General features: G+C 52.8%; 2 protein-coding genes across 2 annotated transcripts; both read left to right on the top strand.

Annotated features, from left to right (window-relative positions):
• The first annotated feature begins 6 nt into the window (after positions 1-6).
• On the top strand, positions 7-6032 carry ECSIT (ECSIT signaling integrator). Its single transcript, XM_075581940.1, has 6 exons — positions 7-172; positions 2473-2696; positions 2990-3047; positions 3550-3698; positions 3789-3891; positions 5547-6032. The coding sequence occupies exons 1-6, from the start codon at positions 7-9 to the stop codon at positions 5768-5770; spliced, it is 924 nt and encodes a 307-aa protein (XP_075438055.1). The 3' UTR covers positions 5771-6032.
• A 3641-nt stretch (positions 6033-9673) lies between these two features.
• ZNF653 (zinc finger protein 653) lies at positions 9674-38660 on the top strand. Its single transcript, XM_075581938.1, has 9 exons — positions 9674-9997; positions 14262-14305; positions 14520-14717; positions 14862-15287; positions 18477-18657; positions 19538-19646; positions 22143-22257; positions 23811-23910; positions 38397-38660. The coding sequence occupies exons 1-9, from the start codon at positions 9747-9749 to the stop codon at positions 38572-38574; spliced, it is 1602 nt and encodes a 533-aa protein (XP_075438053.1). The 5' UTR covers positions 9674-9746; the 3' UTR covers positions 38575-38660.
• Positions 38661-68743: the final 30083 nt, after the last annotated feature.

The following is a 68743-nucleotide window of genomic DNA, read 5'->3' as shown; positions in this document are numbered from 1 at the left end:
CGGCTGATGCCGGAGTTCGGGGTGGAGAAGGACCTGGAGGTCTACAACAAACTGCTGGACGTGTTCCCCAAGGAGGTCTTCGCCGCGCGCAACTTCATCCAGAGCATGTTCAACCACTACCCGCGGCAGCAGGAGTGCGCCGTCGCGGTGCTGGAGCAGATGGAGAGCTACGGTAATGTGTCCCGCCCCCCGCAGGGTGACACAGTGGCACAGACAGGAGGGAGCTATGGGACATGGAGTCTGTCCCTCCCACCGCAGGGTGACACAGTGACACAGACAGGAGGGAGCTATGGGACATGGAGTCTGTCCCTCCCCCCGCAGGGAGACACAGTGACACAGACAGGAGGGAGCTAGGGGACATGGAGTCTGTCCCGCCCCCCGCAGGGTGACACAGTGACACAGACAGGAGGGAGCTATGGGACATGGAGTCTGTCCCTCCCCCCGCAGGGTGACACAGTGACACAGACAGGAGGGAGCTAGGGGACATGGAGTCTGTCCCTCCCCCCGCAGGGTGACACAGTGACACAGACAGGAGGGAGCTATGGGACATGGAGTCTGTCCTCCCCCCGCAGGGTGACACAGTGACAGAGACAGGAGGGAGCTATGGGACATGGAGTCTGTCCCTCCCCCCGCAGAGTGACACAGTGACACAGACAGGAGGGAGCTATGGGACATGGAGTCTGTCCCGCCCCCCGCAGGGTGACACAGTGACACAGACAGGAGGGAGCTATGGGACATGGAGTCTGTCCCTCCCCCCGCAGGGTGACACAGTGACACAGACAGGAGGGAGCTATGGGACATGGAGTCTGTCCCTCCCCCCGCAGAGTGACACAGTGACACAGACAGGAGGGAGCTATGGGACATGGAGTCTGTCCCTCTCCCCCCGCAGAGTGACACAGTGACACAGACAGGAGGGAGCTATGGGACATGGAGTCTGTCCCTCCCCCCGCAGAGTGACACAGTGACACAGACAGGAGGGAGCTATGGAACATGGTGTCTGTCCCTCCCCCCGCAGGGTGACACAGTGACACAGACAGGAGGGAGCTATGGGACATGGAGACTGTCCCTCCCCCCGCAGGGTGACACAGTGGCACAGACAGGAGGGAGCTATAGGACATGGAGTCTGTCCCTCCCACCGCAGGGTGACACAGACCAGAGGGAGCTATGGGACATGGAGTCTGTCCCTCCCCCCGCAGGGTGACACAGTGACACAGACAGGAGGGAGCTATGGGACATGGAGTCTGTCACTCCCCTGCAGGGTGACACAGTGACACGGACAGGAGGGAGCTATGGGACATGGAGTCTGTCCCTCCCCTGCAGGGTGACACAGTGACACAGACAGGAGGGAGCTATGGGACATAGAGTCTGTCCCTCCCCCCGCAGGGTGACACAGTGACACAGACAGGAGGGAGCTATGGGACATGGAGTCTGTCTCTCCCACCGCAGGGTGACAGAGTGACACAGACAGGAGGGAGCTATGGGACACGGAGTTTGTCCCTCCCCCCGCAGGGTGACACAGTGACACAGACAGGAGGGAGTTATGGGACATGGAGACTGTCCCCCCCCCCGCAGGGTGACACAGACAGGAGGGAGCTATGGGACATGGAGACTGTCCCTCCCCCCGCAGGGTGACACAGTGGCAAACAGGAGGGAGCTATGGGACACGGAGTCTGTCCCGCCCCCCCGCAGGGTGACACAGTGACACGGACAGGAGGGAGCTATGGGACATGGATTCTGTCCCTCCCCCCGCAGGGTGACACAGTGACACAGACAGGAGGGAGCTATGGGACATGGTGTCTGTCCCTCCCACCGCAGGGTGACACAGTGACACAGACAGGAGGGAGCTATGGGACATGGAGTCTGTCCCTCCCCCCGCAGGGTGATACAGTGACACAGACAGGAGGGAGCTATGGGACACTGTGTCTGTCCCTCCCCCCGCAGTGTGACACAGTGACACAGACAGGAGGGAGCTATGGGACATGGAGTCTGTCCCTCCCCCCGCAGGGTGACACAGTGACACAGACAGGAGGGAGCTATGGGACAATGGAGTCTGTCCCTCCCCCCGCAGAGTGACACAGACAGGAGGGAGCTATGGGACACGGAGTCTGTCCCTCCCCCCGCAGGGTGACACAGTGACACAGACAGGAGGGAGCTATGGGACATGGAGTCTGTCCCTCCCCCCGCAGGGTGACACAGTGACACGGACAGGAGGGAGCTATGGGACATGGAGTCTGTCCCTCCCACCGCAGGGTGACACAGTGACACAGACAGGAGGGAGCTATGGGACATGGAGTCTGTCCCTCCCCCCGCAGGGTGACACAGTGACACGGACAGGAGGGAGCTATGGGACACGGAGTCTGGTGACAGTGCCAGCCTCCCCCTCACAAACACTACTACACCATGCCATGTATACAGAGCACAGGTACAGCGCGGGCAGCGACAGTGCCAACCTTCCCTTCTCTCTCCACGCAGGTATCACCCCCAACAGTCAGACGCGCTTCCTGCTGCTTCAGATATTTGGGGCCAACAGTCACCCCACGAGGAAATACCAGCGGCTCATGTACTGGTTCCCCCGCTTCAAACACACCAACCCCTTCCCGGTGCCCGCGGAGATACCGTCCGACCCGGTGGACCTGGCGAGGCTGTGCCTGCAGCGCATCGCACCAGACGGGAATTCACAGGTCACTGTGTACCAGGCGAGTATCACCACTATCACCCCTCCGCTGTGCGCGTAGAGGAGCATGCCTTAGACCGCGATTAGCGTGCGCCGCCGAATCAAATACTTCCTGTCCACTGATGCTGCGCATGGTGGATGTGTCCGCGCGGAAGCCCGACGGAGCGGCTGTATCCAGAGACAACAAAATAGTTTGATTACATGCGACGGGTGCGTCACGTGACCAGCGTATGCGCCGCTGCCGGCACTATAATTGCGGCCTTACTGAGCCATAGAGCTGACAATCTCATTTGAGTTTCCACCGTTTACTCTCAGATGCCGTCAACGGAGGAATGCGAGGATGGGACAATGCGGGAGCACACACACCTCGTGGGTATGTCACCGTGTCGGCCATAGCTCCCTCCTGTCTGTGTCACTGTGTCACCCTGCGGTGGGAGGGACAGACTCCATGTCCCATAGCTCCCTCCTGTCTGTGTTACTGTGTCACCCTGCGGGGGGAGGGACAGACTCCATGCCCCATAGCTCCCTCCTGTCTGTGTCACTGTGTCACCCTGCGGTGGGAGGGACAGACTCCATGTCCCATAGCTCCCTCCTGTCTGTGTTACTGTGTCACCCTGCGGGGGGAGGGACAGGCTCCATGTCCCATAGCTGCCTCCTGTCTGTGTCACCCTGCGGGGGGAGGGACAGACTCCATGTCCCATAGCTCCCTCCTGTCTGTGTCACCCTGCAGGGGGAGGGACAGACTCCATGTCCCATAGCTCCCTCCTGTCTGTGTCACTGTGTCACCCTGCGGGGGGAGGGACAGACTCCATGTCCCATAGCTCCCTCCTGTCTGTGTCACTGTGTCACCCTGCGGTGTCTCTGTGCTGTGACAGGTATCCAGTCTCCGGATCAGATCTCCCTCCTCTCCTCGCATGACCCGAGCCTCCCGGTCCTTGTAGAGGGCCCGTTCCCCCTCTGGTTGAAGAAGACCTGTGTGTATTACTACGTGCTGCGAGCTGACCCCGTCCCCTCTGAGAATCAGGTAAGAGCTGCGGGGGCACATAAACCCCCCATCTCTTTATAATGTGGGGGTGTTCCTGAGGGGTATTTAGGGCCGTCTCTCTCTTCCCAGGAGGAGGTAGTAGACCACGAGAGGTGTCTGTACTACCCCCTGAGTCTGGACTTGGAGCTGGAGAGAGACCTGGGAGATGACGACAGCTTTGATGTGGACGACGGTAAGAAGGGGTTAAGGGAATGACGCTCTGCGGGTCTCTGGCAGGGAGAGGGGGTAAGAGAGTGACGCTCTGCGGGTGTCTGGCAGGGATAGGGATTAAGGGAGTGACGCTCTGCGGGTCTCTGGCAGGGATAGGGGTTAAGGAGCGACGCTCTGCGAGTCTCTGGTAGGGAGAGGGGTTAAGGGAGCGACACTATGCAGGTCCCTGGCAGGGAGAGGGGTTAAGGGAGCGACACTCTGCAGGTCTCTGGCGGGAGAGGGGGTAAGGGAGCGACGGTCTGCAGGTCTCTGGCGGGAGAGGGGTCAAGGGAGCGACGCTCTGCAGGTCTCTGGCAGGAGAGGGGTTAAGGGAGCAACGCTCTGCAGGGCCTGTGACGTGTTCACGGGTACGTTTTCTTTTCTGGGCGTGATCCGACTTCTGAAATAATGGGGTCACATTCCAGGGTGGAAGCAGGGTGAGGATCCAGACCCCGCCCCATGCAGGGTGAAAATATATATATATGCACGCACACGCACACGCACACACCTCATATTTAAACCTTCTTCCTAAATACATTGTCGTCCCTTCAATCCTTGAGCTAGCTGAAGCCTCTGAGCCTAACCCAATGGGAGCTGGGGTGGGGTACTCTTAGCTGTGAACGTCCCACTGGCAGCCGAGAAACGAGAAGAGACGACGACAATCTCAGGAAGAGCCCTGTTGTATAAATCGGTTTTAGGGTTGAGGCCTATAAACTGAGACACAGACCCTATAAAAGTCCTATTGTATAAATGGGATATACCACACAGGCTCTGCCCTATAAACTGAGACTCAGACCCTATAAAAGTCCTATTGTATAAATGGGATATACCACGCAGGCTCTGCCCTATAAACTGAGACTCAGACCCTATAAAAGTCCTATTGTATAAATGGGATATACCACGCAGGCTCAGTCCTATAAACTGAGACACGGACCCTATAAAAGTCCTAGCTCCGTCCTATAAACTGAGACACGGACCCTATAAAAGTCCTATTGTATAAATGGGATATACCACGCAGGCTCCGTCCTATAAACTGAGACACGGACCCTATAAAAGTCCTATTGTATAAATGGGATATACCACACAGGCTCCGTCCTATAAACTGAGACACGGACCCTATAAAAGTCCTATTGTATGAATGGGATATACCACGCAGGCTCCGTCCTATAAACTGAGACAGAGACCCTATAAAAGTCCTACTGTATAAATGGGATATACCACGCAGGCTCTGTCCTATAAACTGAGACAGAGACCCTATAAAAGTCCTACTGTATAAATAGGATATACCACGCAGGCTCTGTCCTATAAACTGAGACAGAGACCCTATAAAAGTCCTACTGTATAAATGGGATATACCACGCAGGCTCCGTCCTATAAACTGAGACAGAGACCCTATAAAAGTCCTACTGTATAAATAGGATATACCACGCAGGCTCTGTCCTATAAACTGAGACAGAGACCCTATAAAAGTCCTACTGTATAAATGGGATATACCACGCAGGCTCCGTCCTATAAACTGAGACAGAGACCCTATAAAAGTCCTATTGTGTAAATACTTTGCCAGGTCCCCATTAACCCCTTCCCTGCCGGTCAAGGTGACTTATGGTCTGTCCCCTTCTCTCTTCCCTCCGGGTACAGTAGAAGAAGGCCCGATCTTCGCCATGTGTATGACCGGTTCTGGAGATGAGAGGACTCTGGGGATGTGGATTCGGGGCCTCCAGGTGGCCAGCCCGGTTCTGACCCGGACGCCCGTCCTCTTCCGGCTGAGCTCGGGCCCCCGGGAACTGGGTCCGGCCGCCGAGCGAGAGAGGGAGCCCCAAGGGGAAGAGGAAGAGCCGGAAAAGCGGAGAATGGAACAGTGACATGGAGCAGTCCCGGAGGTGTGTGGAAACCTCTAAGAGTACAGACTATACAGAGCCTGGCACCTCTAGGGCAGGACACAGGGATCCAGAGCCTGGCACCTCTAGGGCTGGGCACGTGGATCCAGAGCCTGGCACCTCTAGGGTTGGGCACAGTGATATAGAGCCTGGCACCTCTAGGGCCGGGCACAGGGATACAGAGCCTGGCACCTCTAGGGCTAGACACAGGGTTTGGCTCTCTAAAATAAATCCATTATTTAAATCGGGTGTGCATTGTGTGAGTCTTTAATTAAAAAAGTTGGTCTGTGTACGCCCCAAAACCATTTCACACCCGCCACTGGGGTGTAGGAAGCTTAATCACTACCGCCAAAGGTGCGTATGTTTTGAGAAGGTTTAATAATCAAACATGTGACTCTCCCTGCCCGGCTTCTAGGGAGATTCCATCGGGGTGCTGTGTTTGGATGCTCCGCATGGTTTACCTTGGGTGCTGGATTCAGGCGGCTGGGCGATGAGGCTGCAAGGATGGAAAAATAATGGGCCCCAGGAACCTTGGTAGTACAACTGTCTTTTATTCAGGTCCCCAGGCACAGGGACAGCTCACCACACAACGTTGTATTGGTTTTAAACAGACGTACTTGAATACGATGCTCCCATCAGTGCCCACTCCTAACACTCCCAATGGAGTTACATTGACTTAGTTGCTATATATGTGTAGGACCCGGACCATCTATACTACACATCTGGGTATAAAAAGCAATTGGGAATGAGTCATTTACACGTCATTTCCCAGAATCCTTTGCGGCAGCGGAAAACCGGTATTCTGTGCGATTATGGGGGTGGCAGGTTTGTGGAGGCTCTTATAAGTTGTGTGTCAGTGCTGGAGTGTACACCACACATATAACAACACAAGACCTGCTAAATAGCAGGAGCCGATAAGATGGTTTTATACACCCCGCTATCGCAGTGTTTATAAATATATGATGGGGCTGAAATTCAGTGGTAATGTCGCTGCGTTTGAAGTGGGCGGTCCCAGTGGGAATTCCAGTGGCGGCTCTCCATGGGCAAGTCACTGGGTCTCCCTTTGGGTCAGGCACTGGAAGGTAAGTTCTGCAGGACGGGGACTCTGTATGTAGTTCTATGGACACCTCCTCCTTCTCCTTCCGTGCACCCCAAAACTGGAACAACCTACCAGAGACTCTCATATCCACCACCAGTTTAAGTTCTTTCAAATCTAAGACTGTCTCACACTTTAATCTGGTCTGTAACTGTATCATTCGCCCATAATATATATTATCTGTAACTGTGCATGCAATGTCTTGTATATAATGTATACCCTGTTCATTTATGTAACTGTATTTGTAACCATGTATTATTTTGTTTTACTCTGTGCCCAGGACATACTTGAAAACGAGAGGTAACTCTCAATGTATTACTTCCTGGTAAAATATTTTATAAATAAAATAAAATAAACTACATAAGAAATAGAACAGTATTATATGGAGGAGAGTGGCCCGGGCAGAAATAGGAATACAGAGGGACGGCTCTCTGAGCGAGGGATTCTTCTCTGAAGGCTGTCTCTGCTATAGATGGCATTGTAAGGGCAAAGTGCTACATGTTATCACTGACGGGCCGCAAACCGGCGAAACGGAGACCCAAATCAGCGGGATGGGGCCCAAATCAGTAGGTTGGGCCCCAAATCAGCAGGACTGGTCCCAAATCAGTGCGACGGGGCCCCAAACCAGCAAGACGGGACCCCCAAACCAGCGACACTGGCCCCAAATAAGTGGGATGGGGCCCCGAATCAGTGGGACAGGCCCCCAAACCAGCGAGACGGGGCCCCAAATCAGTGACAGGTCTGGTTATCATTAGCAGACAGCCCCTATTATTGCAATGCTAGCACCGTGTGTGAGAGAGCGATCCCAATAAAGTCTATGGGGGTGAGTGATGTGTGTAGTGGGTGAACCTTAGTTATGAAGGCCTAGTGTCGGCTCTTTGTGACATGCTGCAGCGTGTTAATTAAGTTACATAAACACAGCGGTAAAGTGCAAATCTGCTTAGTGTCCATAACGTTTATTGAAAGGAAAAGTTGGGCAAGTACATACAGTGGATTGTGAACAAAAATATTGACTTGCCAATAAAGTTTTTTTTAATTTAAAGAAGTATGTTAGTTTAGTAATAAAGTTTATTGAAGAAAACACCCCACATTTAATTGTTATCTATCAATACAGTTTAGTGATTCAAAAAGAATACAAAGTAAAAAATATACTGTTCCTTTATAAAGTTCACTGCTCAAACACCAAGTGACAAATGTTACTCGCTACATTTGTCAGGGGTAAAGCACAAAGTAAACTTAAACGTTATAAAAATATATATATATTGTAGATAAAGTTCAGACTTGAATAAAGTTAATTGAAAATGTATATCAATTGTTTGGTTACTGATAAAGTTTATTTGTTTCAATAAAAAAAGTAGTGTAATGTTTGTCAATAAAGTTAATTGAAATACAAAACTGTTCATATTTACACCTGTCAATAAAGTTAAGAAAAAAGTAATTGGTATTTTTTTTAAGTAAATTTTATTTAACAAAATATATTTGACAGGAACAAAGTTCAACATTATGAAACATGACATATCAATAATAGTTTTGTTCAAATATAACACGAATGTAATAAACATTATGGTGGGCTTTTTTAAGCAGCATAATTATTTTGATCCCTGACCTTTCAAATGTTGATGTGAAAGGTTGATGATGGAACCGGAGATTCACACTTAGATGATGTTAGTTGTTGTCAGTTGCCAATAAAGCTTGTAGTGAGGGGGAAAATTGTTGCTGTTAATGGTCTCTCTGGTTAATAAAGCTGTAAAAAAAAAACTTCTGAAGTTAATATTTTTCTTGTCTATAAAGCTTGTTGAGGGAAAAAAACGCTTCAGAAGTTACATTTTTTATTTGACAATAAAGCTTGTTGGGGGAAAGATATGTTGATTTTAATGGCTATCTAATAGTTTTCTTGTCAATAAAGCTTGTTGAGAAAAAAAACCTTAGTTGATTGCAGTTGGTTCATTTGTCAATAAAGCTTGTTGAGGAAAAAAATGTTGATGTTAATGGTCTGGTTAATAAAGCTTGTTTAAAAAACAAAGTCTGTGAGGTGTTAATAAAGCTTGTAAAGAAATAAAAACTTCTGATGTTAATATTTTTCTTGTTAATAAAGCTTCTTGAGGGAGAAAAAAAATTTAGTTGATGTTCATGTTTTTATTTGTCAATAACGCTTGTTGGGGAAAAAATGTTGTTGATGTTAATGGTCTCTCTGGTTAATAAAGCTTGTATAAAATAAACCTAAGCTGTTTTAATAGTTTTCTTGCCAATAAAGCTTGATGAGGAAAAAAAGCCCACTAAGTTGATATTAATAGTTTTCTTATCAATAAAGTTTGTTAAAAAAAAACCTTAGTTAAAATTAGTTGTTAACTTGTCAATAAAGCTTGTTGGGGAAAAAAATATTTATGCTAATGGACTCTCTAGTCAATAAAGCTTGTTAAAAAAAAAACCTCGGAAATGTTTAATAGTTTTCCTGTCAATAAAGCTTCATGAGGAAAAAAAAGCCCACTTAGCTGATGTTAATTGTTTCACTTGTCAATAAAGCTTGTTGAGGAAAAAAATATGTTGATAAGAACGGTCTCAATTGATCCTATAGCTTGAAAAAAAAAAAAAACCTGATGATGTTAAGCACTGTATGCTAAGAGATAATGGGGAAAGACAGTCTTGCTGAGCTGTCTGAGACGTGAATATGCTCATACGTGATATTCATTTTATGATATTACGTGTTCTTGTCAATAAAGCTTGTTGAAAAAAACCCGATGTCATTTATGTTAAGTCAATAAAGCTTGTTGATTAAAAAAAACATTTTGACATAAAGACAAAGCAAGCCAATAAAGCTTGGTTTGAAAGGTTCCTAAAGGCTGGTGTGAGTGACGTCAGGGTGTCATGGCGGCACCAGTGCCGATTCCCGGCTCAGATGAGGAGGATGAGCCCGGGAGGAAGGCTCGGGGGAGGCCGCGGCTCACGGATACAGACCGGGCCCGGCGGAGGCTGGAGTCCCGCAAGAAATATGACGTGCGGAGGGTTTACCTGGGGGAAGCGCACAGGGCCTGGGTGCGGAGGAGGGAGAGAGGAGGAGGAGAGGCGTGGAGCGACGCCAGGCTGGCCGCATATCTCCTGGGACTGGAGAGACCGGGGTGAGGCGGGCACCAAGCGTATGAGATATATATATATATATATAATTGTAAGCTCTTCGGGCAGGGCCTCACTGCCGCTTGTCGTCAGTTACCTGTTGCGTTTCGCGCCGTCGTTTTGTGCGTTATTAACCTTGTATTGACATTTTGTAAAAGGGCTGCACACTAAACTGTGGCGCTATATGAATAAAATGATACATTTGTGTGTTTATGGAGAGGTGTGTGTGTGTGTGTTTGTGTTTTCTCCTTTTATTTAGTAATACAGCAGCATCCTATTCTGCAGCGCAGTGCACTGAGAGAACAGTAGTTACACAAACAGAATGAGGTGCAAATGAACGCACTGCCGCCACATTAAGTACTGAGGGTCCGACTCGTGAGCGTGCATAGTTTAGAGGGGAAGATAAAGTCTGTAGTGTGAGACCGAGTATGTGTCCAGATGGAGTTTGGTTCAGCAGGACTGTGCATGAGTGTATATAGAAAGAGAGGGGTGTACAGTATGTGTGCATGTGTCCGAGGATCTTCCATGTACTGCAGTTGCTGTACATAATTTCAGTATGTATGTGTCAGTATCAATGTGAAGGGATTGGGGCACACACTTCAATAGTAAAGACCAGACTACTGGGGACGGTGCTGAGAACCTATAAGGTACTGTACAAAAATAACAGAGATGAGCACACAAAAAATATGCAGAAAAGTCTTGTTGCTCTTGATAAAGGCTCCAGAAGCTAGCCGAAACGTTGGACATTTCTGTATATTTTTGGTGTGCCTATCCCTTTGTTATATATATATATATATATATATATTCACACAATCATAAAATCTGCATGCTACTTGAAGAACAGGAAAATGCCAGAGCAATGGAGTAATGCCAGAGTTATTATCCACAAGGAAGGAGGCACAGATGTCCTCAGGAACTACAGACCAAGCAGCCCACTTCCAATCACTTACAAGGGTTTTATGAAGATACTGTACTCGCTAGTCAGCCGGCAAAAGACCCCGTACTTCGCTCAGCCTAGAGAACGTGCCGGATTTACCAGGGGGATACAACACAATGGGCCACATCCAAGTCGTACAAGAAGTGATTTCCCGAAATAATGAATACGATCTCCCGCTCATGTTAGGATTCGTAGATTAGGAAAAATCATTTGGTTCTGTCTACACCTCAGCGGGCTTAGATGCAGAAAGAAGACGAAGTGTATGTTAATATTATAAGAATATTTCATATATATTAGGGAGAAGGAGCGGCAGTGAGTAACGACACTGACTGGCACTGAGTTTGAAGCAGGGGAACCTGGTTCAATTCCTGGTCGGCTCCTTGTGACCTTGGGCAAGTCACTTTATCTCCCTGTGCCTCAGGCACCAAAATCATAGATTGTAAGCTCCACGGGGCAGGGACCTGCGCCTGCAAAATGTCTCTGTAAAACTAGCAGCGCTATACAAGAACATACTATTATTATTATTTATTTCCGAGAATCCCACATCAACCATTATATTACATCAAGATATAAGCAAGATGAGGATCAGCGAGGGAGTGCGGCTCGGAGACACCGCGTCGCCAGGATCAGCGAGGGAGTGCGGCCGGGAGACACTGCGTCACAAGGATCAGCGAGGGAGTGCGACCATGAAACACTGTGTCACCAGGATCAGCGAGGGAGCGCGGCAGAGAGACAACATGTCACCAGGATCAGCGAGGGAGTGCGGGAGACACCGTGTAACCAAGATCAGCGAGGGAGTGCGGCCGGGAGACACAGCGTCACCAGGATCAGCGAGGGAGTGCGGCAGAGAGACAACATGTCACCAGGATCAGCGAGGGAGTGCGGGAGACACCGTGTAACCAAGATCAGCGAGGGAGTGCGGCCGGGAGACACAGCGTCACCAGGATCAGCGAGGGAGTGGGAGACACCGTGTCACCAGGATCAGTGAGGGAGTGCGGCCGGGAGACACAGCGTCACCAGGATCAGCGAGGGAGTGGGGCCGGGAGACACCGCATCACCAGGATCAGCGAGGGAGTGCGGCCAGGAGACACAGCGTCACCAGGATCAGCGAGGGAGTGCGGCCGGGAGACACTGCATCACCAGGATCAGCGAGGGAGTGCGGCCGGGAGACACCGGGTCACCAGGATCAGCGAGGGAGTGCAGCCGGGAGACACCGTGTCGCCAGGATCAGCGAGGGAGTGCGGCCGGGAGACACCGTGTCACCAGGATCAGCGAGGGAGTGCGGCCGGGAGACACCGTGTCACCAGGATCAGCGAGGGAGTACGGGAGACACTGTGTCACCAGGATCAGCGAGGGAGTGCGGCCGGGAGACACCGCGTCACCAGGATCAGCGAGGGAGTGCGGCCGGGAGACACCGCGTCACCAGGATCAGCGAGGGAGTGCGGCCGGGAGACACAGTGTTACCAGGATCAGTGAGGGAGTGCGGCCGGGAGACACAGTGTTACCAAAGCTTCTCACTGCAACACGTAGAATTGTTCAAGACATTGAATTGAGAAGAAAAAGGAATCAAATTCAACAGTGAATATTTGACGCCCCTACGATCTGCAGACAACATTGTAAACCCATTCATTCTTTTTCCCGTTTCTCTGGGTCATACCCAGCATGCATCTCTCCGTAATCCTTTGCGTTGTCTGAAGCTTCTGAATTATGTTCATATTTAGGTTCCAAGTGTCACACCCATACGTGAGCGCGGGCAGGATACACGGGTCACACCCATACGTGAGCGCGGGCAGGATACACGGGTCACATCCATACGTGAGCGCGGGCAGGATACACGGGTCACATCCATACGTGAGCGCGGGCAGGATACACGGGTCACACCCATACGTGAGCGCGGGCAGGATACACGGGTCACACCCATACGTGAGCGCGGGCAGGATACACGGGTCACACCCATACGTGAGCGTGGGCAGGATACACGGGTCACACCCATACGTGAGTGCGGGCAGGATACACGGGTCACACCCATACGTGAGTGCGGGCAGGATACACGGGTCACACCCATACGTGAGCGCGAGCAGGATACACGGGTCACACCCATAAGTGAGCGCGGGCAGGATACACGGTCACACCCATACGTGAGCGTGGGCAGGATACACGGGTCACATCCATACGTGAGCGCGGACAGGATACACGGGTCACACCCATACGTGAGTGCGGGCAGGATACACGGGTCACATCCATACGTGAGCACGGGCAGGATACACGGGTCACAGCCATACGTGAGCGCGGGCAGGATACACGGGTCACATCCATACGTGAGCGCGGGTAGGATACACGGGTCACAGCCATACGTGAGCGCGGGCAGGATACACGGTCACACCCATACGTGAGCGTGGGCAGGATACACGGGTCACAGCCATACGTGAGCGCGGGCAGGATACACGGGTCACATCCATACGTGAGCGCGGGAAGGATACACGGGTCACATCCATACGTGAGCGCGGACAGGATACACGGGTCACACCCATACGTGAGCGCGGGCAGGATACACGGGTCACATCCATACGTGAGCACGGGCAGGATACACGGGTCACAGCCATACGTGAGCGCGGGCAGGATACACTGGTCACACCCATACGTGAGTGCGGGCATGGTACACGGGTCACACCCATACGTGAGCGCGGGCATCATACACGGGTCACACCCATACGTGAGCGCGGGCAGGGTACACGGGTCACACCCATACGTGAGCGCGGGCAGGATACACGGGTCACATCCATATGTGAGCGCGGGCAGGATACACGGGTCACATCCATACGTGAGCGCGGGCAGGATACACGGGTCACACCCATACGTGAGCGATGGGCAGGATACACGCGTCACACCCATACGTGAGCGCGGGCAGGATACATGGGTCACACCCATACGTGAGCGCTGGCAGGATACACGCGTCACACCCATACGTGAGCGCGGGCAGGATACACGCGTCACACCCATACGTGAGTGCGGGCAGGATACACGGGTCACACCCATACGTGAGCGCGGGCAGGGTACACGGGTCACACACTTTCCTCTTGAGGCGCAGTGGGAGGTTCCCTTGTAAGATTGTCTGGTTTCTTCCCAACGCGTGTCCGTCCCGTCTTCCTTCTCCTGTTAATTTTATTCCATTTATTCCAGTCTATGTATATATGGAGACTACTGTGTGTTGAGGCTGGCGGGATGGAGGGGGGGGGGGGGGAAGAAAGAGGAGAGAGATGTATACAGAGGGAGGGGGGGAAGTGTTACTCGTGGTACTCCATATCACTCATCACATGCTCTGTGTGTTACAGGAAACCCTCGGACAACATCCAGGGAAGCGACCAGCGCAAGAAACGTAAGTCTGATATCCAAGGAATATGGGGACGGAAAACTCACGGAGGGGGCCACGTGGGCGGGGAGAACCTCTAGGGCTAGATGCAGGGCAGGAACCTCTAGGGCTGGATACAGAGGCAGGAACCTCTAGGGAGGACGCAGGATCTGGCACCTCTAGGGCTGGAAAGCTCAGCCCTCTCCCTGTCTCCCCCTCCCCCCCCCCCCCCCCCACGTAGGACGGAGACGCTGCGTGAACAGCCTACAGAGCCTAGTGACGTGGTACCAGGACCACGGGAGCCGCTGCCTCCACGAGCCCACGCTGTCCGAGCTGGACACTAACCACGTTCTGTATGCCACGGCCGTGTGGCAGTGCCACGCCGGGCACCGCTTCTTCCAGGACCTGCGCTGCCCGCTCAAGACGCTCAACCACAGAGGTGAGGAACCCCCCCCCCCCATTAAAAGACTCCCCCTCAAGATGGAGGGCCCGAGGAGGATAGTGTGAGAGAGGGAGATTGGTGAAGATGGCCGTGGCACTGCCACGATAATCCCAATAATCGCGGCGTTTCTCCCGCTCGCAGGCGGTGACGACGGCGCCTGCTCGGACGCCTCCTCTAGCAGCTCTGCAGCCGCAGAGCGGTTACCCGAAATCTTCATCCCCTATTCGGGCGAGAGCCCCGTCCACGTGCCCCGCCCGCCCCCGTCGGAGAGCCCGGGAGAGGCGGGGGCGCGGGACGCCGACACCGTGGTGTGCGTCCCGGTGCAGATGAGTCCGGGCACGGCGGGTCTTTACACAAGGGTGACGGAGGAGCTGGGGCACGTGGTGGCCACGAGTGTCCCCTCGCAGGTCATCATCATCGCCGGGCCGGGGTACGAGGAGCTGGCGGCGCAGGGGATCCGGTTGGACGTGACGTCGATGGGCGAGGGAGAGGTGGGGACCTGCGCAGCGCTGGAGGCAGTGTCGGCGTACACTCAGACGGAGGAGAGGAGTGTGGGGACAGTGACGGGTAAGCGGGACAGGAGGGAGCTATGGGACATTGTCTGTCCCTCCCACCGCAGGGTGACACAGTGACACAGGCAGGAGGGAGCTATGGGACATGGAGTCTGTCCCTCCCCCCGCAGGGTGACACAGTGACACAGACAGGAGGGAGCTATGGGACATGGAGTCTGTTCCTCCCCCCGCAGGGTGACACAGTGACACAGACAGGAGGGAGCTATGGGACACGGAGTCTGTCCCTCCCCCCGCAGGGTGACACAGTGACACAGACAGGAGGGAGCTATGGGACACGGAGTCTGTCCCTCCCCCCGCAGGGTGACACAGTGACACAGACAGGAGGGAGCTATGGGACATGGAGTCTGTCCCTCCACCCGCAGGGTGACACAGTGACACAGACAGGAGGGAGCTATGGGACATTGTCTGTCCCTCCCCCTGCAGGGTGACACAGTGACACAGACAGGAGGGAGCTATGGGACATTGTCTGTCCCTCCCACCGCAGGGTGACACAGTGACACAGACAGGAGGGAGCTATGGGACATAGAGTCTGTCCCTCCCACCGCAGGGTGACACAGTGACACAGACAGGAGGGAGTTATGGGACATGGAGTCTGTCCCTCCCCCTACAGGGTGACAGACAGGAGGGAGCTATGGGACATGGAGTCTGTCCCTCCCCCTACAGGGTGACAGACAGGAGGGAGCTATGGGACACGGAGTCTGTCCCTCCCCCCGCAGGGTGCCACAGTGACACAGACAGGAGGGAGCTATGGGACATGGAGTCTGTCCCTCCCCCTGCAGGGTAACACATACAGGAGGGAGCTATGGGACATGGAGTCTGTCCCTCCCCCCGCAGGGTGACACAGTGACACAGACAGGATTGAGCTATGGGACATGGAGTCTGTCCCTCCCACCACAGGGTGACACAGTGACACAGACAGGAGGGAGCTATGGGACATTGTCTGTCCCTCCCACCGCAGGGTGACACAGTGACACAGACAGGAGGGAGCTATGGGACATGGAGTCTGTCCCTCCCCCCGCAGGGTGACACAGTGACACAGACAGGAGGGAGCTATGGGACATTGTCTGTCCCTCCCACCGCAGGGTGACACAGTGACACAGACAAGAGGGAGCTAAGGGACATGGAGTCTGTTCCTCCCACCGCAGGGTGACACAGTGACACAGACAGGAGGGAGCTATGGGACATGGAGTCTGTCCCTCCCACCGCAGGGTGACACAGTGACACAGACAAGAGGGAGCTAAGGGACATGGAGTCTGTTCCTCCCACCGCAGGGTGACACAGTGACACAGACAGGAGGGAGCTATGGGACATGGAGTCTGTCCCTCCCACCGCAGGGTGACACAGTGACACAGACAGGAGGGAGTTATGGGACATGGAGTCTGTCCCTCCCCCTACAGGGTGACAGACAGGAGGGAGCTATGGGACATGGAGTCTGTCCCTCCCCCTACAGGGTGACAGACAGGAGGGAGCTATGGGACACGGAGTCTGTCCCTCCCCCCGCAGGGTGCCACAGTGACACAGACAGGAGGGAGCTATGGGACATGGAGTCTGTCCCTCCCCCTGCAGGGTGACACATACAGGAGGGAGCAATGGGACATGGAGTCTGTCCCTCCCCCCGCAGGGTGACACAGTGACACAGACAGGATTGAGCTATGGGACATGGAGTCTGTCCCTCCCACCACAGGGTGACACAGTGACACAGACAGGAGGGAGCTATGGGACATTGTCTGTCCCTCCCACCGCAGGGTGACACAGACAGGAGGGAGCTATGAGACATGGAGTCTGTCCCTCCCACCGCAGGGTGACACGGTGACACAGACAGGAGGGAGCTATGGGACATGGAGTCTGTCCCTCCCCCTACAGGGTGACAGACAGTAGGGAGCTATGGGACATGGAGTCTGTCCCTCCCCCCGCAGGGTGCCACAGTGACACAGACAGGAGGGAGCTATGGGACATGGAGTCTGTCCCTCCCACTGCAGGGTGACACAGACAGGAGGGAGCTATGGGACATGGAGTCTGTCCCTCCCCCCGCAGGGTGACACAGTGACACAGACAGGAGGGAGCTATGGGACATGGAGTCTGTCCCTCCCCCCGCAGGGTGACACAGTGACACAGACAGGAATGAGCTATGGGACATGGAGTCTGTCCCTCCCACCACAGGGTGACACAGTGACACAGACAGGAGGGAGCTATGGGACATTGTCTGTCCCTCCCACCGCAGGGTGACACAGACAGGAGGGAGCTATGAGACATGGAGTCTGTCCCTCCCACCACAGGGTGACACAGTGACACAGACAGGAGGGAGCTATGGGACATGGAGTCTGTCCCTCCCCCTGCAGGGTGACACAGTGACACAGACAGGAGGGAGCTATGGGACATGGAGTCTGTCCCTCCCCCCGCAGGGTGACACAGTGACACAGACAGGAGGGAGCTATGGGACATGGAGTCTGTCCCTCCCACCGCAGGGTGACACAGTGACACAGACAGGAGGGAGCTATGGGACATGGAGTCTGTCCCTCCCCCCGCAGGGTGACACAGTGACACAGACAGGAGGGAGCTATGGGACATGGAGTCTGTCCCTCCCACCGCAGGGTGACACAGTGACACAGACAGGAGGGAGCTATGGGACATGGAGTCTGTCCCTCCCCCCGCAGGGTGACACAGTGACACAGACAGGAGGGAGCTATGGGACATGGAGTCTGTCCCTCCCCCCCGCAGGGTGACACAGTGACACAGACAGGAGGGAGCTATGGGACATGGAGTCTGTCCCTCCCCCGCAGTGTGACACAGACAGGAGGGAGCTATGGGACATGGAGTCTGTCCCTCCCCCCGCAGGGTGACACAGACAGGAGGGAGCTATGGGACATGGAGTCTGTCCCTCCCCCCGCAGGGTGACACAGTGACACAGACAGGAGGGAGTTATGGGACATGGAGTCTGTCCCTCCCCCTACAGGGTGACAGACAGGAGGGAGCAATGGGACATGGAGTCTGTCCCTCCCCCCGCAGGGTGACACAGTGACACAGACAGGAGGGAGCTATGGGACATGGAGTCTGTCCCTCCCCCCGCAGGGTGACACAGTGACACAGACATTAGGGAGCTATGGTACATGGAGTCTGTCCCTCCCCCTACAGGGTGACAGACAGGAGGGAGCCGCTGAGTCTGTCCCTCTCTTCTCCCTTTCAGAGGAGGAGTCGCTGTATTCTCTGCAGAGGGAGCAGGGGGGTGAGACGGAAGCGCCTGGTGAAGAATTGGCCCCCCAGCCGTGTGACGATAACGCTGCTCTGGGACTGACCGGGCTGGAACATGTGGGGGACAAGGATTACAGGACTGACACGGAGCAGCGGGTCCCCAAAGAGCCAGACAAGTGAGTGTGAGTGCTGCTTCACCTCATGTGCGTCAGGGGGCGGCCATCTTTAATTCTGTGATGCTATTCCCTGCAGTAGGAAGCGGCCATTTTGAATCTGGGACGTCACTTGTGCCAGGGCATCGGCGCATTACTCTGCCGGCGTTCTCCTCTCCCTGCTGCAGGAAGTGATCACGGCTTCAAGATGGCCGCTCACTTTCGCCTGACCCCCTGACGTCATTTTGTGTCACACGTTCAGGGTGACCTTGTCCGCACAGCCCAAAGTGACATCACAGCTTCTCCCCAGGGTCACTTCCCAACCCGCAGGAAGTGACATCACAGCTTCTCCCCAGGGCCACTTCCCAACCCGCAGGAAGTGACATCACAGCTTCTCCCCAGGTCCACTTCCCAACCCGCAGGAAGTGACATCACAGCTTCTCCCCAGGGCCACTTCCCAACCCACAGGAAGTGACATCACAGCTTCTCCCCAGGGCTACTTCCCAACCCGCAGGAAGTGACATCACAGCTTCTCCCCAGGGCTACTTCCCAAACCACAGGAAGTGACATCAAAGCTCCCCAGGGCCACTTCCCAAGCCGCAGGAAGTGACATCACAGCTTCTCCCCAGGGCCACTTCCCAAGCCGCAGGAAGTGACATCACAGCTTCTTCCCAGGGCTACTTCCCAAGCCGCAGGAAGTGACATCACAGCTTCTCCCAAGGGCCATTTCCCAAACCGCAGGAAGTGACATCACAGCTTCTCCCCAGGGCAACTTCCCAAACCGCAGGAAGTGACATCAGCAGTTCAGCATGGCGGCCGTGTAACCCCTTCCCCCACTAAACGGGGTGTATAGGGCGTAGCGGTCAGAGTGCTCAGAGCGGCCATGTTGGTGCGTGTGTTTCAGGAGGCGGAGTCGGCGCGGGCGCGGGCCGGATGCTGACGGGATGCTGCAGATGTTTCACTGTCCGTTCGAGGGCTGCACACAGGTGTACACAACGCTGAGCAGCTCGCAGGTGTGTGAGCCGAGGTCCCTCTGTGTCACCTGTCCTGCTGTGACCGTCACCTCTGTGTCACCTGTCCTGCTGTGACTGTCACCTGTCCTGCTGTGACCGTCACCTCTGTCACCTGTCCTGCTGTGACTGTCACCTGTTCTGCTGTGACTGTCACCTCTGTGTCTCTCCTGTCCTGCTGTGACGGTCACCTCTGTGTCTCTCCTGTCCTGCTGTGACTGTCACCTCTGTGTCACCTGTCCTGCTGTGACTGTCACCTCTGTGTCACCTGTCCTGCTGTGACTGTCCCCTCTGTGTCACCTGTCCTGCTGTGACCGCCACATGTGTCAGACTGTACCTCTCCCCCCCTTTGTCACCAAGCTCTGCCCTGTGCTTGTCCCCTCCCTGCGCTGAGCTGTCACGTCTGTGTCCCCTCCCTCCGCTGAGCTGTCACTGTGTCCCCTCCCTGCGCTGAGCTGACACTGTGTCCCTGCGCTGAGCTGTCACTGTGTCCCCTCCCTGCGCTGAGCTGTCACTCTCTGTGTCCCCTCCCTGCGCTGAGCTGTCACTCTCTGTGTCCCCTCCCTGCGCTGAGATGTCATTCTCTATATCCCCTCCCTGCCCTGAGCTGTCACTCTCTTGTGTCCCCTCCCTGCGCTGAGCTGTCACTCTCTGTGTCCCCTCCCTGCGCTGAGCTGTCTCTCTCTGTGTCCCCTCCCTGCGCTGAGCTGTCACTCTCTGTGTCCCCTCCCTGCGCTGAGGTGTCACTCTCTGTGTCCCCTCCCTGCGCTGAGCTGCCACTCTCTGTGTCCCCTCCCTGCCCTGAGCTGTCACTCTCTGTGTCCCCTCCCTGCGCTGAGCTGTCACTCTCTGTGTCCCCTCCCTGTGCTGAGCTGTCACTATATCCCCAACCTGCCCTGAGCTGTCACTCTCTGTGTCCCCTCCCTGCCCTGAGCTGTCACTCTCTGTGTCCCCTCCCTGCGCTGACCTGTCACTCTCTGTGTCCCCTCCCTGCCCTGAGCTGTCACTCTCGTTGTCCCCTCCCTGCCCTTAGCTGTCACTCTGTCTCCTCCCTGCGCTGTCACTCTCTGTGTCCCCTCCCTGCCCTGAGCTGTCACTCTCTGTGTCCCCTCCCTGCGCTGAGTTGTCACTCTCTGTGTCCCCTCCCTGCGCTGAGCTGTCACTCTCTGTGTCCTCTCCCTGCCCTGAGCTGTCACTCTCTGTGTCCCCTCCCTGCGCTAAGCTGTCACTCTCTATGTCCCCTCCCTGCCCTGAGCTGTCACTCTGTGTCCCCTCCCTGCCCTGAGCTGTCACTCTCTGTGTCCCCTCCCTGCGCTGAGCTGTCACTCTCTGTGTCCCCTCCCTGCGCTGAGCTGTCACTCTCTATGTCCCCTCCCTGCGCTGAGCTGTCACTCTCTGTGTCCCCTCCCTGCGCTGAGCTGTTACTCTCTGTGTCCCCTCCCTGCGCTGAGCTGTCACTCTCTGTGTCCCCTCCCTGCGCTGAGCTGTCACTCTCTGTGTCCCCTCCCTGCGCTGAGCTGTCACTCTCTGTGTCCCCTCCCTGCGGTGAGCTGTCACTCTCTGTGTCCTCTCCCTGCCCTGAGGTGTCACTCTCTGTGTCCCCTCCCTGCGCTGAGCTGTCACTCTCTGTGTCCCCTCCCTGCGCTGAGCTGTCACTCTCTGTGTCCCCTCCCTGCGCTGAGCTGTCACTCTCTGTGTCCCCTCCCTGCGCTGACCTGTCACTCTCTGTGTCCCCTCCCTGCGCTGAGCTGTCACTCTCTGTGTCCCCTCCCTGCGCTGAGCTGTCACTCTCTGTGTCCCCTCCCTGCGCTGAGCTGTCACTCTCTGTGTCCCCTCCCTGCGCTGAGCTGTCACTCTCTGTGTCCCCTCCCTGCGCTGAGCTGTCACTCTCTGTGTCCCCTCCCTGCGCTGAGCTGTCACTCTCTGTGTCCCCTCCCTGCGCTGAGCTGTCACTCTCTGTGTCCCCTCCCTGCGCTGAGCTGTCACTCTCTGTGTCCCCTCCCTGCGCTGAGCTGTCACTCTGTGTCTCCTCCCTGCCCTGAGCTGTCACTCTCTGTGTCCCCTCCCTGCGCTGAGCTGTCACTCTCTATGTCCCCTCCCTGCGCTGAGCTGTCACTCTCTATGTCCCCTCCCTGCGCTGAGCTGTCACTCTCTGTGTCCCCTCCCTGCGCTGAGCTGTCACTCTCTGTGTCCCCTCCCTGCGCTGAGCTGTCACTCTCTGTGTCCCCTCCCTGCGCTGAGCTGTCACTCTCTGTGTCCCCTCCCTGCGCTGAGCTGTCACTCTCTGTGTCCCCTCCCTGCGCTGAGCTGTCACTCTCTATGTCCCCTCCCTGCGCTGAGCTGTCACTCTCTGTGTCCCCTCCCTGCGCTGAGCTGTCACTCTCTATGTCCCCTCCCTGCGCTGAGCTGTCACTCTCTGTGTCCCCTCCCTGCGCTGAGCTGTCACTCTCTATGTCCCCTCCCTGCGCTGAGCTGTCACTCTCTGTGTCCCCTCCTCAGAATCACACAAACCTAGTTCACAGAAAGGGTAAAACCAAGGTGTGCCCGGAGCCCGGCTGTGAGAAACGCTTCTACCTGTCCAACCACCTGCGGAGACACATGCTGATCCATACAGGTACCCGGGCAAAGGGCGGGCACACAGCCTGGCACCTCTAGGGCTGGGCACAGGGTGGGAACACTGCCTGGCACCTCTAGGGCTGGGCAAAGGGCGGGCACACAGCCTGGCACCTCTAGGGCTGGGCACAGGGATACAGAGACTGGCACCTCTAGGGCTGGGCACAGGGATACAGAGACTGGCACCTCTAGGGCTGGGCACAGGGATACAGAGACTGGCACCTCTAGGGCTGGGCACAGGGATACAGAGCCTGGCACCTCTAGGGCAGGACACAGGGATACAGAGCCTGGCACCTCTAGGGCAGGCACAGGGATACAGAGCCTGGCACCTCTAGGGCAGGACACAGGGATACAGAGCCTGGCACCTCTAGGACAGGATACAGGGATACAGAGCCTGGCACCTCTAGAGCCGGACACAGGGATACAAAGCCTGGCACCTCTAGGGCAGGACACTGGGATACAGAGCCTGGCACATCTAGGGCTGGACACATTGATACAGAGCCTGGCACCTCTAGGGCTGAACACAGGGATACAAAGCCTGGCACCTCTATGGCTGGGCACAGGGATACAGAGCCTGGCACCTCTAGGGCTGGGCACAGGGATACAGAGCCTGGCACCTCTAGGGCTGGTACAGGGGATACAGAGCCTGGCACCTCTAGGGCTGAACACAGGGATACAGAGCCTGGCACCTCTAGGGCTGAACACAGGGATACAGAGCCTGGCACCTCTAGGGATGGACACAGGGATACAGAGCCTGGCACCTCTAGGGCAGGACACAGGGATACAGAACCTGGCACCTCTAGGGCAGGACACAGGGATACAGAGCCTGGCACCTCTAGGGCAGGACACAGGGATACACAGCCTGGCACCTCTAGAGCAGGACACAGGGATACAGAGCCTGGCACCTCTAGGGCTGGGCACAGGGATACGGAGCCTGGCACCTCTAGGGCAGGACACAGGGATACACATCCTGGCACCTCTAGGGTTGGACACAGGGATACAGAGCCTGGCACCTCTAGGGTTGGACACAGGGATACGGAGCCTGGCACCTCTAGGGCAGGACACAGGGATACACATCCTGGCACCTTTAGGGTTGGACACAGGGATACAGAGCCTGGCACCTCTAGGGCAGGACACAGGGATACAGAGCCTGGCACCTCTAGGGCAGGACACAGGGTTACAGAGCCTGGCACCTCTAGGACAGGACACAGGGATACAGAGCCTGATACCTCTAGGGCAGGACACAGGGATACAGAGCCTGGCACCTCTAGGGCAGGACACAGGGATACAGAGCCTGGCACCTCTAGGGCTGGACACAGGAATACAGAGCCTGGCACCTCTAGGGCTGGGCACAGGGATACACAACCTGGCACCTCTAGGGCAGGACACAGGGATACAGAGCCTGGCACCTCTAGGGCAGGGCACAGGGATACAGAGCCTGGCACCTCTAGGGCAGGGCACAGGGATACAGAGCCTGGCACCTCTAGGGCTGGGCACAGGGTCTCACACAGAGGCTGGTACCTCTAGGACTAGTGACTTTTCCTCTCTCCCGAGATGTTCGTGAATTTATCTGTGAAACGTGCGGGAAATCATTCAAAAGGAAAAATCACCTGGAGGTTCACAGGAGAACTCACACCGGGGAGACCCCCCTACAGTAAGAGACCCCCTACAGTGTGTGTGAGACCCCCTAGTGTGTGTGAGACCCCCTACAGTAAGAGACCCCCTACAGTGTGTGTGAGACCCCCTACAGTGTGTGTGAGACCCCCTACAGTGTGTGTGAGACCCCCTACAGTGTGTGTGAGACCCCCTACAGTAAGAGACCCCCTACAGTGTGTGTGAGACCCCCTACAGTAAGAGACCCCCTACAGTGTGTGTGAGACCCCCTACAGTGTGTGTGAGACCCCCTAGTGTGTGTGAGACCCCCTACAGTGTGTGTGAGAGCCCCTACAGTAAGAGACCCCCTACAGTGTGTGTGAGACCCCCTACAGTGTGTGTGAGACCCCCTACAGTGTGTGTGAGACCCCCTACAGTGTATGTGAGACCCCCTACAGTGTGTGTGTGAGACCCCCCTACAGTAAGAGACCCCCTACAGTGTGTGTGAGACCCCCTACAGTAAGAGACCCCCTACAGTGTGTGTGAGACCCCCTACAGTAAGAGACCCCCTACAGTGTGTGTGAGACCCCCTACAGTAAGAGACCCCCTACAGTGTGTGTGAGACCCCCTACATTAAGAGACCCCCTACAGTAAGATACCCCCTACAGTGTGTGTGAGACCCCCCTACAGTGTGTGTGAGACCCCCCTACAGTGTGTGTGAGACCCCCTACAGTGTGTGTGAGACCCCCCTACAATGTGTGTGAGACCCCTACAGTGTGTGTGAGACCCCCCTACAGTGTGTGTGAGACCCCTACAGGGTGTGTGAGACCCCCCTACAGTGTGTGTGAGACCGCCCTACAGTGTGTGTGAGACCGCCCTACAGTGTGTGTGAGACCCCCCTACAGTGTGTGTGAGACCCCCCTACAATGTGTGTGAGACCGCCCTACAGTGTGTGTGAGACCCCCCTACAGTGTGTGTGAGACCCCCCTACAGTGTGTGTGAGACCCCCCTACAGTGTGTGTGAGACCGCCCTACAGTGTGTGTGAGACCCCCTACAGTGTGTGTGAGACCCCCCTACAGTGTGTGTGAGACCGCCCTACAGTGTGTGTGAGACCCCCTACAGTGTGTGTGAGATCCCCTACAGTGTGTGTGAGACCCCCCTACAGTGTGTGTGAGACCCCCTACAGTGTGTGTGAGACCCCCCTACAGTAAGAGACCCTCTACAGTCTGTGTGAGACCCCCTACAGTGTGTGTGAGACACCCTATAGTGTGTGTGAGACCCCTTTACAGTGTGTGTGAGACCCCCCTACAGTAAGAGACCCCCTACAGTGTGTGTGTGAGACCCCCTAGTGTGTGTGAGACCTCCTACAGTGTGTGTGAGACCCCCTACAGTGTGTGTGAGACCCCCCTACAGTAAGAGACCCCCTACAGTGTGTGTGAGACCCCCTACAGTAAGAGACCCCCTACAGTGTGTGTGAGACCCCCCTACAGTGTGTGTGAGACCCCCTACAGTGTGTGTGAGACCCCCCTACAGTGTGTGTGAGACCCCTACAGTGTGTGTGAGACCCCCCTACAGTGTGTGTGAGACCCCTACAGGGTGTGTGAGACCCCCCTACAGTGTGTGTGAGACCCCCCTACAGTGTGTGTGAGACCGCCCTACAGTGTGTGTGAGATCCCCTACAGTGTGTGTGAGACCCCCCTACAGTGTGTGTGAGACCCCCTACAGTGTGTGTGAGACCCCCCTACAGTAAGAGACCCCCTACAGTCTGTGTGAGACCCCCTACAGTGTGTGTGAGACCCCCTATAGTGTGTGTGAGACCCCCCTACAGTGTGTGTGAGACCCCCCTACAGTAAGAGACCCCCTACAGTGTGTGTGTGAGACCCCCTAGTGTGTGTGAGACCTCCTACAGTGTGTGTGAGACACCCTACAGTGTGTGTGAGACCCCCTACAGTGTGTGTGAGACCCCCCTACAGTGTGTGTGAGATCCCCTACAGTGTGTGTGAGACCCCCTACAGTGTGTGTGGGAGACCCCCTACAGTGTGTGTGAGACCCCCCTACAGTAAGAGACCCCCTACAGTGTGTGTGAGACCCTCCTACAGTAAGAGACCCCCTACAGTGTATGTGAGACCCCCTAGTGTGTGTGAGACCCCCCTACAGTGTGTGTGAGACCCCCCTACAGTGTGTGTGAGACCCCCCTACAGTGTGTGTGAGACCCCCTACAGTGTGTGTGAGACCCCCTACAGTGTGTGTGAGACCCCCCTACAGTAAGAGACCCCCTACAGTGTGTGTGAGGGGGGAGGCTGGCACTGCCGCTGTGTATACATGTCATGGTGTAGTAGTGTATGAGTGGAGAGGCTGGCACTGCCGCTGCCCGCGCTGTGTATACATGTCACGGTGTAGCAGTGTGTGAGGGGAGAGGCTGGCACTGCCGCTGTGTGTACATTTCACGGTGTAGCAGTGTGTGTGAGGGGGGAGGCTGGCACTGCCGCTGTGTGTACATGTCACGGTGTAGCAGTGTGTGTGAGGGTGGAGGTTGGCACTGCCGCTGTGTATACATGTCACGGTGTAATAGTGTGTGTGAGGGGAGAGGCTGGCACTGCCGCTGCCCGCGCTGTGTATACATGTCACGGTGTAGCAGTGTGTGAGGGGAGAGGCTGGCACTGCCGCTGTGTATACATGTCACGGTGTAGTAGTGTGTGTGAGGGGGGAGGCTGGCACTGCCGCTGCGTATACATGTCACGGTGTAGCAGTGTGTGAGGGGAGAGGCTGGCACTGCCGCTGTGTATACATGTCACGGTGTAGTAGTGTGTGTGAGGGGGGAGGCTGGCACTGCGCTGCGTGTACATGTCACGGTGTAGCAGTGTGTGTGAGGGGGGAGGTTGGCACTGCCGCTGCGTGTACATGTCACGGTGTATTAGTGTGTGTGAGGGTGGAGGTTGGCACTGCTGCTGTGTGTACATGTCACGGTGTAGCAGTGTGTGTGAGGGGGGAGGCTGGCACTGCCGCTGTGTATACATGTCACGGTGTAGTAGTGTGTGTGAGGGGGGAGGCTGGCACTGCCGCTGCGTGTACATGTCACGGTGTAGTAGTGTGTGTGAGGGTGGAGGTTGGCACTGCCGCTGTGTATACATGTCACGGTGTAGCAGTGTGTGTGAGGGGGGAGGTTGGCACTGCCGCTGTGTGTACATGTCACGGTGTAGTAGTGTGTGTGAGGGTGGAGGTTGGCACTGCCGCTGTGTATACATGTCACGGTGTAGCAGTGTGTGTGAGGGGGGAGGTTGGCACTGCCGCTGTGTGTACATGTCACGGTGTAGTAGTGTGTGTGAGGGTGGAGGTTGGCACTGCCGCTGTGTGTACATGTCACGGTGTAGCAGTGTGTGTGAGGGTGGAGGCTGGCACTGCCGCTGTGTGTACATGTCACGGTGTAGTAGTGTGTGTGAGGGGGAGGCTGGCACTGCCGCTGTGTGTACATGTCACGGTGTAGCAGTGTGTGTGAGGGTGGAGGTTGGCACTGCCGCTGTGTATACATGTCACGGTGTAGCAGTGTGTGTGAGGGGGGAGGCTGGCACTGCCGCTGCGTATACATGTCACGGTGTAGCAGTGTGTGTGAGGGGGGAGGCTGGCACTGCCGCTGCGTGTACATGTCACGGTGTAGTAGTGTGTGTGAGCGGGGAGGCTGGCACTGCCGCTGTGTATACATGTCACGGTGTAGTAGTGTGTGTGAGGGGAGAGGCTGGCACTGCCGCTGCGTATACATGTCACGGTGTAGCAGTGTGTGTGAGGGGAGAGGCTGGCACTGCCGCTGTGTGTACATGTCACGGTGTAGTAGTGTGTGTGAGGGGGGAGGCTGGCACTGCCGCTGTGTGTACATGTCACGGTGTAGTAGTGTGTGTGAGGGGGGAGGCTGGCACTGCCGCTGCGTATACATGTCACGGTGTAGTAGTGTGTGTGAGGGGGGAGGCTGGCACTGCCGCTGTGTGTACATGTCACGGTGTGTAATAGTGTGTGTGAGGGGGGAGGCTGGCACTGCCGCTGTGTATACATGTCACGGTGTAGCAGTGTGTGTGAGGGGAGGCTGGCACTGCCGCTGTGTATACATGTCACGGTGTAGCAGTGTGTGTGAGGGGAGAGGCTGGCACTGCCGCTGTGTATACATGTCACGGTGTAGCAGTGTGTGTGAGGGGGGAGGCTGGCACTGCCGCTGCGTATACATGTCACGGTGTAGCAGTGTGTGTGAAGGGGGAGGCTGGCACTGCCGCTGTGTGTACATGTCACGGTGTATTAGTGTGTGTGAGGGGGGAGGCTGGCACTGCCGCTGCGTGTACATGTCACGGTGTAGTAGTGTGTGTGAGGGTGGAGGTTGGCACTGCCGCTGTGTGTACATGTCACGGTGTAGCAGTGTGCGTGAGGGTGGAGGCTGGCACTGCCGCTGTGTGTACATGTCACGGTGTAGTAGTGTGTGTGAGGGTGGAGGTTGGCACTGCCGCTGTGTGTACATGTCACGGTGTATTAGTGTGTGAGGGGGGAGGCTGGCACTGCCGCTGTGTATACATGTCACGGTGTAGCAGTGTGTGTGAGGGAGGAGAGGCTGGCACTGCCGCTGTGTATACATGTCACGGTGTAGCAGTGTGTGTGAGGGGGGAGGCTGGCACTGCCGCTGTGTATACATGTCACGGTGTAGCAGTGTGTGTGAAGGGGGAGGCTGGCACTGCCGCTGTGTATACATGTCACGGTGTAGCAGTGTGTGTGAAGGGGGAGGCTGGCACTGCCGCTGTGTATACATGTCACGGTGTAGCAGTGTGTGTGAAGGGGGAGGCTGGCACTGCCGCTGCGTATACATGTCACGGTGTAGCAGTGTGTGTGAGGGAGAGGCTGGCACTGCCGCTGTGTATACATGTCACGGTGTCGCAGTGTGTGTGAAGGGGGGAGAGGCTGGCACTGCCGCTGTGTATACATGTCACGGTGTAGTAGTGTGTGTGAGGGTGGAGGTTGGCACTTCGCTGTGTGTACATGTCACGGTGTAGGAGTGTGTGTGAGGGGGAGGCTGGCACTGCCGCTGTGTATACATGTCACGGTGTCGTAGTGTGTGTGAGGGGAGAGGCTGGCACTGCCGCTGTGTATACATGTCACGGTGTAGTAGTGTGTGTGAGGGGGGAGGCTGGCACTGCCGCTGTGTGTACATGTCACGGTGTAGTAGTGTGTGTGAGGGGGGAGGCTGGCACTGCCGCTGTGTGTACATGTCACGGTGTAGTAGTGTGTGTGAGGGGGGAGGCTGGCACTGCCGCTGCGTATACATGTCACGGTGTAGTAGTGTGTGTGAGGGGGGAGGCTGGCACTGCCGCTGTGTGTACATGTCACGGTGTGTAATAGTGTGTGTGAGGGGGGAGGCTGGCACTGCCGCTGTGTATACATGTCACGGTGTAGCAGTGTGTGTGAGGGGAGGCTGGCACTGCCGCTGTGTATACATGTCACGGTGTAGCAGTGTGTGTGAGGGGAGAGGCTGGCACTGCCGCTGTGTATACATGTCACGGTGTAGCAGTGTGTGTGAGGGGGGAGGCTGGCACTGCCGCTGCGTATACATGTCACGGTGTAGCAGTGTGTGTGAAGGGGGAGGCTGGCACTGCCGCTGTGTGTACATGTCACGGTGTATTAGTGTGTGTGAGGGGGGAGGCTGGCACTGCCGCTGCGTGTACATGTCACGGTGTAGTAGTGTGTGTGAGGGTGGAGGTTGGCACTGCCGCTGTGTGTACATGTCACGGTGTAGCAGTGTGCGTGAGGGTGGAGGCTGGCACTGCCGCTGTGTGTACATGTCACGGTGTAGTAGTGTGTGTGAGGGTGGAGGTTGGCACTGCCGCTGTGTGTACATGTCACGGTGTATTAGTGTGTGAGGGGGGAGGCTGGCACTGCCGCTGTGTATACATGTCACGGTGTAGCAGTGTGTGTGAGGGAGGAGAGGCTGGCACTGCCGCTGTGTATACATGTCACGGTGTAGCAGTGTGTGTGAGGGGGGAGGCTGGCACTGCCGCTGTGTATACATGTCACGGTGTAGCAGTGTGTGTGAAGGGGGAGGCTGGCACTGCCGCTGTGTATACATGTCACGGTGTAGCAGTGTGTGTGAAGGGGGAGGCTGGCACTGCCGCTGTGTATACATGTCACGGTGTAGCAGTGTGTGTGAAGGGGGAGGCTGGCACTGCCGCTGCGTATACATGTCACGGTGTAGCAGTGTGTGTGAGGGAGAGGCTGGCACTGCCGCTGTGTATACATGTCACGGTGTCGCAGTGTGTGTGAAGGGGGGAGAGGCTGGCACTGCCGCTGTGTATACATGTCACGGTGTAGTAGTGTGTGTGAGGGTGGAGGTTGGCACTTCGCTGTGTGTACATGTCACGGTGTAGGAGTGTGTGTGAGGGGGAGGCTGGCACTGCCGCTGTGTGTACATGTCACGGTGTAGCAGTGTGTGTGAGGGTGGAGGCTGGCACTGCCGCTGTGTGTACATGTCACGGTGTAGTAGTGTGTGTGAGGGTGGAGGTTGGCACTGCCGCTGTGTGTACATGTCACGGTGTATTAGTGTGTGAGGGGGGAGGCTGGCACTGCCGCTGTGTATACATGTCACGGTGTAGCAGTGTGTGTGAGGGAGGAGAGGCTGGCACTGCCGCTGTGTATACATGTCACGGTGTAGCAGTGTGTGTGAGGGGGGAGGCTGGCACTGCCGCTGTGTATACATGTCACGGTGTAGCAGTGTGTGTGAAGGGGGAGGCTGGCACTGCCGCTGTGTATACATGTCACGGTGTAGCAGTGTGTGTGAAGGGGGAGGCTGGCACTGCCGCTGTGTATACATGTCACGGTGTAGCAGTGTGTGTGAAGGGGGAGGCTGGCACTGCCGCTGCGTATACATGTCACGGTGTAGCAGTGTGTGTGAGGGAGAGGCTGGCACTGCCGCTGTGTATACATGTCACGGTGTCGCAGTGTGTGTGAAGGGGGGAGAGGCTGGCACTGCCGCTGTGTATACATGTCACGGTGTAGTAGTGTGTGTGAGGGTGGAGGTTGGCACTTCGCTGTGTGTACATGTCACGGTGTAGCAGTGTGTGTGAGGGGGAGGCTGGCACTGCCGCTGCGTGTACATGTCACGGTGTAGCAGTGTGTGTGAGGGAGAGGCTGGCACTGCCGCTGTGTATACATGTCACGGTGTCGCAGTGTGTGTGAAGGGGGGAGAGGCTGGCACTGCCGCTGTGTATACATGTCACGGTGTAGAAGTGTGTGTGAGGAGGGAGGCTGGCACTGCGCTGCGTGTACATGTCACGGTGTAGCAGTGTGTGTGAGGGAGAGGCTGGCACTGCCGCTGTGTATACATGTCACGGTGTCGCAGTGTGTGTGAAGGGGGGAGAGGCTGGCACTGCTGCTGTGTATACATGTCACGGTGTAGCAGTGTGTGTGAAGGGGGGAGAGGCTGGCACTGCCGCTGCGTATACATGTCACGGTGTAGCAGTGTGTGTGAGGGGGGAGGCTGGCACTGCCGCTGTGTGTACATGTCACGGTGTAGCAGTGTGTGTGAGGGGGGAGGCTGGCACTGCCGCTGTGTGTACATGTCACGGTGTATTAGTGTGTGTGAGGGGGGAGGCTGGCACTGCCGCTGTGTGTACATGTCACGGTGTAGTAGTGTGTGTGAGGGGGAGGCTGGCACTGCCGCTGCGTGTACATGTCACGGTGTAGCGGTGTGTGTGAAGGGGGGAGAGGCTGGCACTGCCGCTGTGTATACATGTCACGGTGTAGCGGTGTGTGTGAGGGGGGAGGCTGGCACTGCCGCTGTGTATACATGTCACGGTGTAGCAGTGTGTGTGAGGGAGAGGCTGGCACTGCCGCTGTGTATACATGTCACGGTGTCGCAGTGTGTGTGAAGGGGGAGGCTGGCACTGCCGCTGTGTATACATGTCACGGTGTAGCAGTGTGTGTGAAGGGGGAGGCTGGCATTGCCGCTGCGTATACAAGTCACGGTGTAGCAGTGTGTGTGAGGGGGGAGAGGCTGGCACTGCCGCTGTGTATACATGTCACGGTGTAGCAGTGTGTGTGAAGGGGGAGGCTGGCACTGCCGCTGTGTATACATGTCACGGTGTAGCAGTGTGTGTGAGGGGGGAGGCTGGCACTGCCGCTGTGTATACATGTCACGGTGTAGCAGTGTGTGTGAGGGGAGAGGCTGGCACTGCCGCTGCCCGCGCTGTGTATACATGTCACGGTGTAGCAGTGTGTGTGAGGGGGGAGGCTGGCACTGCCGCTGCGTATACATGTCACGGTGTATTAGTGTGTGTGAGGGGGAGGCTGGCACTGCCGCTGTGTATACATGTCACGGTGTAGCAGTGTGTGTGAGGGGGGAGGCTGGCACTGCCGCTGTGTATACATGTCACGGTGTAGCAGTGTGTGTGAAGGGGGAGGCTGGCACTGCCGCTGTGTATACATGTCACGGTGTAGCAGTGTGTGTGAAGGGGGAGGCTGGCACTGCCGCTGTGTATACATGTCACGGTGTAGCAGTGTGTGTGAGGGGGGAGGTTGGCACTGCCGCTGTGTATACATGTCACGGTGTATTAGTGTGTGTGAGGGGGGAGGCTGGCACTGCCGCTGTGTATACATGTCACGGTGTCGTAGTGTGTGTGAAGGGGGGAGAGGCTGGCACTGCCGCTGCGTATACATGTCACGGTGTATTAGTGTGTGTGAGGGGGAGGCTGGCACTGCCGCTGTGTATACATGTCACGGTGTAGGAGTGTGTGTGAGGGGGGAGGTTGGCACTGCCGCTGTGTATACATGTCACGGTGTAGCAGTGTGTGTGAGGGGGGAGGCTGGCACTGCCGCTGTGTATACATGTCACGGTGTAGCAGTGTATGTGAAGGGGGAGGCTGGCACTGCCGCTGTGTATACATGTCACGGTGTAGCAGTGTGTGTGAAGGGGGAGGCTGGCACTGCCGCTGTGTATACATGTCACGGTGTAGCAGTGTGTGTGAAGGGGGAGGCTGGCACTGCCGCTGCGTATACATGTCACGGTGTAGCAGTGTGTGTGAGGGAGAGGCTGGCACTGCCGCTGTGTATACATGTCACGGTGTCGCAGTGTGTGTGAAGGGGGGAGAGGCTGGCACTGCCGCTGTGTATACATGTCACGGTGTAGTAGTGTGTGTGAGGGTGGAGGTTGGCACTTCGCTGTGTGTACATGTCACGGTGTAGGAGTGTGTGTGAGGGGGAGGCTGGCACTGCCGCTGTGTGTACATGTCACGGTGTAGCAGTGTGTGTGAGGGTGGAGGCTGGCACTGCCGCTGTGTGTACATGTCACGGTGTAGTAGTGTGTGTGAGGGTGGAGGTTGGCACTGCCGCTGTGTGTACATGTCACGGTGTATTAGTGTGTGAGGGGGGAGGCTGGCACTGCCGCTGTGTATACATGTCACGGTGTAGCAGTGTGTGTGAGGGAGGAGAGGCTGGCACTGCCGCTGTGTATACATGTCACGGTGTAGCAGTGTGTGTGAGGGGGGAGGCTGGCACTGCCGCTGTGTATACATGTCACGGTGTAGCAGTGTGTGTGAAGGGGGAGGCTGGCACTGCCGCTGTGTATACATGTCACGGTGTAGCAGTGTGTGTGAAGGGGGAGGCTGGCACTGCCGCTGTGTATACATGTCACGGTGTAGCAGTGTGTGTGAAGGGGGAGGCTGGCACTGCCGCTGCGTATACATGTCACGGTGTAGCAGTGTGTGTGAGGGAGAGGCTGGCACTGCCGCTGTGTATACATGTCACGGTGTCGCAGTGTGTGTGAAGGGGGGAGAGGCTGGCACTGCCGCTGTGTATACATGTCACGGTGTAGTAGTGTGTGTGAGGGTGGAGGTTGGCACTTCGCTGTGTGTACATGTCACGGTGTAGCAGTGTGTGTGAGGGGGAGGCTGGCACTGCCGCTGCGTGTACATGTCACGGTGTAGCAGTGTGTGTGAGGGAGAGGCTGGCACTGCCGCTGTGTATACATGTCACGGTGTCGCAGTGTGTGTGAAGGGGGGAGAGGCTGGCACTGCCGCTGTGTATACATGTCACGGTGTAGAAGTGTGTGTGAGGAGGGAGGCTGGCACTGCGCTGCGTGTACATGTCACGGTGTAGCAGTGTGTGTGAGGGAGAGGCTGGCACTGCCGCTGTGTATACATGTCACGGTGTCGCAGTGTGTGTGAAGGGGGGAGAGGCTGGCACTGCTGCTGTGTATACATGTCACGGTGTAGCAGTGTGTGTGAAGGGGGGAGAGGCTGGCACTGCCGCTGCGTATACATGTCACGGTGTAGCAGTGTGTGTGAGGGGGGAGGCTGGCACTGCCGCTGTGTGTACATGTCACGGTGTAGCAGTGTGTGTGAGGGGGGAGGCTGGCACTGCCGCTGTGTGTACATGTCACGGTGTATTAGTGTGTGTGAGGGGGGAGGCTGGCACTGCCGCTGTGTGTACATGTCACGGTGTAGTAGTGTGTGTGAGGGGGAGGCTGGCACTGCCGCTGCGTGTACATGTCACGGTGTAGCGGTGTGTGTGAAGGGGGGAGAGGCTGGCACTGCCGCTGTGTATACATGTCACGGTGTAGCGGTGTGTGTGAGGGGGGAGGCTGGCACTGCCGCTGTGTATACATGTCACGGTGTAGCAGTGTGTGTGAGGGAGAGGCTGGCACTGCCGCTGTGTATACATGTCACGGTGTCGCAGTGTGTGTGAAGGGGGAGGCTGGCACTGCCGCTGTGTATACATGTCACGGTGTAGCAGTGTGTGTGAAGGGGGAGGCTGGCATTGCCGCTGCGTATACAAGTCACGGTGTAGCAGTGTGTGTGAGGGGGGAGAGGCTGGCACTGCCGCTGTGTATACATGTCACGGTGTAGCAGTGTGTGTGAAGGGGGAGGCTGGCACTGCCGCTGTGTATACATGTCACGGTGTAGCAGTGTGTGTGAGGGGGGAGGCTGGCACTGCCGCTGTGTATACATGTCACGGTGTAGCAGTGTGTGTGAGGGGAGAGGCTGGCACTGCCGCTGCCCGCGCTGTGTATACATGTCACGGTGTAGCAGTGTGTGTGAGGGGGGAGGCTGGCACTGCCGCTGCGTATACATGTCACGGTGTATTAGTGTGTGTGAGGGGGAGGCTGGCACTGCCGCTGTGTATACATGTCACGGTGTAGCAGTGTGTGTGAGGGGGGAGGCTGGCACTGCCGCTGTGTATACATGTCACGGTGTAGCAGTGTGTGTGAAGGGGGAGGCTGGCACTGCCGCTGTGTATACATGTCACGGTGTAGCAGTGTGTGTGAAGGGGGAGGCTGGCACTGCCGCTGTGTATACATGTCACGGTGTAGCAGTGTGTGTGAGGGGGGAGGTTGGCACTGCCGCTGTGTATACATGTCACGGTGTATTAGTGTGTGTGAGGGGGGAGGCTGGCACTGCCGCTGTGTATACATGTCACGGTGTCGTAGTGTGTGTGAAGGGGGGAGAGGCTGGCACTGCCGCTGCGTATACATGTCACGGTGTAGTAGTGTGTGTGAGGGGGAGGCTGGCACTGCCGCTGTGTATACATGTCACGGTGTAGGAGTGTGTGTGAGGGGGGAGGTTGGCACTGCCGCTGTGTATACATGTCACGGTGTAGCAGTGTGTGTGAGGGGGGAGGCTGGCGCTGCCGCTGCGTATACATGTCACGGTGTATTAGTGTGTGTGAGGGGGGAGGCTGGCACTGCCGCTGTGTGTACATGTCACGGTGTAGTAGTGTGTGTGAGGGGGAGGCTGGCACTGCCGCTGTGTATACATGTCACGGTGTAGCAGTGTGTGTGAGGGGGGAGGCTGGCACTGCCGCTGCGTATACAAGTCACGGTGTATTAGTGTGTGTGAGGGGGGAGAGGCTGTCACTGCCGCTGTGTATACATGTCACGGTGTAGTAGTGTGTGTGAGGGGAGAGGCTGGCACTGCCGCTGCGTGTACATGTCACGGTGTAGCAGTGTGTGTGAGGGGGGAGAGGCTGTCACTGCCGCTGTGTGTACATGTCACAGTGTAGCAGTGTGTGTGAGGGGGGAGGCTGGCACTGCTGCTGTGCATACATGTCACGGTGTAGTAGTGTGTGTGAAGGGGGAGGCTGGTACTGCCGCTGTGTATATATGTCACGGTGTAGCAGTGTGTGTGAGGGGGGAGACTGGCACTGCCGCTGCGTGTACATGTCACGGTGTCGCAGTGTGTGTGAGGGGGAGGCTGGCACTGCCGCTGTGTATACATGTCACGGTGTAGTAGTGTGTGTGAGGGGGAGGCTGGCACTGCCGCTGTGTATACATGTCACGGTGTAGTAGTGTGTGTGAGGGGAGAGGCTGGCACTGCCGCTGTGTATACATGTCACGGTGTAGTAGTGTGTGAGGGGGGAGGCTGGCACTGCCGCTGTGTATACATGTCATGGTGTGTGAGGGGAGGCTGGCACTGCTGCTGTGTATACATGTCACGGTGTAGCAGTGTGTGTGATGGGGGAGGCTGGCACTGCCGCTGTGTATACATGTCACGGTGTAGCAGTGTGTGTGAGGGGGAGGCTGGCACTGCCGCTGTGTATACATGTCACGGTGTAGCAGTGTGTGTGAGGGGGAGGCTGGCACTGCCGCTGTGTATACATGTCACGGTGTAGCAGTGTGTGTGGGGGGAGGCTGGCACTGCTGCTGTGTATACATGTCACGGTGTAGCAGTGTGTGTGATGGGGGAGGCTGGCACTGCCGCTGTGTATACATGTCACGGTGTAGCAGTGTGTGTGAGGGGGAGGCTGGCACTGCCGCTGTGTATACATGTCACGGTGTAGCAGTGTGTGTGAGGGGGGAGGCTGGCACTGCCGCTGTGTATACATGTCACGGTGTAGCAGTGTGTGTGGGGGGAGGCTGGCACTGCCGCTGCGTGTACATGTCACGGTGTAGTAGTGTGTGTGAGGGGGGAGGCTGGCACTGCCGCTGTGTGTACATGTCACGGTGTAGCAGTGTGTGTGAGGGTGGAGGTTGGCACTGCCGCTGTGTGTACATGTCACGGTGTCGCAGTGTGTGTGAGGGGGGAGGCTGGCACTGCCGCTGCGTGTACATGTCACGGTGTAGTAGTGTGTGTGAGTGGGGAGGCTGGCACTGCCGCTGTGTATACATGTCACGGTGTCGCAGTGTGTGTGAGGGGGGAGGCTGGCACTGCCGCTGTGTATACATGTCACGGTGTAGTAGTGTGTGTGAGGGGGGAGGCTGGCACTGCGCTGCGTGTACATGTCACGGTGTAGTAGTGTGTGTGAGTGGGGAGGCTGGCACTGCCGCTGTGTATACATGTCACGGTGTAGTAGTGTGTGTGAGGGGAGGCTGGCACTGCCGCTGCGTGTACATGTCACGGTGTAGTAGTGTGTGTGAGTGGGGAGGCTGGCACTGCCGCTGTGTATACATGTCACGGTGTCGCAGTGTGTGTGAGGGGGGAGGCTGGCACTGCCGCTGTGTATACATGTCACGGTGTAGTAGTGTGTGTGAGGGGGGAGGCTGGCACTGCGCTGCGTGTACATGTCACGGTGTAGAAGTGTGTGTGAGGGGGGAGGCTGGCACTGGCGCTGCGTGTACATGTCACGGTGTAGCAGTGTGTGTGAGGGGGGAGGCTGGCACTGCCGCTGCGTATACATGTCACGGTGTAGCAGTGTGTGTGAGGGGGGAGGCTGGCACTGCCGCTGCGTGTACATGTCACGGTGTAGCAGTGTGTGTGAGGGGGGAGGCTGGCACTGCCGCTGTGTATACATGTCACGGTGTAGCAGTGTGTGTGAAGGGGGAGGCTGGCACTGCCGCTGTGTATACATGTCACGGTGTAGTAGTGTGTGTGAAGGGGGAGGCTGGCACTGCCGCTGCCCGCACTGTACCTGTGCTGTGTATACATGGCATGGTGTAGTAGTGTGTGAGGGGGAGGCTGGCATTGCCGCTGCCCGCGCTGTACCTGTGCTGTGTATACATGGCATGGTGTAGTAGTGTGTGTGAGGGGGAGGCTGGCACTGCCGCTGCCCGCGCTGTACCTGTGCTGTGTATACATGGCATGGTGTAGTAGTGTGTGTGTGAGGGGAGGCTGGCACTGCCGCTGCCCGCGCTGTACCTGTGCTGTGTATACATGGCATGGTGTAGTAGTGTGTGTGAGGGGGAGGCTGGCACTGCCGCTGCCCGCGCTGTACCTGTGCTGTGTATACATGGCATGGTGTAGTAGTGTGTGTGAGGGGTAGGCTGGCACGGCCGCTGCCCGCGCTGTACCTGCGCTGTGTATACATGGTGTAGTAGTGTGTGTGAGGGAGAGGCTGGCACTGCCGCTGCCCGCGCTGTACCTGTGCTGTGTATACATGTCACGGTGTATTAGTGTGTGAGGGGGGAGGCTGGCACTGCCGCTACGTGTACATGTCACGGTGTGTAATAGTGTGTGTGAGGGGGGAGGCTGGCACTGCGCTGTGTATACATGTCACGGTGTAGTAGTGTGTGTGAGGGGGGAGGCTGGCACTGCCGCTGCGTGTACATGTCACGGTGTAGCAGTGCGTGACTTGCTCTCTCTCGCCCCCCGGAGGTGTGAGGTGTGCGGGTACCAGTGTAAGCAGCGTGCGTCCCTGAACTGGCACATGAAGAAGCACACGTCGGACGTGGGGTTCAGCTTCTCCTGCGAGACGTGCGGGAAACTGTTCGAGAAGAGCGACAGCGTCAAGTTCCACAAACTCAAGAGCCACCCGGAGGGCAGAGCCACGTGAGGGTCCGGCAGGGAAACGTGGCAGGCTGGGGGGGGGGATCCTGCAGAGCCACGTGAGGGGCAGACAGGGAAACGTGGAAGGCTGGGGGGGGATCCTGCAGTGCCACGTGAGGGGCAGGCAGGGAAACGTGGCAGGCTGGGGGGGATCCTGCAGAGCCACGTGAGGGGCAGGCAGGGAAACGTGGCAGGCTGGGGGGGGATCCTGCAAAGCCACGTGAGGGTCCGGCAGGGAAACGTGGAAGGCTGGGAGGGGGATCCTGCAGAGCAAAGTGAGGGTCCGGCAAGGAAGCGTGGCAGGCTGGAGGGGATCCTGCAGAGCCACGTGAGGGTCCAGCAGGGAAGCGTGGCAGGCTGGGGGGGATCCTGCAGAGCACTGCGTACATGTAAGGGGCCCCCGTCTGGGGAGATGGGCAGAGAGCCTGTAACCCCTGCAGTTCCACGTAAGGGTCAGGCAGGGAAACGTGGCAGGCTGGGGGGGATCCTGCAGAGCCACGTGAGGGTCTGGCAAGGAAGCGTGGCAGTCTGGGGGGGATCCTGCAGAGCCACGTGAGGGTCCAGCAGGGAAGCGTGGCAGGCTGGGGGGGATCCTGCAGAACGTGAGAGTCCGGCAGGGAAACGTGGCAGGCTGGGGGAGGGGGATCCTGCAGAGACACGTGAGGGTCTGGCAAGGAAGCGTGGCAGTCTGGGGGGGATCCTGCAGAGCCACGTGAGGGTCCGGCAGGGAAATGTGGCAGGCTGGGGGGGATCCTGCAGAACGTGAGAGTCCGGCAGGGAAACGTGGCAGGCTGGGGGAGGGGGATCCTGCAGAGACACGTGAGGGTCTGGCAAGGAAGCGTGGCAGGCTGGGGGGGATCCTGCAGAGCCACGTGAGGGTCCAGCAGGGAAGCGTGGCAGGCTGGGGGGGATCCTGCAGAGCCACGTGAGGGTCCGGCAGGGAAATGTGGCAGGCTGGGGGGGATCCTGCAGAACGTGAGAGTCCGGCAGGGAAACGTGGCAGGCTGGGGGAGGGGGATCCTGCAGAGACACGTGAGGGTCCGGCAGGGAAATGTGGCAGGCTGGGGGGGATCCTGCAGAACGTGAGAGTCCGGCAGGGAAACGTGGCAGGCTGGGGGAGGGGGATCCTGCAGAGACACGTGAGGGGCCGGCAGGGAAACGTGGCAGGCTGGGGGGGATCCTGCAGAGCACTGCGTACATGTAAGGGGCCCCCGTCTGGGGAGATGGGCAGAGAGCCTGTAACCCCTGCAGTGCAGGGAGCGGATACCCACCGAGTCTCCAAAGCACGGGAGTGAGGCATGATGGGAGTCTATCCCCTTGTCCCCCACGCACACGCACACGCACGCCGACACACACACACACACACACGCCGACAAACACCTATACCTACACACACCTATACCTACACACACACCTATACCTACACACACACACCTATACCTACGCACACTCACACACACACACCGGCACACATGCCTATACCTACACACACACCTCTACCTACACGCACACACACCTATACCCACACACACACCTATACCTACACACACACCTATACCTACACGCACACACAGCTATACCTACACACACACCTATACCCACACACACACCTATACCTACACGCACACACACCTATACCCACACACACACCTATACCTACACACACACCTATACCTACACACACACCTATACCTACACGCACACACAGCTATACCTACACACACACCTATACCTACACGCACACACAGCTATACCTACACACACACCTATACCTACACACACACCTATACCTACACACACACCTATACCTACACACACACCTATACCTACACGCGCACACCTATACCCACCCACACACACACCTATACCTACACGCACACCTATACCTACACGCGCACACACCTATACCTACACACACACCTATACCCACCCACACACACACATATATCTACACACACACCTATACCTACACACACACCTATACCTACACACACACCTATACCTATACCTACACACACTCACACACCTATACCTACGCACACTCACACACACACACCGGCACACATGCCTATACCTACACACACACCTCTACCTACACGCACACACACCTATACCCACACACACACCTATACCTACACACACACCTATACCTACACGCACACACAGCTATACCTACACACACACCTATACCTACACGCACACACACCTATACCCACACACACACCTATACCTACACGCACACACAGCTATACCTACACACACACCTATACCTACACGCACACACACCTATACCTACACACACACCTACACACAGGAGCGGGAGACGCTGGGTCAGCGCGTTATCGATGAGGTGGTCAGACGGCGGCGTTCTCGTCTCCGGACGCGCGTTTCACCCGGAGGATCCGATTTTGAACTCAAACTGTGACCTGAAACTTTCTAGTTATCTGAGTGTCTCTGATTATATTACAAGTTTCACACATTAACCAGCTTCCCCGGAAACACTGCGATTTGTCGCTTAAAGCAGCAATACTACATTCCCCCTTTTAAAATAAAAATAAATCTGATTTGTATACGTAAGGCCTGTGACAATGTGCAATTCTACAAGCTTCCCAAAACTGGCAATCGCTTGGTGTTCCCGCTATAGATCTGTCACCATCCTGATTGTGTGCCTAACGAAATGGCCGCCTTTCCGTTTCCATCAATCCTTCAATCAGCGTAACTCTGCAGCTACAGTGTGTCCTGATATCACGAAGGTCACGTTGCCTATTGTTGCAGCTTGCGGCTCAAACTGCGGGGGTGGGGGGGGGGGGGACATTGGCAACAAAGTATCACAAACAGCAAAGTGTTGCAAAGCTCTTGCACTGACGGGGAGGTGGGGAGCTAAAACATGGCTGCAGAAAATCAAACAAATGCTTTAACACTCATTAATAATGGCATTAAGAGCTGAATCATAACAAGTTCAAAAAAAAAATAACCAGTGACTATTATCTAAAACGACAGAACTGATTAAGTGACATCAATGTGGTTAACATCAGTGGATGGCCTACCTCGTGCGTCATTATATAGCAGTACTGTACAGAACAGGCCTACAACTGTGCACATTATCACAGGGACGGAGCGAGCAATATACAAGATCTGATGGAAAAACCACGGGGGTCTCTTCCTGAGTTTCCGCGGGGAAAAGGTATTAACGACGCGGTTTTATTTTTTATTTTTAATACACGGTTTGGTTTTCGTCCCTTTGGCGGTTTAAGTCTGTGGAGAAATTTTGATTGGAAAAAATAAATAAAAAAAAATATTTTTATTAATTGATTCCTTTTTTATTATGATCCTGTGTCTTCAAATGCCATTTTTTCCCCCCAATAGGTATCTATGGTGACTCCTGAGACCCGTACAAGCCCCTCTAACGTAGATAATAAACGTTACTAGTGTGTGGGGGGTTTCAAATTGTTATTTAAGTAGGCCCAAAGCCTGCATTAAAGTGTCCACACTCCGGCTTATTCTCACACGCTCCGTCCCCGGGCAGGAGATAAGATGGTTTCTAATTCTAGGTAAGGCTTCAAAGAGACTCCTCAGTGAAGCTGTCTTAGTGTCAGCTCCTCTGAGAAGGGTCATTGAAATCTCATGTTATCATATGGGTGCAGATCCAAAGATGCGTTCAATCCGGGCTCATAACATGACATTACCTCAATCAGGAGCGGGCGTCCCAAAGTCCTCTCATTAGCACAGGCGTATCGGGGCGTTATTGTAGCATAATGTTGGGTTATCTCTAATATCTCAAAACATCCAGGGGGAGCATGTGGAGGAACAAGAGAACAAAATACACAAATATAAGTGCAGACGTAATGCAGTAGGTGAAATAATTAGGCAGTGTCTTGGCTCGTATAGTTGTTCTACTCACAGGGCTAAAGAGTAAATAAATGCAGTTGGCAAATTGGGTTGCCACCCTTGAAGGTAGCTATGCACCGGACCCCCTAACGATTCTCCGTCAGCAAATACGCATGTATAAGGAGAGAGAAAAAATGTGCTAATAGGTTAAAAGCATATATCACACAATGTGAATTGGAGGTATCCCGAACAGCGCGTTTCGCCCAGCTACCAGGAACTGTTCTCGGCTTCATCAGGAGTATACTGAAGCCAGCTAGAAGACCTAAGGGAGGCGGTGAGCTGTTCGGGATACCTCCAATTCACATTGTGTGATATATGCTTTTAACCTATTAGCACATTTTTTCTCTCTCCTTATACATGCGTATTTGCTGACGGAGAATCGTTAGGGGGTCCGGTGCATAGCTACCTTCAAGGGTGGCAACCCAATTTGCCAACTGCATTTATTTACTCTTTAGCCCTGTGAGTAGAACAACTATACGAGCCAAGACACTGCCTAATTATTTCACCTACTGCATTACGTCTGCACTTATATTTGTGTATTTTGTTCTCTTGTTCCTCCACATGCTCCCCCTGGATGTTTTGAGATATTCCTAAACCTTGGAACCCGTGAAACAGGTCCCACCAGTGAGGTTTTGAGCTGGGGGTTTGGTTACTATATTCATTTTCATCACTTACATAGATATTAATATTATTATTTTCACTTTTTACTAAGTTGTTTGCGCCTGTTATTCACCTTTTTACACAATATGGGTTATCTCTAATAACATGACTTTAAGGATGTCTCAGTATGGCCCCGATCCTAACCCCGATATAGGAGAAGAGGGAGATAACGCTATGTTAGTTATATCACACCTAACTGTGGGGTTACTCCCATCCACACCCCGAAATAGGAGAGGGAAATAACGCTATGTTAGTTATATCATACCTAACTGTGGGGTTACTCCCATCCAGATCCCGAAATAGGAGAGGGAAATAACGCTATGTTAGTTATATCACACCTAACTGTGGGGTTACTCCCATCCAGCCCCCGAAATAGGAGAGGGAAATAACGCTATGTTAGTTATATCATACCTAACTGTGGGGTTACTCCCATCCAGACCCCGAAATAGGAGAGGGAAATAACGTTATGTTAGTTATATCATACCTAACTGTGGGGTTACTCCCACCCAGACCCCGAAATAGGAGAGGGAAATAATGCTATGTTAGTTATATCATACCTAACTGTGGGGTTACTCCCACCCAGACCCCGAAATAGGAGAGGGAAATAACGCTATGTTAGTTATATCATACCTAACTGTGGGGTTACTCCCATTCAGATCCCGAAATAGGAGAGGGAAATAACGCTATGTTAGTTATATCATACCTAACTGTGGGGTTACTCCCACCCAGACCCCGAAATAGGAGAGGGAAATAACGCTATGTTAGTTATATCATACCTAACTGTGGGGTTACTCCCACCCAGACCCCGAAATAGGAGAGGGAAATAACGCTATGTTAGTTATATCATACCTAACTGTGGGGTTACTCCCATCCAGACCCCGAAATAGGAGAGGGAAATAACGCTATGTTAGTTATATCATACCTAACTGTGGGGTTACTCCCATCCAGACCCCGAAATAGGAGAGGGAAATAACGCTATGTTAGTTATATCATACCTAACTGTGGGGTTACTCCCATCCACACCCCGACATAGGAGAGGGAAATAACGCTATGTTAGTTATATCATACCTAACTGTGGGGTTACTCCCATCCAGCCCCCGAAATAGGAGAGGGAAATAACGCTATGTTAGTTATATCATACCTAACTGTGGGGTTACTCCCATCCAGACCCCGAAATAGGAGAGGGAAATAACGCTATGTTAGTTATATCATACCTAACTGTGGGGTTACTCCCATCCAGACCCCGAAATAGGAGAGGGAAATAACGCTATGTTAGTTATATCATACCTACCTGTGGGGTTACTCCCATCCAGACCCCGAAATAGGAGAGGGAAATAACGCTATGTTAGTTATATCATACCTACCTGTGGGGTTACTCCCATCCACACCCCGACATAGGAGAGGGAAATAACGCTATGTTAGTTATATCACACCTAACTGTGGGGTTACTCCCATCCAGACCCCGAAATAGGAGAGGGAAATAACGCTATGTTAGTTATATCATACCTAACTGTGGGGTTACTCCCATCCAGACCCCGAAATAGGAGAGGGAAATAACGCTATGTTAGTTATATCATACCTACCTGTGGGGTTACTCCCATCCAGACCCCGAAATAGGAGAGGGAAATAACGCTATGTTAGTTATATCATACCTAACTGTGGGGTTACTCCCATCCAGACCCCGAAATAGGAGAGGGAAATAACGCTATGTTAGTTATATCATACCTAACTGTGGGGTTACTCCCACCCAGACCCCGAAATAGGAGAGGGAAATAACGCTATGTTAGTTATATCATACCTAACTGTGGGGTTACTCCCATCCAGACCCCGAAATAGGAGAGGGAAATAACGCTATGTTAGTTATATCACACCTAACTGTGGGGTTACTCCCACCCAGACCCCGAAATAGGAGAGGGAAATAACGCTATGTTAGTTATATCATACCTAACTGTGGGGTTACTCCCACCCAGACCCCGAAATAGGAGAGGGAAATAACGCTATGTTAGTTATATCATACCTAACTGTGGGGTTACACCCACCCTGACCCCGAAATAGGAGAGGGAAATAACGCTATGTTAGTTATATCATACCTAATTGTGGGGTTACACCCACCCTGATCCCGAAATAGGAGAGGGAAATAACGCTATGTTAGTTATATCATACCTAACTGTGGGGTTACTCCCATCCAGACCCCGAAATAGGAGAGGGAAATAACGCTATGTTAGTTATATCATACCTAACTGTGGGGTTACTCCCACCCAGACCCCGAAATAGGAGAGGGAAATAACGCTATGTTAGTTATATCATACCTAACTGTGGGGTTACTCCCATCCAGACCCCGAAATAGGAGAGGTAAATAACACTATGTTAGTTATATCATACCTAACTGTGGGGTTACTCCCATCCAGACCCCGAAATAGGAGAGGGAAATAACGCTATGTTAGTTATATCATACCTAACTGTGGGGTTACTCCCACCCTGACCCCGAAATAGGAGAGGGCAATAACGCTATGTTAGTTATATGATACCTAACTGTGGGGTTACTCCCATCCAGACCCCGAAATAGGAGAGGGAAATAACGCTATGTTAGTTATATCACACCTAACTGTGGGGTTACTCCCACCCAGACCCCGAAATAGGAGAGGGAAATAACGCTATGTTAGTTATATCATACCTAACTGTGGGGTTACTCCCACCCAGACCCCGAAATAGGAGAGGGAAATAACGCTATGTTAGTTATATCATATCTAACTGTGGGGTTACACCCACCCAGACCCCGAAATAGGAGAGGGAAATAACGCTATGTTAGCTATATCATACCTAACTGTGGGGTTACTCCCACCCAGACCCCGAAATAGGAGATGGAAATAACGCTATGTTAGTTATATCATACCTAACTGTGGGGTTACTCCCATCCAGACCCCGAAATAGGAGAGGGAAATAACGCTATGTTAGTTATATCATACCTAACTGTGGGGTTACTCACACCCAGACCCCGAAATAGGAGAGGGAAATAACGCTATGTTAGTTATATCACACCTAACTGTGGGGTTACTCCTATCCAGACCCCGAAATAGGAGATGGAAATAACGCTATGTTAGTTATATCATACCTAACTGTGGGGTTACTCCCATCCAGACCCCGAAATAGGAGAGGGAAATAACGCTATGTTAGTTATATCATACCTAACTGTGGGGTTACTCCCATCCAGACCCCGAAATAGGAGAGGAGAGGGAAATAACACTATGTTAGTTATATCACACCTAACTGTGGGGTTACTCCTATCCAGATCCCGAAATAGGAGATGGAAATAACGCTATGTTAGTTATATCATACCTAACTGTGGGGTTACTCCCATCCAGACCCCGAAATAGGAGAGGGAAATAACGCTGTGTTAGTTATATCATACCTAACTGTGGGGTTACTCCCACCCAGACCCCGAAATAGGAGAGGGAAATAACGCTATGTTAGTTATATCATACCTAACTGTGGGGTTACTCCCATCCAGACCCCGAAATAGGAGAGGGAAATAACACTATGTTAGTTATATCATACCTAACTGTGGGGTTACTCCCACCCAGACCCCGAAATAGGAGAGTGAAATAACGCTATGTTAGTTATATCACACCTAACTGTGGGGTTACTCCCATCCAGACCCCGAAATAGGAGAGGGAAATAACGCTATGTTAGTTATATCCCACCTAACTGTGGGGTTACTCCCATCCAGACCCCGAAATAGGAGAGGGAAATAACGCTATGTTAGTTATATCATACCTAACTGTGGGGTTACTCCCACCCAGACCCCGAAATAGAAGAGGGAAATAACGCTATGTTAGTTATATTATACATAACTGTGGGGTTACTCCCATCCACACCCCGAAATAGGAGAGGAAAATAACGCTATGTTAGTTATATCCCACCTAACTGTGGGGTTACTCCCATCCAGACCCCGAAATAGGAGAGGGAAATAACGCTGTGTTAGTTACACACAGATATTATATCGCTGCTATGCAGCAGGGGGCGCTGCAGCGTTACATACTGGGAGGTTATGGATAGTGTTGTTATAACACCTTTTTGCCAGCGAGGATTGAAAGATGTATCCCTGTGTCCTGTCCTAGAGGTGCCAGGCTCTGTATCCCTGTGTCCTGTCCTAGAGGTGCCAGGCTCTGTATCCCTGTGTCCTGTCATTGAGGTGCTCGTCTCTGTATCCCTGTGTCCTGCCCTAGAGGTGCCAGGCTCTGTATCCCTGTGTCCTGTCCTAGAGGTGCCAGTCTCTTTATCCCTGTATCCCTGTGTCCTGCCCTAGAGGTGCCACGCTCTGTATCCCTGTGTCCTGTCCTACAGGTGCCAGTCTCTGTATCCCTGTGTCCTGTCCTAGAGGTGCCAGGCTCTGTATCCCTGTGTCCTGCCCTAGAGGTGCCAGGCTCTGTATCCCTGTGTCCAGCCCTAGAGGTGCCAGGCTCTGTATCCCTGTGTCCTGTCCTAGAGGTGCCAGGCTCTATCCCTGTGTCCTGCCCTAGAGGTGCCAGGCTCTGTATCCCTGTGTCCAGCCCTATAGGTGCCAGGCTCTGTATCCCTGTGCTCAGCCCTAGAGGTGCCAGGCTCTGTATCCCTGTGCCCAGCCCTAGAGGTGCCAGGCTCTGTATCCCTGTGTCCTGTTCTAGAGGTGCCAGTCTCTGTATCCCCGTGCCCAGCCCTAGAGGTGCCAGGCTCTGTATCATGTGTCCAGCCCTAGAGGTGCCAGGCTCTGTACCCCTGTACCAGACCTAGAGGTACCGGGCCCTGTACCCCTGTGCTCAGCCCTAGAGGTTCCAGGCTCTGTACCCCTGTATCAGCCCTAGAGGTGCCAGGCTCTGTATCCCTGTGCTCAGCCCTAGAGGTGCCAGGCTCTGTATCCCTGTGCCCAGCCCTAGAGGTGCCAGGCTCTGTATCCCTGTGTCCAGCCCTAGAGGTGCCAGGCTCTGGATCCCTGCGTCCAGCCCTAGAGGTGCCAGGCTCTGTACCCCTGTACCAGCCCTAGAGGTGCCAGGCTCTGTACCCCTGTACCAGCCCTAGAGGTGCCAGGCTCTGTACCCCTGTATCAGCCCTAGAGGTGCCAGGCTCTGTACCCCTGTATCAGCCCTAGAGGTGCCAGGCCCTGTACCGCTGTATCAGCCCTAGAGGTGCCAGGCTCTGTACCCCTGTAACAGCCCTAGAGGTGCCAGGCTCTGTGCCCCTGTACCAGCCCTAGAGGTACCGGGCCCTGTACCCCTGTGCCAGCCCTAGAGGTGCCAGGCCCTGTACCCCTGTACCAGCCCTAGAGGTGCCAGGCCCCGTACCCCTGTACCCAGCCCTGGAAGTGCTGAGGTTTGAACCTCTGTCTCCGCAGTCCCTTTAAATAGCAGAGATTGAATAATCAGCATAAATAATTCAGCGTTATTAATAATTCAGGAGCTGGAAGGATGGGGGAGAGCCTGTCCCAGCACACAGCCTCCCAAGGTCGTTCTTAACGACCTCTTTATCCCCCCTCCTCACTTTCTCCCCACTCCTCCCTTTCTTTCTCCCCCGCCTCCCTTTCTCCCCCCGCCTCCCTTTCTTTCTCCCCCCTTTCTTTCTCCCCCCGCCTCCCTTTCTTTCTCCCATTTCTTTCTCCCCCCGCCTCCCTTTCTCCCCCCGCCTCCCTTTCTTTCTCCCCCCTTTCTTTCTCCCCCCGCCTCCCTTTCTCCCCCCGCCTCCCTTTCTCCCCCTCCTCCCTTTCTCCCTCCGCCTCCCTTTCTCCCCCCTCCTCCCTTTCTTTCTCCCCCCTCCTCCCTTTCTTTCTCCCCCGCCTCCCTTTCTTTCTCCCCCGCCTCCCTTTCTCCCCCCGCCTCCCTTTCTCCCCCCGCCTCCCTTTCTTTCTCCGCCTTCCTCTCTCTCCTTTCTCTCTCCCCCTCTCCCTTCCTCTCTCTGATATCCCCCTCTCTCCCTGCCTAAACCATCCCCCACCAGTCCCTCTACTCCCGCTCACCCCTCTCTCTCCTCTTCCCTTTCTCCCTTTCTCTCTCCTACCTCCCCCTTTTCTCTCCCTCCCTCTCCCCTTTTCTCTCTCCTTCCTATCCCCCTTTCTCTCTCTCGTTCTCCCTCTCCTCCCTCTCCCCCCTCTCCCCTTTTCTTTCTGCTTCCTGTCTCCCTTTCTCTCTCTCCTCCCTCTCCCCTTCCTCTATCCTCCCTCTCCCCATTTCTCTCTCCCCTCCCTCTCCCCTTTTCTTTCTCCTCTCTCCTTCCCTCCCATTTTCTCTATCCTCCCTACCCTCTTTTCTCTCCCCTCCCCTCCACTTTTCTCTCTTCTCTCTCCTTCCTCTCCTCCTTTCTCTCTCCTCCCTCTCCCCTTTTCTCTCTCCTTCCTATCCCCCTTTCTCTCGTTCCATCTCTCGTTCTCTCTCTCCTCCTTTCTCTCTTCTCCCTCACACCTTTCTCTCTCCTTCCTCTCCCCTTTTCTCACCCCTTTCTCTCTCCTCTCCTCCCTTTTCCCCTTTCTCCCTCTCCTCCTCTTTCTCCTCTTCTCCCACTCTCAACTTCTCCCTTTTCTCTCCTCCCTCTCTCCCTTTCACTCTCTCTCTCATCTTCTCCCCTTTTGATCTCCTCTCCTTTCTCTCCTCCCTTTCTCCCTCTGCCCCATTCTCTCTCCTTCCTCTTTCTCACAGTTTCCCTAACAAGAGTCCTAAATCTGAAGAATATTTGTCCCACTCCTGTTACTGCCAGAAAGGACCTTATACCAAATATTCCCTTTTAAAAACCCACTTTCTTTCTCCCTATCAGAAATTCCTGATTCTAATCCCTATTTTATTGTATGTCTTTAGTTATATCGCGCCAAAAGTGTACTCAGCGCTTCACAAAGAATACAGCGCAGGGAATTCTAATAATACAATAAGTGCAGCAAAAGCAGACAATAGGAAAGGAAATCCCTGCCCCGAAGAGCTTACAATCTATGAGGTTTAATGGGGAATTTACACTTAATCCATTTAACTTTCCCCCTATTACAAATCCCCCTTTCTCCCCTATTACAATCCCTCCCCTATTCGATATCTTCTTAACGTCCCCTTAATCCCCAAAACCTCTTCAACCCCCCCCCCCCCCCCCATACACCTTTGAGTCTTAAACATGTCCGCTGTTGGAAATCCCCTAAATAAAACCCCATAGAACTCGTGCTCCCATTACAGCGTCCTCGCCTCGCTTAGAGGCCGATCCCCTAACGAGAGCAGCGGGTCCTGCGTATAGGGTTCGCCAGGCGGCTTCTCCAAAAATACTGGCACAACGGTGAAAGGTGCGACGCGCTCAGGACACACGCTCACACACCTCTCACTGCTTCATGCTGTTTCCTCCTCTCCTTGGCCCCACCCCCAGACTCCTGACACCTCCTCTTGATTGGCTGCTGCTGGGTAATGCCGCCAATCAGGATGGAGGAAGTTACCCAGCCCCCTAGCAGCAGCCATGCACACCCCCCCCCCCCCCCCCCCAAGCCGGTCCAGAGAGGTAATACCGGTATTCACATACACGCCCAGAGAGGTAATACCGCTATACACATACACGCCCAGAGAGGTAATACCGGTATTCACATACACGCCCAGAGAGGTAATACCGGTATACACATACACACCCAGAGAGGTAATACCGGTATACACATACACACCCAGAGAGGTAATACCGGTATACACATACACGCCCAGAGAGGTAATACCGCTATACACATACACGCCCAGAGAGGTAATACCGGTATACACATACACAACCAGAGAGGTAATACCGGTATACACATACACGCCTAGAAAGGTAATACCGGTATACACATACACACCCAGAGAGGTAATACCGGTATACACATACACGCCCAGAGAGGTAATACCGCTATACACATACACGCCCAGAGAGGTAATACCGGTATACACATACATGTCCAGAGAGGTAATACCGGTATACACATACATGCCCAGAGAGGTAATACCGGTATACACATACACGCCCAGAGAGGTAATACCGGTATACACATACACGCCCAGAGAGGTAATACCGGTATACACATACACACACGCCCAGAGAGGTAATACCGGTATACACATACACGCCCAGAGAGGTAATACCGCTATGCACATACACGCCCAGAGAGGTAATACCGGTATACACATACACACCCAGAGAGGTAATACCGGTATACACATACACGCCCATAAAGGTAATACCGGTATATACATACACACCCAGAGAGGTAATACCGGTATACACATACACGCCCAGAGAGGTAATACCGGTATACACATACACACACGCCCAGAGAGGTAATAGCGGTATACACATACACGCCCAGAGAGGTAATACCGGTATACACATACACGCCCAGAGAGGTAATACCGGTATACACGTACACGCCCAGAGAGGTAATACCGGTATACACATACACGCCCAGAGTGGTAATACCGGTATACACATACACACACAGAGAGGTAATACCGGTATACACATACACGCCCAGAGAGGTAATACCGGTATACACATACACGCCCAGAGAGGTAATACCGGTATACACATACACGCCCAGAGAGCTAATACCGGTATACACATACACGCCCATAGAGGTAATACCGGTATACACATGCACGCCCAGAGAGGTAATACCGCTATACACATACACGCCCAGAGAGGTAATACCGGTATACACATACACACCCAGAGAGGTAATACCGGTATACACATACACGCCCAGAAAGGTGATACCGGTATATACATACACACCCAGAGAGGTAATACCGGTATACACATGCACGCCCAGAGAGGTAATACCGCTATACACATACACGCCCAGAGAGGTAATACCGGTATACACATACACACCCAGAGAGGTAATACCGGTATACACATACACACCCAGAGAGGTAATACCGGTATACAGATACACGCCCAGAGAGGTAATACCGGTATACACGTACACGCCCAGAGAGGTAATACCGGTATACACATACACGCCCAGAGTGGTAATACCGGTATACACACACACACACAGAGAGGTAATACCGGTATACACATACACGCCCAGAGAGGTAATACCGGTATACACATACACGCCCAGAGAGGTAATACCGGTATACACATACACGCCCAGAGAGGTAATACCGCTATACACATACACGCCCAGAGAGGTAATACCGGTATACACATACACACCCAGAGAGGTAATACCGGTATACACATACACGCCCAGAAAGGTAATACCGGTATATACATACACACCCAGAGAGGTAATACCGGTATACACATACACGCCCAGAGAGGTAATACCGGTATACACATACACACACGCCCAGAGAGGTAATACCGGTATACACATACACGCCCAGAGAGGTAATACCGGTATACACATACACGCCCAGAGAGGTAATACCGGTATACACATACACGCCCAGAGAGGTAATACCGGTATACACATACACGCCCAGAGAGGTAATACCGGTATACACATACACGCCCAGAGAGGTAATACCGGTATACACATACACGCACAGAGAGGTAATACCGGTATTCACATACACGCCCAGAGAGGTAATACCGGTATTCACATACACGCCCAGAGAGGTAATACCGGTATACACATACACACCCAGAGAGGTAATACCGGTATACACATACACACCCAGAGAGGTAATACCGGTATACACATACACGCCCAGAGAGGTAATACCGCTATACACATACACGCCCAGAGAGGTAATACCGGTATACACATACACAACCAGAGAGGTAATACCGGTATACACATACACGCCTAGAAAGGTAATACCGGTATACACATACACACCCAGAGAGGTAATACCGGTATACACATACACGCCCAGAGAGGTAATACCGCTATACACATACACGCCCAGAGAGGTAATACCGGTATACACATACATGTCCAGAGAGGTAATACCGGTATACACATACATGCCCAGAGAGGTAATACCGGTATACACATACACGCCCAGAGAGGTAATACCGGTATACACATACACGCCCAGAGAGGTAATACCGGTATACACATACACACACGCCCAGAGAGGTAATACCGGTATACACATACACGCCCAGAGAGGTAATACCGCTATGCACATACACGCCCAGAGAGGTAATACCGGTATACACATACACACCCAGAGAGGTAATACCGGTATACACATACACGCCCATAAAGGTAATACCGGTATATACATACACACCCAGAGAGGTAATACCGGTATACACATACACGCCCAGAGAGGTAATACCGGTATACACATACACACACGCCCAGAGAGGTAATAGCGGTATACACATACACGCCCAGAGAGGTAATACCGGTATACACATACACGCCCAGAGAGGTAATACCGGTATACACGTACACGCCCAGAGAGGTAATACCGGTATACACATACACGCCCAGAGTGGTAATACCGGTATACACATACACACACAGAGAGGTAATACCGGTATACACATACACGCCCAGAGAGGTAATACCGGTATACACATACACGCCCAGAGAGGTAATACCGGTATACACATACACGCCCAGAGAGCTAATACCGGTATACACATACACGCCCATAGAGGTAATACCGGTATACACATGCACGCCCAGAGAGGTAATACCGCTATACACATACACGCCCAGAGAGGTAATACCGGTATACACATACACACCCAGAGAGGTAATACCGGTATACACATACACGCCCAGAAAGGTGATACCGGTATATACATACACACCCAGAGAGGTAATACCGGTATACACATGCACGCCCAGAGAGGTAATACCGCTATACACATACACGCCCAGAGAGGTAATACCGGTATACACATACACACCCAGAGAGGTAATACCGGTATACACATACACACCCAGAGAGGTAATACCGGTATACAGATACACGCCCAGAGAGGTAATACCGGTATACACGTACACGCCCAGAGAGGTAATACCGGTATACACATACACGCCCAGAGTGGTAATACCGGTATACACACACACACACAGAGAGGTAATACCGGTATACACATACACGCCCAGAGAGGTAATACCGGTATACACATACACGCCCAGAGAGGTAATACCGGTATACACATACACGCCCAGAGAGGTAATACCGCTATACACATACACGCCCAGAGAGGTAATACCGGTATACACATACACACCCAGAGAGGTAATACCGGTATACACATACACGCCCAGAAAGGTAATACCGGTATATACATACACACCCAGAGAGGTAATACCGGTATACACATACACGCCCAGAGAGGTAATACCGGTATACACATACACACACGCCCAGAGAGGTAATACCGGTATACACATACACGTCCAGAGAGGTAATACCGGTATACACATACACGCCCAGAGAAGTAATACCGGTATACACATACACGCCCAGAGAGGTAATACCGGTATACACATACACGCCCAGAGAGGTAATACCGGTATACACATACACGCCCAGAGAGGTAATACCGGTATACACATACACGCCCAGAGAGGTAATACCGGTATACACGTACACGCCCAGAGAGGTAATACCGGTATACACATACACGCCCAGAGTGGTAATACCGGTATACACATACACACACAGAGAGGTAATACCGGTATACACATACACGCCCAGAGAGGTAATACCCGTATACACATACACGCCCAGAGAGGTAATACCGGTATACACATACACGCCCAGAGAGCTAATACCGGTATACACATACACGCCCAGAGAGCTAATACCGGTATACACATACACGCCCAGAGTGGTAATACCGGTATACACATACACGCCCAGAGAGGTAATACCGGTATACACATACACGCCCAGAGAGGTAATACCGGTATATACATACACGCCCAGAGAGGTAATACCGGTATACACACACGCCCAGAGAGGTAATACCGGTATACACATACACGCCCAGAGAGGTAATACCGGTATACACATACACGCCCAGAGAGGTAATACCGGTATACACATACACGCCCAGAGAGGTAATACCGGTATACACATACACGCCCAGAGAGGTAATACCGGTATACACATACACGCCCAGAGAGGTAATACCGGTATACACATACACACCCAGAGAGGTAATACCGGTATACACGTACACGCCCAGAGAGGTAATACCGGTATACACATACACGCCCAGAGAGGTAATACCGGTATACACATACACGCCCAGAGAGGTAATACCGGTATATACATACACGCCCAGAGAGGTAATACCGGTATACACATACACGCCCAGAGAGGTAATACCGGTATACACATACACGCCCAGAGAGGTAATACCGGTATACACGTACACGCCCAGAGAGGTAATACCGGTATACACATACACGCCCAGAGTGGTAATACCGGTATACACATACACACACAGAGAGGTAATACCGGTATACACATACACGCCCAGAGAGGTAATACCCGTATACACATACACGCCCAGAGAGGTAATACCGGTATACACATACACGCCCAGAGAGCTAATACCGGTATACACATACACGCCCAGAGAGCTAATACCGGTATACACATACACGCCCAGAGTGGTAATACCGGTATACACATACACGCCCAGAGAGGTAATACCGGTATACACATACACGCCCAGAGAGGTAATACCGGTATATACATACACGCCCAGAGAGGTAATACCGGTATACACACACGCCCAGAGAGGTAATACCGGTATACACATACACGCCCAGAGAGGTAATACCGGTATACACATACACGCCCAGAGAGGTAATACCGGTATACACATACACGCCCAGAGAGGTAATACCGGTATACACATACACGCCCAGAGAGGTAATACCGGTATACACATACACGCCCAGAGAGGTAATACCGGTATACACATACACACCCAGAGAGGTAATACCGGTATACACGTACACGCCCAGAGAGGTAATACCGGTATACACATACACGCCCAGAGAGGTAATACCGGTATACACATACACGCCCAGAGAGGTAATACCGGTATATACATACACGCCCAGAGAGGTAATACCAGTATACACATACATGTCCAGTATCACCTCTCATTTGTCACTGGACAGAGTGTCCCAAACACAGGAGTTTGGAAACCTGACATTACAGATGTTCGGCGAGCGCTTTCTCGTTCTTGCGGATCCCATATAGGATGGTGGACGGGGTGGGGGAGAGTGACTTTAAAAGAATCAGTTGCCCTCTCTCCCTCATGAATAATGCATCTCTCCTTTCCGCCACCCCCTCCCGTCTTCCTCTCCTCCGACTCTCAATTACCAGCCATTAGTTCTGATCAATAATTCATCCCCCTGCTGGTCTGCGGAGTGGGATCTGCTGCCTCGGACTGATTTATCTATTGATTGGTAGAGAAGCTCAGACATCTCGCCCATAGCAACCCTCCACACAACACCCCCTATTAGACACCCCCTTTACTCTCCTCCCATAAGAAATCCCCTTTACTTTGCCCCTATTTGAAACCCCCTTTACTCTCCATATAGAGATAACCATCTCTCCCCCTATTAGAAACCCCCTTTACTCTCCATATAGAGATAACCATATCTCCCCCAATTAGAAATCACCTTTACCCCCATATTAGAGATAACCATATCTCTCTCCCTATTAGAAATCCCCTTTACCCCCATATAGAGATAACCATCTCTCCCCCTATTAGAAATCCCCTTTACCCCCATATAGAGATAACCATATCTCTCTCCCTATTAGAAACCCCCTTTACCCCCATATAGAGATAACCATCTCTCCCCCTATTAGAAATCCCCTTTACCCCCATATAGAGATAACCATCTCTCCCCCTATTAGAAATCCCCTTTACCCCCATATTAGAGAAAAATGTATCTCTCCCCCTATTAGAAATCCCCTTTACCCCCATATAGAGATAACCATCTCTCTCCCTATTAGAAATCCACTTTACCCCCATATAGAGATAACCGTATCTCTCCCCCTATTAGAAATCCCCTTTACTCCCCATATAGAGATAACCATCTCTCTCCCTATTAGAAATCCCCTTTACCCCCATATAGAGATGACCATCTCTCCCCCTATTAGAAATCCCCTTTACTCCCATATTAGAGATAACCATCTCTCTCCCTATTAGAAATCCCCTTTACCCCCATATAGAGATAACCGTATCTCTCTCCCTATTAGAAATCCCCTTTACCCCCATATTAGAGAAAAATGTATCTCTCCCCCTATTAGAAATCCCCTTTACCCCCATATAGAGATAACCATCTCTCTCCCTATTAGAAATCCACTTTACCCCCATATAGAGATAACCGTATCTCTCCCCCTATTAGAAATCCCCTTTACCCCCATATAGAGATACCCATCTCTCTCCCTATTAGAAATCCCCTTTACCCCCATATAGAGATAACCATCTCTCCCCCTATTAGAAATCCCCTTTACCCCCATATTAGAGATAACCATCTCTTTCCCTATTAGAAATCCCCTTTACCCCCATATAGAGATAACCGTATCTCTCCCCCTATTAGAAATCCCCGTTACTCCCCATATAGAGATAACCATCTCTCTCCCTATTAGAAATCCCCTTTACCCCCATATAGAGATAACCATCTCTCCCCCTATTAGAAATCCCCTTTACCCCCATATTAGAGATAACCATCTCTCTCCCTATTAGAAATCCCCTTTACCCCCATATAGAGATAACCGTATCTCTCCCCCTATTAGAAATCCCCTTTACCCCCATATAGAGATAACCGTATCTCTCCCCCTATTAGAAATCCCCTTTACCCCCATATAGAGATAACCGTATCTCTCCCCCTATTAGAAATCCCCTTTACCCCCATATAGAGATAACCATCTCTCCCCCTATTAGAAATCCCCTTTACCCCCATATAGAGATAACCATCTCTCCCCCTATTAGAAATCCCCTTTACCCCCATATTAGAGATAACCATTTCTCCCCCTATTAGAAATCCCCTTTACCCCCATATTAGAGATAACCATCTCTCTCCCTATTAGAAATCCCCTTTACCCCCATATTAGAAATAACCATCTCTCTCCCTATTTGAAATCCCCTTTACCCCCATATAGAGATAACCACATCTCCCCCTATTAGAAATCCCCTTTACCCCCATATTAGAGATAACCATCTCTCTCCCTATTAGAAATCCCCTTTACCCCCATATTAGAGATAACCGTATCTCTCCCCCTATTAGAAATCCCCTTTACCCCCATATAGAGATACCCACATCTCTCCCCCTATTAGGGAGGGGGGCAGTACAGGAATAGGAGAGGGGACCGTACCACCTCACAGTTGTGGGGAACGCTGGGAACATCATTTTATTCACAACATCGTACATAAGCTGGGACCTTCCCAGCACCACGTGTGTACAGTTCCCGACTAACTGGTCCACCAGCCTCCAGCAACAAGCCTCCAGCCACCAGCCACCAGCCTCCAGCAACAAGCCTCCAGCCACCAGCCTCCAGCAACAAGCCTCCAGCCACCAGCCTCCAGCAACAAGCCTCCAGCCACCAGCCTCCAGCAACAAGCCTCCAGCCACCAGCCTCCAGCAACAAGCCTCCAGCCACCAGCCTCCAGTCACCAGCCTCCAGCCTCCAGCAACAAGCCTCCAGTCATCAGCCTCCAGCCACCAGCCTCCAGTCACCAGCCTCCAGCCACCAGCCTCCAGTCACCAGCCCCCAGTCACCAGCCTCCAGTCACCAGCCTCCAGTCACCAGCCTCCAGCAACAAGCCTCCAGTCACCAGCCTCCAGCCACCAGCCTCCAGCCACCAGCCTCCAGTCACCAGCCTCCAGTCACCAGCCTCCAGCCTCCAGTCACCAGCCTCCAGTCACCAGCCTCCAGCCACCAGCCGCCAGCCTCCAGCCACCAGCCTCCAGTCACCAGCCTCCAGCCTCCAGTCACCAGCCTCCAGTCACCAGCCTCCAGCAACAAGCCTCCAGCCTCCAGCAACAAGCCTCCAGCCACCAGCAACAAGCCTCCAGCCTCCAGCAACAAGCCTCCAGCCTCCAGCAACAAGCCTCCAGCCACCAGCCTCCAGCAACAAGCCTCCAGCAACAAGCCTCTAGCTACCAGCCTCCAGCAACAAGCCTCTAGCAACAAGCCTCCAGCAACAAGCCACCAGCCTCCAGCAACAAGCCACCAGCCTCCAGCAACAAGCCACCAGCCTCCAGCAACAAGCCTCCAGCCTCCAGAAACAAGCCTCCAGCCACCAGCAACAAGCCACCAGCCTCCAGCAACAAGCCTCCAGCCACCAGCCTCCAGCAACAAGCCTCCAGCAACAAGCCTCCAGCAACAAGCCTCCAGCCTCCAGCAACAAGCCACCAGCCTCCAGCAACAAGCCTCCAGCAACAAGCCTCCAGCAACAAGCCTCCAGCAACAAGCCACCAGCCTCCAGCAACAAGCCTCCAGCAACAAGCCTCCAGCCACCAGCCTCCAGCAACAAGCCTCCAGCCTCCAGCAACAAGCCTCCAGCAACAAGCCACCAGCCTCCATGTGAGGACATGACCACCCCCTGCCGCTCACCATTGAGTATTAGCGCGGCCTCTCCCACCATGAGAGGACATGACCTCCCCCTGCCTCTCACCGTTGAGTATTAGCACGGCCTCTCCCACCATGTGAGGACATGACCTCCCCCTGCCTCTCACTACTGAGTATTAGCACGACCTCTCCCACCATGCGAGGACATGACCACCCCCTGGCTCTCACCGTTGAGTAATAGCACGGCCTCTCCCACCATGTGAGGACATGACCACCCCCTGCCTCTCACCATTGAGTATTAGCGCGGCCTCCACCACCATGTGAGGACATGACCACCCCCTGCCTCTCACTATTGAGTATTAGCACGGCCTCTCCCACCATGTGAGGACATGACCTCCCCCTGCCTCTCACCATTGAGTATTAGCACGGCCTCCACCACCATGTGAGGACATGACCACCCCCTGCCTCTCACCGTTGAGTATTAGCACGGCCTCTCCCACCATGTGAGGACATGACCACCCCCTGCCTCTCACTATTGAGTATTAGCACGGCCTCCACCACCATGTGAGGACATGACCACCCCCTGCCTCTCACCGTTGAGTATTAGCACGGCCTCTCCCACCATGTGAGGACATGACCACCCCCTGCCTCTCACCATTGAGTATTAGCACGGCCTCCACCACCATGTGAGGACATGACCACCCCCTGCCTCTCACCGTTGAGTATTAGCACGGCCTCTCCCACCATGTGAGGACATGACCACCCCCTGCCTCTCACCGTTGAGTATTAGCACGGCCTCCACCACCATGTGAGGACATGACCACCCCCTGCCTCTCACCATTGAGTATTAGCGCGGCCTCTCCCACCATGTGAGGACAAGACCACCCCCTGCCTCTCACCGTTGAGTATTAGCACGGCCTCTCCCACCATGTGAGGACATGACCACCCCCTGCCTCTCACCGTTGAGTATTAGCACGGCCTCTCCCACCACGTGAGGACATGACCACCCCCTGCCTCTCACCGTTGAGTATTAGCGCTGCCTCTCCCACCACGTGAGGACATGACCACCCCCTGCCTCTCACCGTTGAGTATTAGCGCGGCCTCTCCCACCATGAGAGGACATGACCTCCCCCTGCCTTTCACCGTTGAGTATTAGCACGGCCTCTCCCACCAGGAGAGGACATGACCACCCCCTTCCACTCACCATTGAGTATTAGCACGGCCTCTCCCACCACGAGAACACCTCCCACCCCCCACCCTTTGCCTCTCTTCATTGGACAGTAGTGCCGCCTCTTCCACCGTGTGAGGGCCCCACACCACCCGCGCCGCTCACCACTGCATATTAGTGCTGCCGCTACCTCCGTGAGAAGTAGGGTTGCCAGGTGTCCGGCATTGAACTGGACTGTCCTGTATTTGGACACTCCATCCAGTAAAAAATGAGGGGTGCAGTAATACTGGACATGTGAGTGTCCGGTATCTTCCTCCCTGGACAGAGTGACCTGACGCTCCTTTCACCAGTGAGCCCAGTATTTTTGGAGAAGCCACCTGGCAACCCTAGTGAGAAGAGGCCATCACCAAACTCTGCCACCAAGCACCGGCTGTAGCATCGCCTGTCAAAACAATGCCCAGCCCACCGCCATTTTAATTTCTTCCCCCTTGTGATGATGTCACAGACTGTTCCCATCTCCCCCTCCCCCCTTCCCTTGTTCTCCGCTCCTCTCTCTCCCCCTCTTCCTCACTGACCCCCCCAGCCACGTCGGAGCTCTCACCTCCCCTTAGACATTCTCCTTGCTGGCTAATAGTCATTCGGACTCGTTCACCCCACCCGTCCAGGGCTTCCTGGAATAGCAGAGGGAGCTTAAAGCCGCCGTCCGTGCTGACGTTTTTCTTTTCTTCTCCCCTTTAATATGTGCGCGTCTGTACGACACACACAATGATCAGTAATTAGCTAAGTTGCCGATCGATCCGTTCTTCTGCGATCGATGGTCGAAGATTCGGCTCGGGGGGGGGGGTTCACTAAATGGCTGTCGGTGCAGCAGAAGAGGACCAAAGATGCAAAGTTCTGTGGGGAAGATCATGTGACCAGGCACTAGATACAATTGGTGCACTGCTAGAGAGAGGGCAGGGCTCAAAAAGGGGTGTGCCAGAGCCTGTTTCAGAAGAGGAAGGGGATGTGACTTTGGAAACGGTTGCTATAGAAACAAAAAATGCTTGTTACATTTTAATACGTTAAATATGTAATTCAGAGTTGTTTTAAAAAAATGCTACCAGTATTTTTTCATAGCACAGAACTGATTTATTTGAAAAAAAAAAAAAAAACACATGTAGGATATTGTTTGGTCTACAGCTTTAATATGTAATCCTTATTCATTTCTTGCTAACCCAAACACACAGCAATAATGACACACAAGCCCCTATAAACACACTTGTACACACATACACTTATATACACGTACACCTATATATACACACATACAGTATACACCTATATACACACACATACACTTCTACACACTTCTACAAACATACACTTATACAAACGTATACACACACTTGTACACACATACACGTGTACACACATACACACACAGACATTCACTTGTACACCTATACACACACACACATATCCTTCAACACACACATACACTTCTACACATATACAGTACACTTGAACACACACATTTACACTTATACACCTATATACATACAGTTTTACACACATGCACTTACACACACCTATATACACATACACACGCACACACACACACACACACACACTTATATACAGTTATACACACAGACACGCAAACACTTATATACACTTAAACACACAAACGTATATACAGTTATGCACACACACATATACAGTGAAACACACTCATACAGATTCACATAATCTCAGTTATATACACATACACTTTACACTTATATACAAACACATACACACACATACTCACTTACACACTTAAAACACAAACTTTATTCCCACACCAGATGTATAGGGACAGATGTATAGGGACAGATGTATAGTCCTAGTGGTAATTGGTGGCATATGGTCCTAACCGTACCCAGCCATCCGATCCCGGAGAGGGAGGGGGAGCAGTACGACACAGTGACAGGGGGAAGGGTATAATGGTTACACATTACATTAATTATTGGGGGTAGGGTATAATGGTTACACAGTACATGAATAACAGGGGGTAGGTTATAATGGTTACACAGTACATGAATAACAGGGGGTAGGGTATAATGGTTACACAGTACATGAATAACAGGGGGTAGGGTATAATGATTACACAGTACATGAATAACAGGGGGTAGGGTATAATGGTTACACAGTACATGAATAACAGGGGGTAGGGTATAATGGTTACACAGTACATGAATAACGGGGTAGGGTATAATGGTTACACAGTACATCAATAACAGGGGGTAGGGTATAATGGTTACACAGTACATGAATATCAGGGGGTAGGGTATAATGGTTACACAGTACATGAATATCAGGGGGTGGGGTATAATGGTTATACAGTACATGAATAACGGGGTAGGGTATAATGGTTACACAGTACATGAATAACAGGGGGAAGGATATAATGGTTACACAGTACATGTATAACAGGGGGTATGGTATAATGGTTAAACAGTACATGAATAACAGGAGGTAATGTATAATGATTACACGGTACATGAATAACGGGGTAGGGTATAATGATTACACAGTACATGAATAACGGGGTAGGGTATAATGATTACACAGTACATGAATAACAGGGGTAGGGTATAATGATTACACAGTACATGAATAACAGGGTAGGGTATAATGATTACACAGTACATGAATAACAGGGGGTAGGGTATAATGGTTACACAGTATATGAATTACACTGGGTAGGGTATAATGGTTACACAGTACATGAATAACGGGGTAGGGTATAATGGTTACACAGTATATGAATTACACTGGGTAGAGTATAATGGTTACACAGTACATCAATAACAGGGGGAAGGGTAGGGTATAATGATTGCAGGGTACATGGGTAACGGGGTAGGGTATAAAGATTACACAGTACATTAATTATTGGGGGTAGGGTATAAAGATTACACAGTACATTAATTATTGGGGGTAGGGTATAATGATTGCAGGGTACATGAATAACAGGGGGTAGGGTATAATGGTTACACAGTACATTAATTATTGCTGGTAGGGTATAATGATTACACAGTACATTAATTATTGGGGGCAGGGTATAATGATTGCAGGGTACATGAATAACAGGGGGTAGGGTATAATGATTGCAGGGTATATGGGTAACAGTTACACACAGGGATGTTGGTATTAGTTGCGTCTCTCAGCCTGTGGCAGGTGCTGATATAGTGTGCAGCCAGTTCTGCTGGGGTTTCATCTTTTCCCAGGAGGATAGCGATTTTTTGGTTCTCTTCTATACTATTAAAGTTCTGGATAAGAGCTGTGAGTTTCTCCAGGTGGGCACTCCTCACTTCTTCCCCGCCTCACTACTTCCCGCCTCTGTCACTCTCTCTATCTCCCTCCATGGAGAAGAGGACAGACTGAGTAAGTGAAAGTAACAGAGAGAGAGAGAAATATATAAGGGGAGGTGGGTGACGCAGTAAGGAGAAAAGGGAGAGAGTGAGAGAGAGAGAGAGTGAGGGTGAGAGGGAGGGTGAGAGAGAGAGAGAGAGAGAGAGAGAGAGAGAGAGAGAGGGTGAGAGAGAGAGAGAGAGAGAGAGAGGGTGAGAGGGAAAGATGGTGTGAGAGAAAGACAGAGAGAGAGAGAGTGTGATAGAGAATAATAGATATATGTAGAGAAAGAGATACAGAAAGAGAGAGAGGCATAAGGGAGAGAGAGAGAGAGAGAGAGAGAGAGAGAGAGAGAGAGAGAGAGAGAGAGAGAGAGAGAGAGAGAGAGAGAGAGAGAGAGATACACAGAAAAGGAGAGAGGCAAAAGGAAGATTGAGAGAGGGAGATAGAGGGAGAATTATAGAGTGTGTGTGTGTGTGTTATATAGAGAGTGTGCGAGATAGAGAGTGTCAGAGAGAATAAAATATATATATATATATACATACAGAGATAGATACAGAAAGAGAAAGACAAGGAAGATGGAGAGAGATAGACAGAATTGAGACAGGGAGCGGTACAAGGAAGATAGAGAAAATGAAAGAGAGAGAGAGAGGATGGATAGAGAGAGAGGATGGACAGAGAGAGAGACAGACAGAGAGAGAGGATGGAGAGAGAGAGAGAGAGAGAGAGACAGACAGACAGACACAGAGAGAGAGGATGGATAGAGAGAGAGAGAGAGAGAGAGAGAGAGAGAGAGAGAGAGAGGGGGGGAGGATGGATAGAGAGAGACAGAGAGAGAGAGACAGAGAGGATGGATAGAGCGACAGAGAGAGAGGATGGATAGAGAGAGAGAGAGGATGGATAGAGAGACAGAGAGAGAGAGAGAGAGAGAGAGAGAGGATGGATAGAGAGAGAGAGAGAGGATGGATATATATATATATAGAGAGAGAGAGGATGGATAGAGAGAGAGAGAGAGAATGGATATATATATATATAGAGAGAGAGAGGATGGATAGAGAGACAGAGAGAGAGAGAGCATGGATAGCAGCGCAGATAGAGAGACGCCCGCCTGGCAGGTGTCACAATCCCTTCCCCTCTCCTCAGGGGTCCTTGGCATAGAAAGAGAAGGAAAAAAAAATACACAAGAAAGGCGAGAGAACCTTACCACCTCTCCTCCTCCCCTCCCTCCCTCCTCTCCTCTCCCCCCCCCTCTCTCCTCCCAGCCAATGGGGGACAGAGCTGCGCCATGCGGAGAACCGTATATAAGACAGGCTAGGGGTGTCCCCCACCGTTCAGACGGACTGAGAGAAGGAAGGCATGCACCGTCGCTTTTTGGGGGAATAAAGATCCTGGCAATTATTTCGCCTCCCCTCCTTCATCTCTCTCGCTCCCTCTCCGAAATCTCTCTCTCCCCCCCCCCTCCCCTTATCCTCCTTCCAGACAAAGACCCCCCACCCTCTCTCTCTCTTCCACCGCTGCCGCAATCTCCCTATATACATATATATATATATTTTTAGACATATTTCTATTTTTAAGGTCCCCCCCATTTTGGACCATTTTGGGAATTTTTCACCCCGTTTCCCCCCCCCCCCCCCCGGTGAAAGAATAATATATATATATTTTTAAATCCCCTTTTTTGGGGGTGGTTTTATTTTTTCTCCGCCGAGGATATTTCGATTCGATTTTTCCGTTTCGAAGAAGAAGAAGAAGAAGAAGAAGAAAATAAAACCCCCCCACAGAATTTTCCATTTTGTTTTTTCCCCTCCGGTCCCGTGACGGCTGTGGGGAGGGGGCGGGGAGCGGCGGCGGCGGCGGCTGGGGGGGGAAGGCGTAGCACGGACACGAAGACGCTGAGGAAGGTCGCGAGGCGGCAGGACAGACGCTCCCGAAAACCCTCCGGGTCCGACCTGCGTGCCCTAAGCATGGTGACTGTGAGTGCCGCCATCTTTGATTTTACCGACCGTTCCCGCTGTAGGTCTGTGCGGAGGGAGGGAGAGAGAGAGCGCAGGTTTAAGAAAGGGAGACGACGGGAGGCTATTTTCCAGCGCGGCGTTAGAGGAGGAGGGATGTGGGGGGTGGGGGGGGGTGAGATAAGTCCCCAAGGAATCCCTTGTGGGACATGAACGCATCTTACAATGCAGCAGTGGGAAGGAGAGGGAGCGAGAGAGGTAGGGAGGGGGGGGGGGAGAGAGAGAAGCAATGGGGGGAGAGAGAGGGATGGGCTGAAAGGATTCACTGTCTGTCCTTGATACGCTGAAGCATTGCTGGATGGATGGATGAAAGCTTAGGTCGCTAAAAATATGGATGAAGTGGATAAATCGATGGATCGATGGATAGCAATGTGGATGACTGGATAGATTGATGGATTCATGGGTAGATGGATAAATAGATGGATGGATCAATAGATAGATGGATAGATAGATGGATAGATAGATGGATAGATGGATGGATAGATGAATGGATAGATGGATAAATAGATGGATGGATAGATGGATATATAGATGGATAGATAGATGGATAGATGGATAGATAGATGGATATAGATGGATAGGTAGATGGATAGATGGATAGATAGATGGATAGATAAATGGATAGATAAATTGATGGATGGATAGATAGATAGATAGATAGATAGATAGATAGATAGATAGATAGACGGATATAGAGGTGGAAGGAGACTGGAATAGGTACTTAGATACATGGATACTATGGATAGTTGGGTGGATGGATTTACAGGATAGATAGATACATAGATAGATAGATAGATAGATAGATAGATAGATGGTTGGAGGAATGTACTAGGTACACACACACACACACACACACACACACACACACACACACACACACACACACACACACACACACATATATTCAGAATTGTATAGATGGATCTACAGATGGACAGATAGGTAGATAGATGATATAAATATATATATGGGTGGATAGATCGATAGGTAGATGGATATATAGATATATCCATACGGACAGATCACCAGATACAGGGAGGCAGGGCTGGATGGAATGCTGACACAGGCTGATACTATAGATACCCAGCACAGATTCTCCTGGTACCTACAGGCACATGGGAGGATGGGGAGGGGGGGGGGGGAGAGGAGAAGAAGGAGGAGGAGGAGGAGAGAAGGTTCTTGAGAACAATAGAGGAGACATGGCAGGCTTTGGGCGTGTGCCTGTGTGTGAGCACGCGTGTGCCTGTGTGTAAGCACGCGTGTGTGGGGGATCTGCTTACGGTGAATGTCATGTTTTTCATATAGCAACATCTGTGAATGGATAGATAGAGCTAGGTACCCATTTAGATGGATACATAGGTAGATAATAGATAGATACATATATAGATGGACAGATGGATACATAGATCAATAATAGATATATAGATATATGGATAGATGGATACATAGATAGATAACAGATAGATACATATATAGATAGATACATAGATCGATAATATATATATATATATATATATATATATATATATATATATATATATATACACATCGTTATATGGATACATAGATAGATAATAGATTGATTGATAGATACATATATAGATGGACACAGATAGATAGATAGATAGATAGATAGATAGATAGATAGATAGATAGATAGATAGATAGATAGATAGATAATAGCTAGATAGATACACAGATAGATAAATAGGTACATAAATAATAGCTAGATAGACACATATATATAGATATATAGATAGTAAATAAATTGATACATAGATAGATGATAGATATACAGATAGATATATAAAGGCAGCTATATGTGGATTAAAGGATGGATAGATAAATAGATACACAGATAGATAGATAAAGATTGTAAGAGATAGATAGGGTAAGATAGACAGATATAATTTACAGACAGTCAGACGGTTACAGTATATATATATATATACACACACACTATATATACAATGTATAGATACTATATACATATATGGATACATTACACACACACACACACACATATATAGAATGATAATTAATGACCGTGCTTAGACACACAGCCTGTCCTGTGAAAGGCTGTATTGTGTTCTCATTCCCCCATCTGTCTAATTCTCTTTCCTTAACTGTCCCTTTCCATCCTTCCCTGACTCTCCCTCCCCCTCCTCTCCCTCCTCTCCCTCCTCTCCCTCCTCTCCTTCTCTCCTTCTCTCTCCCTCTCTCATTGTTTCCTTCCCTGCCCTCTATATCTCCCTGGTTCCTTTCTCAATTCTCCCTCTCTTCCTCGTGGTCTTTCCTTCGGTCTATCTGATAGACAGACAGATAGATAGATAGATAGATAGATAGATAGATACACAGATAGATAGATAGATATATAGATAGATAGATAGATAGATAGATAGATAGATAGATAGATAGATAGATAGATAGATACACAGATAGATAGATAGATAGATAGATAGATAGATAGATAGATAGATAGATAGATAGATAGATAGATAGATAGATAGATAGATAGATAGATACACATAGATAGACAGATAGATAGATACACAGATAGATAGATACACAGATAAATAGATACACAGATAGATA

The sequence above is a fragment of the Ascaphus truei genome, unplaced genomic scaffold (assembly GCF_040206685.1).
Source record: "Ascaphus truei isolate aAscTru1 unplaced genomic scaffold, aAscTru1.hap1 HAP1_SCAFFOLD_1719, whole genome shotgun sequence".
Lineage (NCBI taxonomy): Eukaryota > Metazoa > Chordata > Amphibia > Anura > Ascaphidae > Ascaphus > Ascaphus truei.
Note: the sequence above shows the minus strand (reverse complement) of the source record. Positions and strands in the feature narration are given on the sequence as shown.

Excerpts from the sequence above, each read along its gene's own strand:
- ECSIT (XM_075581940.1), top strand. The coding sequence starts at position 7 with ATGCCGGAGTTCGGGGTGGAGAAGGACCTGGAGGTCTACAACAAACTG. Across the intron at positions 2,697-2,989 it reads CACAGGTCACTGTGTACCAG|ATGCCGTCAACGGAGGAATG; the intron begins GCGAGTATCACC and ends GTTTACTCTCAG. Across the intron at positions 3,048-3,549 it reads GGAGCACACACACCTCGTGG|GTATCCAGTCTCCGGATCAG; the intron begins GTATGTCACCGT and ends GTGCTGTGACAG.
- ZNF653 (XM_075581938.1), top strand. The coding sequence starts at position 9,747 with ATGGCGGCACCAGTGCCGATTCCCGGCTCAGATGAGGAGGATGAGCCC. Across the intron at positions 14,718-14,861 it reads CAAGACGCTCAACCACAGAG|GCGGTGACGACGGCGCCTGC; the intron begins GTGAGGAACCCC and ends TCCCGCTCGCAG. Across the intron at positions 19,647-22,142 it reads CAACGCTGAGCAGCTCGCAG|AATCACACAAACCTAGTTCA; the intron begins GTGTGTGAGCCG and ends TCCCCTCCTCAG.